The 67,078-nt window shown below is 42.5% G+C and overlaps 2 protein-coding genes and 1 long non-coding RNA gene across 10 annotated transcripts in view; 1 reads left to right on the forward strand and 2 right to left on the reverse strand.

Moving 5' to 3' along the window:
• The first annotated feature begins 7,126 nt into the window (after positions 1-7,126).
• On the forward strand, positions 7,127-58,437 carry ELAPOR2 (endosome-lysosome associated apoptosis and autophagy regulator family member 2). The gene is made up of 21 exons (XM_035315185.1): positions 7,127-7,247; positions 21,993-22,188; positions 23,196-23,343; positions 26,325-26,411; positions 28,834-28,939; positions 29,576-29,728; positions 30,784-30,872; positions 34,016-34,196; positions 34,909-35,037; positions 35,988-36,078; positions 38,740-38,842; positions 39,924-40,061; positions 40,298-40,561; positions 41,457-41,630; positions 43,090-43,279; positions 48,488-48,584; positions 49,670-49,771; positions 51,171-51,297; positions 52,044-52,222; positions 53,188-53,353; positions 56,366-58,437. Exons 2-21 carry the CDS (start codon positions 22,025-22,027, stop codon positions 56,423-56,425), a joined length of 2,748 nt encoding a protein of 915 aa, XP_035171076.1. The 5' UTR covers positions 7,127-7,247; positions 21,993-22,024; the 3' UTR covers positions 56,426-58,437.
• Positions 58,438-58,559: 122 nt separating this feature from the next.
• Positions 58,560-58,756, reverse strand: LOC118160497. Its single transcript, XR_004747531.1, has 2 exons — positions 58,635-58,756; positions 58,560-58,596 (listed from the first exon to the last, which is right to left on the reverse strand). It is a non-coding gene; the product is annotated as an uncharacterized LOC118160497 (long non-coding RNA).
• Positions 58,757-63,849: 5,093 nt separating this feature from the next.
• GRM3 (glutamate metabotropic receptor 3) overlaps positions 63,850-67,078 on the reverse strand; it is a 106,759-nt gene continuing 103,530 nt past the window's right edge. For all 8 annotated transcript variants that reach the window (XM_035315211.1, XM_035315202.1, XM_035315222.1 and 5 more), the window contains one exon: positions 63,850-64,399. In XM_035315211.1, coding sequence (XP_035171102.1) covers positions 64,326-64,399 — 74 coding nt within the window. In that variant the 3' untranslated portion in view covers positions 63,850-64,325. The remainder of the gene's footprint in view (positions 64,400-67,078) is intronic.

Consider the following 67,078-nt stretch of genomic DNA (forward strand, 5'->3'; position numbering starts at 1 on the left):
AGAGTGAAGAGCACACCGTCTCTGCTGAAAGATGATGGTGTCTGACCCTGCCTGATGCACACTGAGGCTGGTGAAACCTCCCCTGGTTTCTCTGAGAGTGAGGGTGGCTGAAGGCCACGAGGAGATGCTGCTCCAAGTACAGCTGTGAAGTTCTGTCCTGGTGATGCTGTGTTATATGGGAATGTGCTGTCCTTAAACCATCTGCATGGGCTAGTAAATGAAGCTTCCTGGAGGGACATGGCCAGCCTTTGGTGCCAGCCACACTCTGAGTGTGTTTAAGTGTTGAAATGGTACTGCCTGCTTTTGGGGCTGTAAAAAGTAATAAATATATATATTTTCAGTAAATAAGCCCTTCACCCCTATATCTTGCTCCTAGCTCTTGTGCTTAATGCCCTTGATGATGATAACTGTTTCATTAGCTGCCTGATGAATGGCCCAGATGCATTAGCATTGTTTTATCTGTGTGGTATCTGTGAGCTTTACTCTGGGAAGTTAATTAACATCCATCACTGGAGGTTCTCTGTGAGATTAGGCAAACTTATGTCAGAAATGGCTTGTGTATGGGGGACAAGGAGATGGACTAAATGACTTTGGAAATACCCTTCTAGCCCTGCTATCTCTTGCTTTGAAGCTCTGCAAAAGTAATATCACATTACTTCTGTGTTTAGTATTTCTAGGAGGCTCAATTATGGGGTGCGATAAGGGGCTGGTCAGAGGCTGCACCATTACATTCAGAACTGAAGTGACAGCCCAGCATGTCACAGCTGGGCATAGAGGTACAGAGGAAAGGACTTGTCTGACCTAACCTCAGATGCTTGGATGGAAATATTAGTGTCTAAGCTAGGCTAGCTAGCTCCTCCAGCTCTGGAGGGAGAAACAAGTACAGTGTGTGCCTTGCTAGATGCCGGACATCTGAGATGCACTGGAAGCACCTCCTCTCTCTGGTGGCATCATCCTATGGCACAGCTGGCCAAGGGCAAGGCAAGTCCTTTGACCTGGTTCGTGTGAGAGCTCAGTACCTTTCTCATGGACACAATATTCATCCAAACACCTTTATATCAGCTGTTTGTTTCTAAACACTGACAAGGGTTGTCTCTGTCCTCCTTCTGCTGATGGAGCTGCTTGTGGCTCCCTGAACCCTACTGTTCTGCAGAGGTCTGCCTGCTGCAGCTCACTCTGATCACTGGCCATTTGTTTTAATGATATTGCATGAGAATCTGGAAATTATGTTTAAACAAGTTACATAAAAACTCACCTAAAATGTCATTTATTCTGATTCCTCACAAATATTGATGATATAGTTTTGCTAATTTTGGCTTTTATTCAGTAAACCTCTTCAGTTAATCGTTACTTTGCAGATGGCTTTGGCAGCGTTTCAACCTGTGCTTCTGGTGGTTGAAACCTGGTGTTTGAATTACTCTCAAGATGCAAATAAGCTGATTTCCAGAAAGTCTGAATATCTGCAGCTGCCTTGTGGGGTTCTAAGTAATGCAATTAGGGCTGGGTTTCTCACTGCCAAGAAAGCCACAAATAAATTGGGAGTCCAGAAAGAGAAGTGTGACAAGAATACACAGACGGACTTCAGGAATTTGGGGATTTAGGAATAAAGTTGGAAATAATTAAAAGACCAGCTCAAGTTTTCAGCTAAAAAGCACTAATATAAGTAATGTCAGAGGAGATTAAGGAGGAATGTTTATACATTCAGGAGCAGCTTAGAGCTGGGCATTAGCTCTGAATGGGAGGTGAGGCAAAGCCCTGCTGATGGATGGTGTGCTGCTCACTGATGGCCTTGGGATGATAGGAGCACAGAAGTGGGGCAGGAATACTCTTTCATGCCAGAGGATATAATTAGAAATAAGGAGTGCAGTAAAAGAGGAGGATGGGTTAGATGCCCCAAACTAATAAGAAATGGAGAATTTGTATCTCGTCTTCCAAAGCCTGTATTAGGAGAAGTGACTGATGCGCAGCCCTTGAAACACTGGAGTAGTCTCAAAGTGTTGAGTGCTTGGTCCCTGAATGTGTTAACATTATGGAGGCCAAATGTGGGGAAGCACAGCCGCGGTATCTGCTCCAACCCAGCAGGCAGAGAGAGCGAGCTTCTGTGTACATGCTTCTGTATCCCTTGGGATATCATGTCCCGGAGTACAAGGAAAGTAAAAGTGTTGTCTCCTCTTCACTGTGATTAGTCTGGGGGGATCACAAGAGCACTCAATGGGGTTGGACTCCCTTTTTATCTCCTCCTGAATTCATTCTTTCCTTAAAGAGGCTTTTATTTTTGTGATGTTGCTGTTTTCTTGCCTTTTTTTTTTTTTTTAAAGACACGGCTAATCCCTATTTTACATATAAATATAGGTAGCACATGGGTCTGTAAAGATTACAGGTGCTCGTTTTGGTAAACAATATCTTTTAATAGCATTGTGTGCAGTTAATCGGGTTAAGCAAAAGTATCAGTGGAACAAGCAGTGCAAGTTCAGAGAAGGCGTAAGTGACAGATCTGTCAACTATTTAGTAATATTGTCGCAGGTATGGTAGAAGCTGCCTTTTTTTTTTTTTGTTTTGTTTTGTTGACGTCTGTGGTTGGAAAACAACATGAGCGGAGCAAGATATTAAATTGCAAAGTCACACTGGCTATTATATTTCATATCAGACAAGGTAAATGTTTATTGCTCCTGGTCCTCATCCACAGTTTCTACCCGTATCAAATGTTCAGTGCATCAGGAGCCGGTTGTAAGGGTTTGTGCCCTCTCTGCCCTTCAGTTCTGATTAAGTGGTAAAGGCTATAGGGCATCTCCCGTCTAGTTGAAAGGAGGGAATTAGAAAATTGTTGCAGAAGAACAGGAATGTATTGAGATGGCTGTTTTTCCTTGTCATGGAGAAAGCTCAGTTCTACAGGGGTTTCTTTGGGAGAAAGCTCTCAGTTAAAGTAGAGGAAAGCTATATTTCTAGAGTTTCAGAGAGACCCTGAAATAGGCCTTTACTTTTTGACAAGAGGAGGTAGCAATGCCTATGTCTGTCAGCTGTTGTAAAGGACCATGAGGTGATTAGCTCACACATAGAGGCCGGTGCTGGAGACATTGAGCACCATGTGCATCAGGTCAGTGGAGGTTTAACCCAGCTGGGCAGCTGAAATCCACAACCACTCTCTTACTCCCCCTCCTTAGAGGGAAAGGGGGAGAATATACAATGGAAAGGGCTCAAGGGTTGAGATAAGGACAGGGAGATCACTCAACAGTTACCGTCACAGGCAAAACAAACTCAGCGTAGGGAGATTAAAGTAATTTATTGCCTATTACTAACAGGCTAGAGCAGTGAGAAACTAAAAGCAAACAGAAACCCTCTTCCCCTATCCACCCTCTTCTACGTCCTACCCCCGAGTGGTGCAGGTGAATGGGGGGAATGGGGGCTGTGGTGAGTCTATAGCACTTTGTCTCTGTTGCTCCTTCACGGTCCCTCTGCCCCTGCTCCCCTTGGGGTCCCTCCCACGGGATGCCGTCCTTCCTGAATTGAGCCTGCGGGGGCTGCCCACAGGCAGCAGCTCTTCAAGAACTGCTCCCACACGGCTCCGTACCATGGGGTCCATCCGTCAGGAGCAAACTGCTCCAGCACGAGTCCCCCATGGGTGGCAGCTCCCCCCATGCCCCCTGCTCCTGCGTGGGCTCCTCTCCATGGGCTGCAGCTCTGGCCTGGGGCCTGCTCCTGTGGGGGCTCTCCATGGGCCGCAGCCTCCTCCAGGCCACATCCACCTGCTCCACCGGGGGCTCCTCCACGGGCTGCAGCGTAGAGATCTGCTCCGCTGTGGTACACCAGCAGCTACCAAAACCCTGCCATGTAAACCCAATATTCCAGTGGGGCTGGTGGCCAGAGCAGGGCCATGGAGCTGTGCCTGCAGGGCAGGAGGTGTGGCTGTAGGAATTTTGTGTGGGAAGCACATGAGGGTGGTGAGCCCAACCATCGATCTTGTATTGATGCTTTATGAACATAGCACGCTGGACCAGTTCTGCTATTTTTCTTCCTCTGGCAGAGCTGTGACCAGTTCACCATCCCTTTGATGTCATGTGCATGTACAAGGGCATTTTTTTGGATGGAGTGTCCTTCAAAGGGAGCATATGTACATCGGAGAGTTTTTTCTAACAGCTTTTCATACAAGTCCACATGTGATTTCACTAATTTTCCAAGAACGATGAAGCAAAATACAGCACAGAGTAAAACAAATGTTCTTGTCTATTTTTGGAGGCCTTTTTCAGGTTACTATTAACTTTTCATTTGAAATTTAATGCTGAGGACTACACATTGATTCTGAGCAGCTTCTTGGAAGAGCGTCAATTTTCCATTTAGAAAATTATCTTTTTTTTTTTTTTTTTTTTTAACTTTAACCCCATATGGGACGTTGTTTGTCAGTTCTGAGAGACATTTTCCTATGAAAATGTACTCTTTGGGCCTGGAATTCAAACTGGTTTTGCCAAATCCCAGGAATTTTGAGCAATAAAATAGGAAATGTACTAGGAAATAACAGCTGAACTGGGGGAGGGACATGTTTAGATCATCAAGGTTAAGTAATAAAGCAGTCAGACTTGTTAAAATTAAACAGGCCCATGGCCAAATTTAAAGATACTATATATCTGTATGATAGTGGAAAAAAAAAATAAAAAGCAAAACCAGAGGAATAGCTGGCAGCAGATAACATCTGGCAGGAGATTTGCTGTGAAATTCATTTCAGAGAACTGGTGGGTAAAGAAATTTCTCAATCAGGAAGAAGAAGAAATCCCAGCAGAGTGAAACTGTACTTTTCAGTATGATGTAAAGGAGCTGTAGTGTCCCATGACGCTGAGAGGCCTCCTCTGTCAACCTGCTATATTTGGAAGCTCCGATTGCTGAGGCAGATTAGAAACCCTGAGCCCGGTAAGCCAGAGTTAGTGGGAGATTTCCAGTGCTCACCTACGTCAAATTGGCTTTGAGGATGTGTCTGCTGCAGCCAAGGCTTGTAGGGATGTATCTGAGCAACTTTGGGTGCTGAGGATGGTGTCACCAAGGCTGCTAAATCTGCTCAAAATGCTCTATCATTTAGCTGAACCTGAACTTCTTTTAGGTGTATTCACCTGCTCAAAGTAGCCAAGCTGGCTAGTTTGAAGCTGGGCAGTGGTGCAGCTGGGAGCTGCTGTCTGATTGCAGCTGAGGTCTGTGATACAATAGAACGATAGTACTGGGGAGAAGGTGGTGGTGATGGTGGCTGGCAGAAGTTTCAGAGGTGTGCACATGTGACCATGGGCAAAAATCCATTCACAGAGCCTTCATTACAGTCCAATACCAGAAAAATTGCAAAACCCATGGAGTGGTTTTCAGACATAAAGTTGAGTTGAAAGTCAGCTAGAAAACAAGTTAAAAAAAAAATCCATGTCTTCCACAGAGGAACTGAGCACAGTAGAGGCAAAGGCAATGGAAAGAGCCTGTTTAAGAGCAAGGCTGTGCTGCATAACTTCCCTTGTAAATCTTGAGACTCACACACAGGGGTGGTCACATGGAAGGACATGTTTTGGGTACATCTCCCCTGGAAACCTCATCTGGCTGGTTAAAGCTGGAGAGATGTCCATGGAAGTAGGGGAGAGATTGAGACTTGACTCTTCGGTCTGAATTTGGCAGGAGAGAAAAAAAAACAACATTTTTTTTCTATATAATTTTAGCTGCCATCCTGAGTTTTGACTCTTGGGTGATATACTTATATTCAGGTGCCATTAGAGGGGATGTTTTTGCACTGTGCCATGCATCCTTGCTACCTGAATCACTCCTGAGAGCCCCTTCTTGTCTGCAAAAGGATAGCATGCTGAGGAGACATCCCCAAAGTGCATTTTCAGAGGGTGGCTTTGAGAGCAACCTGGATTGTTGACACCAAGCTGCTCTCCGTAATTTAGTTGACCTGATATGAAACAGAAAAAAAAGAAGAGGTCTGAACATGAATCAGGTTCAGAGGTTTTCGTTCTCCTTTGCATTACTTTACTCCAGGCTTGCATATTTAATTTAATAGATTTTATTTTATTTTATTTTTTTATGTGATAGGAGATGGATCTATTACAGATATGTTACCTATATATTCTGGTTGCCTTATAGGCAGATTTCAGTACCAAGATGATTAAGGACTATTTTTTTCCATTCCTTTAAGATTGTATAATGAGATGAAAAAGGAAAAATATGAATTTTAATTGAGTATATTCAGGGTGTTCAGAGTCCAGTATATCATATTTCACGTATGGCTGCAGGTTTTATCCTATCTTCTTATGCTTTGCTTTATTTCTGAGCCAACTATTTTTTGTTTCCAGTGTGCTGTTAGTTAGGTTTCTAACCCATAAGTTGAGCCACAAAGACATTTATTGAACCATAAAGATATTAATTCCAGAGCAATCAGAATATTATTTGCAGTTGGATGTTAAATATCAATGGCTTTATTGATGTTTAGGTAGGACTTTATTAACACCCAAATATATCTGGAGAACTATGGGAACAATAGGAGAAATATTAATCTCAGTATGGTTTGGTTTTCTGTAAGTAAATGAGAATTTAAAGTCTTCTTGTGAGTCAGCTGAATATTTGCAGGGATTCACTAATCTATACCAGAGTCAGCATGGACGTACCCTTATCCATTTATTTCCCTTTCTTCTGCTCCATGCTCCACCATGTGGCATGCCACTGCTGCAAGGCGTCATAGGAGGAACAGGAAAAGATTGTCCCCCAGGTAATCCCTGTGTGCACAGAGGACATGATTCTAGGGCAGCACAGGTTAGGATAGGTGTCTGTAGGTCGGATACCCTGACGGCCAGAGGTTCGGGATCAATCCTGCTCTAAGAGACTAGGAAACAAAATTCTGTTGGAATTTGTGTCCCCTTTCTCAAGTGCTTTTGCAAATCCCACCCCCTCTGCCTTACATTTGTGCAGCACAGCTCCGGGCACGCTTTGTGCTTGCTCTGTGATGATCCACGGTGATCATCAAAGCAACGACAGTGCTGCACAGTATGTTCCACGGCAGCTACTTCCTTTCTGGGTTAATTATAACTGAGTTTGCTAATCCCAGTCTTGATTAATGTGCTTAATATGCAAATGTTATGATGAAACTGAAGCTCTTTGTAATTACTTGCAGACAGATTACCACTTCGAGTACACAGAGTGCGACAGCAGTGGCTCCAGATGGAGGGTGGCAGTCCCGAATCCGTCGGTGGAGTGCTCTGGACTACCCGACCCCGTGAAAGGGAAGGAATGCAGTATGTCACTTTTCATTTTACAGACCGTTTCTGTCTGTCTGTGCTATTTACCCTATGTGGCACTGACGACAACAAAATCCCATGGAAGGGCTTTGAGATGCAGGTGATATGGTTCTTCCTAGCTCTGTCACCGACATCCCGAGTGTCCCTGAGTTGTCCTTCTCTTCTGGGTTTCTTGTGTATTCCCCTCCAGCCCTTCCCCTTCTCTTGGAGCTGTGGAGCAGGGACTGTCTTTGCAGCACAGCTGTAAAACTCGTCAATACCTGCTGCGGGTACCCCTGTGTGCTAATTCACAGACAAGCCACATCTATCACAACACCTCTTGAACAGTTGTGGTTGCTTGTCTTGAGCTGCCGTAATGTTCTGCAGCTCTCCAGTTCATTTCTAGGACTGGCCAAAATGGTGATGAGCAGTGGCCAAATTACTTTTGCATGGTGTCCATGATTTCATCACATGCATTATTTAACTGATAATAAGCCAAAGGCATAACTAATGGTAAATGTCTTATCTTCCTGTGTTATTTTCATGACAAAGCTTTTGCATTTTATTTATTTTAACAACTCAGAGTATTCTCATTGAACTTGATCCTTTTTTAGGTTTGTTTTGTTTTTGTTTTTCATCACCTAGGGAAATAAGCAAACCGCTGCTCTACAAGCACGTTTGAGCCGTTCCCTTGCTGTTTTACAGCTTTCCCAAGCTGAATACTCCTTCCCATCACACTTCCTTGCTCTAGCAATTATTTTCACCACAGATCCTAGCAGTGCTTTATTTTCTCAGTAATTTGTACCAGGGGCTACGAATCATTGTATCTGACAAACGGGAAGAATGATGGCCGTGTCCTTTCAGTACTACTGTAGAAGAGGTGACTTTTTATTCACTTCTGTCTCTCCTCCTGTAAAGGTTTATTGTTCATTTCATTACAGCACATGCTCCAGCATACGGCACATAAATGTTTCCTAGAGCAACGTTGACCACGGGAAGATTTCTGACTGCCTGCAAGCATCAGCTGAAAAGCTGCCTGTGTCATTCCTGGTGCTTGGGGTGCTTGTTTCTGGGGTTTTAAATGTGTGATCTATGTAAACCTGTAGGATATTTGATTACAGAACTATGGGACTGGCAAGCACCTCAGGTGATCCCCTAATTCATGCCCTAGCCCAAATGGCTGTAATAATACCTGTGACTTTGTCATTTGCGGCTGATGTTTGCTGGGCTGTTTCCAGGAACCTCTGATGATAAAGAGCCCACAAGCTCTCCAGATACTTGCTTATATATTTTGTCCTATTAATTTTCCCTCCCGTTACAGTTTTTTTTTTTCCCCATGCTGTTGAATCTCCTTTGTACTTCAAGCCTCTTTCTTTTTGCTGTCTGCACCATAAAGGAGCAGATCGTGTTATCCCTTCTGATGCACAACCACTTTTGGTGTACTCTGAAGTATGTGGGCATAACTCGTTTTTTTCTGATGCACACTATTTCTTTGTAAACCTTGTGATAAATGGTTTAAGGTCCAGCAGCATTACATTCTCCTCAGCTTTCTGGTACAGATTTCAACAAACAGTGCACTTACCCCATTTCTTCTCCTTTTATTTGCATGTCTTCCTGGTCTTAAATCACTTCCAGAGGAAATTCAACTGTTTTATAACAACAGCTTCTCCATTTCTGGCACCCTGTTAGACATGAGGAAAGCTTTGCCCAGTAGATTGGCTGTGATATTACATACAAAACACAGGATTCTGTTAAATTCACTGGAAAACTCATCTCAGTAGATGCCTCTCCTCCTTGTAGTGTTGCTTTTAAGTCCCATGGCAATTCAGCTGCTTTGAGAAGCAATTGGATAGTTGACTTTTTTTTTTTTTTTTTTTTTTTTTTACTGAACCCTTCAGATGTCAGCTGTCTGGGCTCTTGGGAGTACAGCAGATTTAATGTAGGTCTGTCTCTCATTTATTTATTTATTTATCTATTTTCTCCTGTAGTATATTATCTGGCTTCAGGAGATGTCTGGCTATATTCGGATTGGAAAAGTCATTTTAGATTTCACATCTCTTAGTCTTTCACCTTTTGCTTTAAGAGCAGCTAATCCTTCAGGCTGAACACATGATTCTGTCAGCAGCAGTCAGACACCGTCAGGCTGTCCAGGGAATAACCCTTACATTGGGTTTGGCTAATGTGGTGGGTTTTCCTGCAAAACATCTGAATGTTTTCTCATAGGCCTCATGTTTTCATCCCAAGGAGTACTGAGAAATACCATCAGTTTGGCACATCCTTTGAGATGAGTCTTTCTGGCCATTCTACACTTCAGATTCTGCCGCATCTTATAGATCCTACCCTATGCCAGAGCATCCTGACATTGGGATTCCTCCTGACATTTGGTAAGAGTCCCAGACTCCCTTAAGGTTTCTCTTTCCGTCCTTCCCCCTGCAGAGCTGATGACCACAGTACAATCACCACAGATGGGGTGACCTCCAGCTTTGGAGACCTGTTATCTTTAGTAGGTATGACTGGGTTCCAGTAGTTCTAAGATATAGCTGAGCCAACCATGTCTCTGCTCTTAAAAAAGCCTCGCAGCTGTACAGCAGCATGAGCTCTGAGAGCTTTTTTAGTCTCCTGGAGGTTGGCAAAGCCCTCAGTGGTCCCTGCTGGCAGCTAGGACACAGTGGATATGGAAGAATCTGGATGAGAATGTGTTATTTTGGAACACATCTGCCACTGCTGCTGACTTCATGATGTTTTGTTTGCGGTTGTTTTCATCTATTTGGAAATGTCTGCCGCTTGAGAGTATCTGCTATTGATCTTTACTCTTCCCTGAAAACAGAAGTGACTTGCAGGCTGTCATTAATTTTGGATCCTGAGAATACTGTGTGAACCTCTTCAGCTTCCAAACGCTCAGCACTCATTCTGTTTAAATTGTGCCTGAACTAGGAATTGGAAAGATGATTTCACAATATGTTAAACGTCTCCAATCATCTCTGTAAATATGTCTAGACTGCGGTCTCCAGTGGAGTGCAAAGGCACTTGAGATTGCTAAAAATGTATTAGCTCAGGTGCTTCATGTATCTGGGGCAATCTAACTGTGGCACGGAGCTCGGTTGGTGTCTCAAGATGTGCTCATTTTCAGGATGTTTTGTTTTCCTGCTTTTCATTCAAATGAACCCATTTAAAATTAGGTTGGGTATCTCCATGATCTGCTGAGTTTTGAAGCGTATGCTGCAAAGCACAGCAGACAGTGACCCACTGTGAGCAACTGCCAGCATTTCCTGGCATGGCTGTAGTCTCCAAAACATGTCAGGTTTGAGACCTTTTTTGGGTTTTCAAAAATATCATCAGCCAAGCCACCCTGCAGAGAAGACTGGTCCCTCTGAGGATTAGTCAGAGGGTTCAGAGTAGGAAGCACTGTCATATTCTGACTGCTTTATAATCTGGGTATAGTAAGAAGGATTTTTTGCCTTTTCCTTGCCACGAGCACAGAGCAGCATAAAGACCCACCTTCCCCTCCTGCCCCGCTCCCTTCCTCATCTTTCCTATGCAGATTGGAGGTAGGAGGAAAGAAGGAACCTCACAGGGCAGGTATTTGTGATGCTGCAGGAGGTGCTGCTGCCCCATCACCTAGATGTGGGCGTGGTGGTGCAGAAGCAGCTCTGCGGGACAGAAGCTCACTCTCAACGCACTGGGACAACACGAACTTTCTACAATTCCCTCCATCCCATCAGGAAATCCTCCCCTCTTCTTCTGATCTCCTTGCCCTGTGGGGCTGCAGCAAGCACCACTTTCAGACCCCACATTGGTGTCAACCTGCCTGTTGGTGCTCAGCATGTTGTACTACCTCCTGCTTGGCCAATGCTCCTCAGTGGCCTCGTTTTGCTCTTTCTTTCCTTCATGCTCATGTTTGCTCAGAGATGAGTCATGCTCCTGACACCAGAACATCACAGTTGCAAGAAATCCTGGAAAGAGACTCATGAAATGTGCAGCGAGGATCTTGGCTAGGAAAAAGGCTATGTTTATTACTCCTAAAGCTACTCTTCACGGCTCTCTTCTGCTTTAGGTTTAAGATGTCCTCTCCAGGTGCTTACTGAGGGCTTTTCGGAGGCCAGGTACACACATGGAGGATGGAGCTGGGGGAGGTGGCAGGCAGAGAGCCTCCATCAGTGGGATCCGGACTGCCTGAATCACTCCATTACTTCTTGACAATCAGCAGCATGCTTAACTAATTTGGTCTCATTCATTTTTGATTACCACAGGTCTCACTCTAATCTCCTCACAAGCCTGATAGCAGGAAAGGAATTTAGCTGATAAGGATCACTGCCACCAGGGCACTATACTTGGCTTTTTCAATGGAAAATATTTATAGCAGTTGATGGGAGCAGTTTGCTCTCGGGGCTAAGCCTGAACCCACCTATGGCTGGTGTCTTTGAAAGCCCTTTATTTTGGTGTGTGTTCTGTATGTGGTGTTTAACGGGAACCTTTTGGGGCCTGATGGTAGGAGCAGGATTTGGCATCGTGCTCCTGCTGACACTACACTACAGTGTCTTTCGGTGGCCACAGTTGGGCTCTTCTGCCAGCCTGACCATATGCTGCGTGTTTTACACTCAAATTAAAGGTCTGAGCACAGAGCCTTCCTTCTTTCCTTGTCTCCTTCCCTTCCTCTCTTTGTCTCCCTTCACTCCAGCACAACCCGAATACCTGGTTCAAAGCATGCCCTGACTGTGCACAGATGCACTGATTTACTCTTCAGAGCTGTTTTCATCAACAAAAAAGGGCTTAAAGGGTTCACATTTTGACCTCAAATTCCTCTTAATATTAACTCTCTTATTGCATAGAATGATGAGGGATTGTTTGTTTGTTGGTGCTATGTGCATAATAAAAAAATACTGAAAATAATGAACAGAACGATTTCAAAAGGAGATGAATTAACTGTGTTCAAGGGAAAAAAGGACTGGTAAGGTCCCTGTTAGAGTCAGCATCCAAATGCCACTTATAATTGAAAGTTTTTTTTTAACAAAAGAGGCACGAAAACATTGATAATATGGAGCTATTCATGGTTCTGCTTAGCAAATTCCATCTCTACCTGGTACTACTAATGCAGGAGAAACTTTCTGGAAATCAGAACGTGCTTCAGTTTTAAGGCAAGGTGTGAGCATGCACCAAATGGTAACCGTGGGAAGCTCCACTGACTCTGGAAAATACAGCATCCTTACTTACAAGGGACAATACTAGGTCCCGAGAGCAAAGTTGGTCCTGATTTATTGCTACTGAGCTGTGTTTGTTGAGTTTATTCAAACTTGTATAATCTGCTCCTAGGAAACCACAGGAGGAGATATAGATCTTTCTGCTAATTACAGTGCACTTTAGACACAATTAAGGCAAGTGACCTTTTTAAGACTTGCAGCCTTATAACGCTTTAAGGCAATTGAAGTGATCTGCAGGAGTTTTGATTTTACTGTTCTGCTTCTGCAATAGAAAACAAACAGAAGTTTAAAATTAAGTAGAAACCTTTTGAGTTTCATATTCTCTCCATCTCTGATAAAATAGGGTAACGTGAGCTAGAAAGGAGAGGGTCTGATCTGAGTTCCCCTGAAGTCATTGGGCATCCACAAATTTTATAAGATAGTGCGTATGAATGTATGCACGTATCTGTGTAGAAGGGGAATATAAAATGAATGTTAAACATCTGACAATACCTGAATGTTTGTGTTACAGCCTTCTGATGGTAAGTGTCGGTTTATATCTGTTCATTGTCAACTAGTGTTAGTATTCAGGCAAATTCTTTTTAGTCTTCATGTTAAATAATTTGTTCTTCCAGATTTTTTACCCAGAATTTAGAGATTTGGCTGAAGAATCCTTCAAAATAGCAATGAGAAGGTTTAGTAGTTTCTTTCATGTCTACATTATTGCACACGTACATCATAAGATCAGAGAATGGTTTGGGTTGGAAGGGACCTCAAAGCCCCCCCAGTGCCACCCCCTGCCATGGGCAGGGACACCTCCCCCCAGCCCAGGCTGCCCAAAGCCCCATCCAGCCTGGCCTTGGGCACTGCCAGGGATGGGGCAGCCACAGCTCCTCTGGGCAGCCTGGGCCAGGGCCTCACCACCTGTGGATATGAATGTACATACAAATATCTGCCTGTGAGTACTGCTATTTATTAAACGGTGACATTTATTTAAGGCTTAGAGAAGTCCAGAGTTATGGCTCTTGAAGCAAACGTGTAAATCCTAACACATAATCAGAGAGGTCTTTTTCCCCCTTTTTATTTGTCATTCATTGAGGATTATTTTCTTGTCTTGTTAAAGGGCTTTGGTATAACTGGGATTTCTTTGTTTCAATTGAAAAGAGCAAATATGGTCATATCAGCATACCTCTGAGGACTTGGCATGTATCTATTCTCTTTTTTTTTCTCATGGCTTGAAAGGACTAGATCTTGTCTAGCAACCTTCATGTACTAATATTTTTTTTTTCAGACATTGCTGCTTTAGGTATTCAGCTTGGAAGAAACAATGAGATCAAGTTATTATTGATGGCTGCTGGTGTTTAACCACGTCATTTAGATCTGGCATATGCACGTAGATGCTTACACGAGGTGACAGATGTCGTTGGGTATCCTGGGCTGTAGGAAAGTACTGTTTTGAGGCACTGTTCAGGAAGTGTATTCAGAAGTTCTCTCCTTTCATTCCTCCATCTTTGAGATCGCATCATCTAATGGTATATTCTGATCTCCCTCCTTTTGACTAACACCTTCCCTTTTCCCCTCTCAGCTGAACAGTCACATGAGTCCCATGAAGCTGCTTGTCAGCATGTAAGAATCCATCCTCACATAGGCAAAGTTGCTCTCAAACTTGAATACCAAATAAAAGGATTCTTAGTGGGCATAAAATTGAGGGAATCTGAGCATTTTTCAATATGCTGTAGATTTGGCCTTTCTCCTATTATGTTTTACCTAGTAATTAAAGATGTCAGAGAGAGAAAAAATTGTATGCAATCATAGTTCTTCAGTGAGCTCTGGCATGAACGGTGAGGTGTGCAAGAAATAGATTTTGTTGTCATGGTCATATAGAGGGGCACTTTTGTGCATATGGACTGCAGGACTGGGCAACTCAATTTTATCTGAGCTTTTTTTCATATTTCCAGGAAAGTTTTTCTGTTTCTTTCTTTCTTTCTTTTCTTTTTTTTTTTTTTTTCCTTTCTTGTTCCTTTCAGGAAAAAAAAAAAAAAAGATGCTTTCACACTAGAGTGCAGTGGGGAGGAGGCCATCACACAGCAGCAGGCACTGCTCTGAGGACTGCTGTGAAACCAAGGAATTAATACAAGGCTGCCAAGAAGCAAAGATGTTGAGCTGGCAGTGGTGTGCCTGGCAGTTTGAGAGCCACAGCTGAAAGGCTGTGATTTAGCAAAGCACTCCTACAGATGTGTATTTCCATTCCTCTTGCAGTATCACTATTAATGAGCTAATGTTTCTAACTTGAGTCAGCTAGGTACATCCTACTGATGGCATTAGGGCTCTCACCTGGGCTGAGGCACGAGGCTACATTTATATTGACATTTCCTGCTTGGATGTTTTCCTAATGCGTATTGTTGTCCAGGGAGATAATGCAATTTTATAAGAAATTGCTCCAGAATTTTTCCTCTGTGCATGAGGAATACAGTGTCTTTTGAGAAAAAGTCGCAGTTGACTTTTTGGAGCATAGATCTTTTTAGGTAAATATTTAAAAAATTAGAAGAGTTTGCTCTGAACCCACAGAGTTTAATTCCCAGGGAAGTGTTACTGAGAATTGTGCGTTGGTGTGTGTATTGAGACTTCCAAGAGGAAGATTGGCCTTAGTGTCTTTTGATGATTTCTTTGCCCTACTTGTGTACACGATGCAATTAAATAAGTTAAACACAGCTTCCTCTGAGTCCTCTTCCAACTGAAAAGAAGCTGGCAAGACCTTGAGATCTGCTATGGCTTTGTAGAAGGATGAGAGGCAAGCAGAGAGACGTGATCATGATGACGATTTTTATCACATCAGCTGAATAGGGTGGAGGTTTTCATCTGAAGTTGATATTTGAGGTTCAGTTGTAATCCAGTCAGGGGGTACTTCAAGCTCAATGAAATTGCTCAGACACAGCTGTTTTGGGTCACTTGAGATTCCTTAGGATTTCCTGTCCTTTCTCCAGTTGCTGCATCAGGACCAGAGTCTCCTGTAAGACTGAGTCATGTTTGCCAGCCCACTAGCAGAGGACAACTCAAAAGTCACTAGAAGACACTTTGGTTGGTGAGCAATGGAAACGAGCCCAGTAGGGACTGAAGAGCTACTCACCCACCTTACGGCACATTTCCTACTGACACATTTCCCTGACACGTCCAGCTCTGAGCTATTACGATGGCTGTTGTATCCTGGCACCAACTGTGCGTGGTAACCTTTTGGTTATGTCTGTCCTCCTTCATGCTGTGTCCCACTTCCTTCATGAATTTGCTGAATATTCCAGTACTAAAACCACAGCTTTCAGGGCCCATCTGATAAAATAAAAATGATAATAAAAATGTCTCGTATGCCAGGCCAGCTGGGGAAAATTATACTGTCCCTGTCAAAGAGGCAAACCAGAAAAAAAGTGTTGGTTTATTTTGTCATTTCTTGGATAGAAGGAGAAAATATTTACTCTCAAGAAAAGAAGGGTCTCTTCCATGGAAGTTACTTTTTTTCAGGTTAGTTCACCTCTCAGTGTGATTGCATTTCAAGTCCAAACAGGCTTGTCAGAGTTTTTCCTTAAATTAAGATTCAGTCTGGTTCCTGATAACACATTGGGATATAATGACTGAAGAAAACGAACATAAATTATTCACAGTCTATTGGAGAAGCCTCGTATAAATTATTCACGGAAGACATTCTGAAGCTGGCTGAGATTATAGGAAACATAATAATAAAGCACTGAGTTCCTCTCTTCCTTTGACTTTTTTTTTTCTCCTCACCCCATGTTTTGGTTGGTCCTTGGTTCCATGTCATGTGGACCCTGATGTCCCAGGGTATCACTGAACAGATGGCCTGATGTACTTGTCCTTGGCCACGTCTTCCCATCTAGGTTTGTGGCATGCACCTGTTGAACCCAGCAGCTGTTCAGAGGGACAGCTGCGTGATGCTGCCAACCTCATATCGCCTTTCTGAGGTACGGTTTTTGCCTCTGCCCATGGGAGGGTGAGATATAAATCAGCTCAGAGCCTGCCTGCAGGAGATGACAATGTTGCAGGGACTCTGAATGCACAACAAAGGAACGGAGACAGAGTTGGAAAGCCAATGTTTGAGGCTATCTTTCCTGTATACTTTCACTGGTTTAAGTAGAATCCCTTCATTTGTACCCCTTCTAATTTTATAATCTGGAAAAATCCAGTCCTGTGTCTTTTTTATTTATTTTTTATTTTTTTATTTTTTTTTGTGAGAGAGCCAGGGGCCAAGGAAAGATGAACACAAACATTCCCACGCTCAGAATGGACAGAAGAGCTGAAATAATTTTAGGTATCACTAATGAGAAATGTCTGGAGGTAAATGCCTACTGAGAAGAACAATAGAGGGAGAATTAGTGGGCCCAAGTGGTGTGGGATGTGAAACTAGCTGAGGGAAGGTGTAAGACAGGCCAGGGCAGCATAAGGGCGGAAAGCAATTGAATAGGCTGTGGGTTTGGTGTTGGAGGATGCCAGGCATCGAGGCAGCTTTAATTTATCTTCTGGTGAAATCCCAAATATTCTACTTATAGGACAGCAATATCTGAAAGATATTTGATGTGAGCAAACACTACAGAAGCTGGTTTCAGACCTCAGAAGGAGATGAGCAGTAGTATATGTGTGAAGATCTACCCTTCTTAGTCCAGTCCTGCTCAATGATGAGCCTCTCCTGACCAGCATCAGGGGGTTAAGCAAGGTGAGAGTGTTAGAATCAGTCACTAGAACAGAAGTGTGCCAAGCAGCTTTGGCACTAGCCCATTGAAATCACTGGGAGGGCCAGAGCTGTGCTAAAAGGCAGCATGTGACCCTTGCAGTCAAAGATCAAGTGAGGCAAGCCCACTTATGGTTTGTTTTGCCCTCCGGGGAGCTGTTTCCACGTCTGCAAAGTGATTGTTATGTGCTATCGGATCTGAAAGGTAATGTATTACAGGCACTCTTGGAAATGGCTACGTAGTGGGCAGGGCTCCTGTTTCAGGATGCCCCGTGTTGATGGTGTACTCCAGGAGGGAGGTAAGATACCATCACTCTCAACTCACGGAGTTTAAGAGGAGGGAGATTAATTATTTTTGCTAGTTGGACCTCCCAGGTCATTAAAATGCATTCAGTTAGGCCGGTGGTGAGGCTGATAATTTGTATTTGGCGCGAGCTTTTCTTCCATATGGTGTCCAGTTATGGTATAAAGCACTTCAGAGACAGAGGGTCCATCACATGCCACGACAGATTGTTCAGTGATCAGTCATCCTTGCTATTAAAAATGTGCATGTTATTTCCAATTTGGTTGTGTCTGGCTTCAGCTTCCAGAAGGTAGCTCTGCTTATGCAGTCCCCTGCTCGATTAAAGACTCAGTGGGATCCCATGTTTTCTCCCCGTGGAGTTACTTATATATTTATTGTTGACTCTCAGTCTTCCCTTATAAACTAAACAGGCTAAGAGTTCAAATCTCTCACTGAAAGACACATTATCCCTAATCTCAAAAGTATTCAAAGTCCTACTTTTATTTTTATTTTTATATTTTTGCAATGACCTCTTAAAAATGCAGAAGCAGAACCATATTTAATGTCAGAGCAGCCCTACTGACCACAATACACTCGCTTCATCCTACACGTCTCTGTCTCCACCTCTGAATATATCCACAGATTTCATTAGCTCCCTTTTACACATCACGACAGTGAAAGCTCTTGATGAACAGCAGATCCACTCTAACCCTCAGGTTTCTGCTCTTTGGGACATGTTTCTGCCTTCTGCAGGCAGGACTGGAGCTCTTGCCTTCAGTGGCTTACCTTCACCATTGCCTTCATTAAAACACGCTGACTTTGACTTCGTTCAGGACTGCCAACAGATCTGAATCCCTTGCGCTGCCTTCAGGTTTACCACTCAGTCTCTCACCCCATTTTAATACTGTTCTTTTCCTGTTTGCCTGCAGATTATTGATAAAAATGTGACTTAGTGTGCCACAGGAGGCAGAACTGCCACCATCCTCCTTGCTTGGTGGTGATCTCCCACCCACCGACAGCTCTGTTTGAGATCTGTTTCTCAGGGAGTTTTTAATCCAATTAAGATGTGCTTTACTGGTGTTGTGTGGTGCTGCCTTCTTTTGTCAAAATGACAGCCAAACTCAGTTAATTGTCTTGGAAAGCTGAAGTCTATTACATCCGCTCAGTCACCTTTATCAGGTGGCTTGTAATCCTTTTAATGAATGAAATGAGGTCTGTTTGACAGGACTCATACAATGCTTTTGGTGGGTATTAGCCCTGTAGCTCTTGTTAATTTTTTATGAAGTGAATCTGTGTCAGCTTTACTGCACGCACGTGGCAGTGTCTGTACATTGCAGCATCTTTTGTCACCGAGACTGGTTCCCTGTACAAACCACAACAAAACCTTTTAAGGTGTTTCCTTTTTTTTTTTTTTTTTTTTTAAAGAAGATCAAATTTGGTCTTCACATACTTGAACAGTGTAATAGGACGGTTTGCAGTTGGAGAGGAAGAGCAAAAATGTGCTTTAGAACAGTGAAGTCTGAACCTGATCAATGGCACTGGTTCTGGAAAAGGGTTTCAGAACTGCCTACATGATTCAGCAACCTTAGTTGTGTTTTCAAAACAGCATACACACAAGGGAACCATTCAATAAGGATGTTTTCTGCAAAAATGAATTATTGAATGCTTAATCAAATGGTTTCTGGGGTCAGGGGCAGGTGGTGTTTGCAATGCCTACTTCTAAGCAGAGGGATTAATTTTACCTTGGGAGCATGAAGCGAGAGGGGTACAAGTGAGAGCAGGCACCCAAAACATACAGTGTAGACTCCTGTAACTTCATCTCACAACTTAATTTCCTACTTGGTGGTGCTGTCCTTTGACAGCACCTTGCCCGTGTCACCCCCACAAACACAGCAGTGCTGTGATATTGCCAACCATTTCTGTGGACAAGGGGTTGCTGGGTCTGTAATGAGACAGAGCAGCCACGAGCAAGGCGCAGCGCCAGTGCCCTGGGATGAATCATCTGTCTGTGCCCTGTCCCCTGGCAAGTGTCTCCTGGCCCATCGTGAGGGACATCTGCTCTATGGGGTCCCCCGGGCATGGCCACAGCCTGCCCGTCTCCAGCTGGGACGAACACCTGAATCAATGTTGCTTGCATTGGTGAAATTTTGGCCTGGCTTTTGGGCTTCCCTGTCACTGGAAGAGCAAGCTGTGTGACGCCAGGAGAGGAAACCATCCCAGCACTCGTGGTCTTTCCTCCCTGTCCCCCTCCAGCCACTCCCCACCGCCTGGAAGGAGACCAAAGGAGGCATCTGTTCCAATGTCGAAAGCGGCTCGTGTTGCCATTAGCCATGTTCAGCCCCAGATTGAACCTGGCAAGCAGCTGGCATGCTCAGAGCTAGTTTGCGTACAGACCTACATGTTTTGATGGGAAGTGCTGCTCCCTTTGAAATGGGATTCTTAGAAAAGAGAAGAAAGGTAATTTCCCACCTAAAATGTCTCATCCTTCAGACAGACGGTGAGTGATGGATGGTAGTGCCCTCTGTGGCAGCTTGTCTGATCTCTTGCACCCTTTTTTCTCTCTCTAAAATGATCAGGCTACAAGGAGTTAAAAGATATTAGTCCAGTTAAAGCAATAATCTCTGCTCAACCTCGCTCAGTTTGAAGAGGAGGCTCTGCTGCCTGCTGCACCTTTGTTATGGCAGCAAAATTCTCTCGGTTACTGACTCCTTATTCGAAATTCACAAATCTGGAACGTGTGGTTAAGCAGCACTCTCCGTTTCTTGCTATTTAACTTTCTTAAAAACAAAAACAACAACAAAAAAAACATCGGAGCTGTTAAAGGATTTGAATGTCATGATGGAGCTCGCTTTTTTATTTCCATTCCTGATGGTTTCTCTCCGCAACCTTCAAGGAAAAAAATAAGGCAGAATATATTAGCGTTGCCAAAACAGTAAGTTTACACATTTAAGGTGAAAAGCTGTACTGTCTGTGGTCTCGATTCAGGCAGGCACATGGAGAAGTGCTCACGGCTTGTCTCTGGGAGGCTGAAGAAAGCTGTGCTCCCACTGCAGCAGGATTTCCTTGCGTACATCCCCCCAGCACCCATCCCTGCTGGCTCCTGCCCGTTTTCAGTCTCGGTGCGTCACCAGTGAGAGATGGGGTTAGAAGAACAGGTTTGTTGACTTGACTTCCACTGGTTCAGGTTGAGAGTATGTCGATATGACCAAGGGGGGATAATGGCCCTTTGGCAGAGCTTTCCATCAAAAGGGACCTTTTATCTGCATTCCGGTGCCGCCTGTCAAGGGCAATTACACAAAGAAATGTCGTGGGAGCGGGCTCACAAAGGAGAGCCTGAGCTGTAGATTGGGTTTGGGTGGAAATTGCTGTTATGCAGCCACGTCTTTCTCAAAATTCTTACTGTCAAACAAGTTTTTCTGCAGTTAGATAAACATCAGCACATCGATAAAACCACATATGCCGGGACTTCAGCTGGCGTCAGCTGTTTTGGGCCAGTTTCACTGCTTTGGCTAGCAGTCTGATCTCGTCCCACGGCTTCTCAGACTGTGAGCTTCTGTCTCTCAAAGTGAGTTTATGGAATATCTGTCACTGCACAGTGTGGCACGTGTGAAACTTTCAGTAAAAATTCCCAGCATTTCTTGGGATGTGAGTTGTGTGCTTCGCTCTGTGTTCTACTTGGGTTGAGCGGCATAGTTAAGTTTACAAACCCTCCAACTACCCAAGAGATATTTACGTGCTTTGGAAAGTGCTCATTTGGTTTCCATCCAGGGCATTGAGTCTTGGAGGGGATGAGATGCAGCACAGGGCTGTGGGAAAGCAGGATTATCACTTCATGTACATGTCTTCTAGATTATACTTCCCCTAGTTACATACATTTAACTCCTCTTTGCTATGCTGGAAACCAGTGTTTATTTTTTCAGCATGCTAACAGCACCCCAGTCAACCACATTTGCTAGACACAGGCTCATTGGTGGTCTTTCCCAAGACCACCTGGTCTATCAGGCAAGATGTACAATGGTTTTTAGGCAGTCCACAAGAACAGAAATGTGGAGAGAGCTTTGGATTAGGTCTGCAGCTTTCATCCAAGGTTTGTATGGTTACATTAGAGTCAGTGTGCCACTGCGTACTCTTCATAATACAGGTGGGTAATATGAGTCTGCTCTCTCAGGTGCTGGTAATTTTAATTGAGTTCAAGGTATAACAGGTGAGTGAGAGTGAGGGGAACTACATTACAAGCCCTCATTTTTACAAATTGCTTCTGAGTATAGTTTGTTGGTAGAGATTTCATTTCTAAATCTTGTTTTGACAATGGAGACAAGCTGCAAATCAGGAGCCCTCATCTGAGATTTGGTTTCAGTGCCACCACACCAGTGAGAAAACAGGCACTGGGGAACATCTGAATTTCACAAGCCATGCTGGGTGTTCAGCTGTTGTGTTCGTGGGGTTTGGACATTCCCGTTTGGTTCCTTTTAGTGTCAGTTCACTCTTAATTAAGTGGCAAAAAATTAATGGAAATTCATCAGGATTAATTTTTTCCATTAATACACTGGAAATTATTATCTCCCCAGCTTTCTCCTGTGCCTCTGGCGAGTACCTGGAGATGAAGAACCAGGTGTGCAGCAAATGTGCCGAGGGGACCTACTCGCTGGGCAGCGGGATCAAGTTTGATGAGTGGGACGAGCTGCCAGCAGGATTCTCCAATGTGGCGACTTTCATGGACACGGCAGTTGGCTCAGCTGAGAATAAAGCTGACAGCTGCAACAAGTAAGAAGGGCTGTGTGCATCTGGGTTACCTTGCTTTGGGCGAACCTTGAGGCAGCTTAAAAAGAACTCCTGCAACCGTGGTCTTTGCTCAGCAGTGTGTGTGTGGTTGCACGTAGGTTGTTGGCATAGACAGAGCTCCTGCAGCTGAGCCAGTGAAGGGATCTGTCTTGCATGATTTTGGGGAGTGCTTTAAATTATATTTATGCTATAGCAAGTGATTGATCCACAAGTGCAGTGGTGTGGACTCTTGGGAAGAGAGTCCTCAAAATTTGGAATTTGGCAAAGGCAGTGCCATTAGGCAAAGCTCTGCTCCATAAACACAGAAGGAAATATTTCTCTATCAGAAGTGAAAATCTGTGTAAAACTACACAATGCAGCAAGAAGGATAGGTACAGGGAGTGCTGCAGACACTGTAAAACCCCACTGTGGTTACCTTGTACCTCTCAGCTGCACAAAGCCAGCTTAATGATTTACTTAAGCTCTCCAGAGGGCAAACAGCCCCAGTAATGGCAAGCAAGAGTTTCTGGGAAGCAAAGTTTTTAGCCATTTCTTTGCTGTCATCATAGTCTCCATGGACTCATCAGCAGCTAGTGAGTCTAAGACCAGCTTGGAGCTGTGCTTATTTGTAGCTGGAAAGCTCTCGGGTCATGGTATAGTAAATGTGGCTAAAAGTTACTTTCACAGCCTATTTAGAAACTGATGGTGGTTGCAGGAGGCTGTTTCTGGGTATGACTGAAAATATGTTGGACCTATTGATAACAAGCCTTTACTGAGTAGGCTGGGACTCTCAATTTTTTAGTACCATATCTCTTCCCATGAACAGATTTAATGATAAATATTGTTTTAAAGTAAAAAATAAATGGGAACCCAGGAACAAATCTACTGCATTTAGCTACTGTGGGATTCTGGGGTCTTTATTAAGTAATATGTTTTTTTATCGTGCTGTAAGAAATGTTTCCTTGGTGCCTGTGATCTGAGCTGAGGTTTGTTTTGTTTACGTTCATCAGCTCTTCGTGGACGCCCCGAGGGAATTACATAGAGTCGAACAGGGATGATTGTACAGTTTCTCTCATCTACGCCGTGCACCTGAAGAAATCCGGTTCTGTCTTCTTTGAATACCAGTATATTGACAACAACATCTTCTTTGAATTTTTTGTAAGGCCTTTTGTATGATGAATCCAACCATACAGTGTAAGATTTCAATCCAGAAAAGCCCACCAAACCCAGCTTTTTCCTCCCTTTACATAGCTCTGGATGGGAGGAGCCTGGCTGGGCTTACACCACGCTGGATCCAAATTACTGAAATGATCTGATCAGATGGGACCCAAATGAGAAAGGCAGCCTGGCTCTGCCCTTCTGGATGGATTGGTTGGGGTCCAGAGAGCTGGGGGATTCCCAGCACTGGGCTCTGCAATGCAGTGTAGGTGCCCAAAGCTGCTGAGATGCTTTGGAAGTTCCCACCAAGAGCTGCATTGCTTTTCCTGGCAGCCTTGGACCTGCTGTTTGGGACAGAGAGTGACTTAATGGGAGGGCAGCTCAGGACAGGAGAGGACTGGAAATCTTCAGTCTTATCCTCTGTTACCACTTCTCTCCCTGCCTGGCAAGCTCTGTTTTGTGTCTGAAAAGCACTGCTCAGGCTATCACACAGGAGTGTGAGGTCTTAGCTGGTGTTGGTAAAAGCTTCTTGAAGCCCTTACAAAAGTGCAAAGTGTCCTTAACCTTAGTAAGGATGAGAAAAGAAAATAAAAACAATGCGCTGGAAGCACCCTCCTCGTGCTACATCAGTGCAATCTACTGCACTTAGATAACAGACAGTGTGGATAATATTATACAGCCATTTCAGCTTTGTATTAGACTATTCTGCCTTCTTCAGAGGGCAAAAGCAGCAAATATGCTTTCTGCTGTCAGATGAATGTAACAGGATTATAAATCCTAGCTCCAGTTGCTTTACTGGATGACTGATCTGCTCCTGCAAAGGAGTGAATATATTTTTGCTCTGAGTGCTAGATTTGAAAATGGCCCTTTGATTATTACTTTTATCTGTGTCGCAGTGATTCACATTCTTAAATTTGTCATTCCCTTCTCAAGAATCAGTGAGTGGTGCAGCCCTGTATAACATTTATAGAAAAGCCCAAATAAATAACTTACAGTAGTTCTCAGTATTGCATATTTAACACTCCTCTAAAAGCCCTATTTATTTATTTATTTGTTTGTTTGTTTTTCCTTAGCATGTCTTTGTACTTAAATATATCTAAGGATGATTTTGATCACCCTTGAAGGATGGAATGAATTGGAAGAAGGGATACCATCCAGAGGGACCTGGGCAGGCCTGAGAGGTTGGCCTGTGGGAGCCTCGTGAGGTTCAACAAGGCCGAGTGCAAGGCCCTGCACCTGGGCCGGGGCAATCCCAAGCATAAATCCAGGCTGGGTGGGGAATGGATGGAGAGCAGCCCTGAGGAGGAGGACCTGGGGGTCTTGGTTGACAAGAAGCTCAACACAAGTCATCAATGTGTGCCTGCAGCCCAGAAAGCCAACCATGTCCTGGGCTGCACCAACACAGCGTGGGCAGCAGGGCAGGGAGGGGATTGTCCCCCTCTGCTCTGCTCTCTCAGACCCCACCTGGAGCCTGCGTTCAGCTCTGGGGCCCAGCACAAGGACAGGGATGTATCAGAGCGAGTCCAGAGGAGGCCGCGAGGATGATCAGAGGCTGGAGCCTCTCTGCTCTGGAGCCAGGCTGAGGGTGTTCAGCCTGGAGAAGGGAAGGCTCTGGGGAGACCTCACAGCAGCCTGCCATGGCCTGAAGGGGCTGCAGGAAAGCTTGGGAAGGAACTCTGTGTCAGGGTTGCAGGGGTAGGACAAGGGAAAATGGCTTTAAACTAAAGCAGGAGAGATTTAGAGTAGATATTAGGAAGAAGTTCTTTACGCAGAGGGTGGTCAGGCCCTGGAACGGGCTGACAGAGATGCAGTTATTGGGGAAGGGAGGGTTGGAACAAAATGGTCTCAAAGGTCCCTTCCAACCCAAACTTTTCAATGAAACTTTGGTTTTGGACAAAAACTCTTTTTACGTATTGAATCATTTTGCATCTTGTGAGAATAGACTTTAATTTCTCGATTTTCCAGATAGGAAGTGAGACACAAAGATGTTGAGACTGAGATTGTGCAAGATAATCAGGGATCTGCCTCCTATTTAGGTGTTTCTTCTCCCCTCTTCACCTCCAGGCAGTAGGTCTGGGTAGGAATTAAGTGTGCAGGTGCTCTGGAAGATGTGGGGTTATATGACTTATTTCAGACAGGATGTTGAGCAAGTTTGAGGAAGAGACTTGACGCCAGGTGTTGTGAATTGCAGTGCAAAGCATTGAAATGGCCTTTCTCCCTGTTGGAATAAAGGCTGAGTAACTGAACTCATACATCAAAGGGACTTGGTATTATATCTTCAAAGACAGCTATGAGGAGAAAAGAGTGGAAAGCTCTGAGGCCAAGTGTCAAACCCTGCTGTAAGGAGAAGCAGTAGAGGTGTATTGGGCCTGGCCAAGGGACAACTGGCCTTGTACCTCTGCCAGGACAGACCCCATGGCATGTCCTCTCTCTGGAGAACATCACTCTCATCTCTGAGGTCAGGAGGCAGGGAGCCAAAGAGGTAGTACATATTGGCTGCACCAGAAAGCATGTTGGAGAAAGCAGTTTGTCATCTAGCCTTGGGCTGTCCACTCCTATCTCCCCCCTGATCTGGGGACTCAGGGCCTCTAGATTTAAGAGAACTGGGTCTTATGGGCTTGGGAGAAGGAGGTAGCAGCCACAAGATGCTCAGCATCCAAATCTAATTAGATAGTGAGAGGACAAGGCTGAGATCTGCTCCTCCTGCTCTCTCTCTCTTTTTTTTTTTTTTTCTTTTTTTTATCTGCATCAGGATTGCTGTCATCTGAGGCACTGTAAGCTGCTAGCAGGTTTTGAAAGTTTTTTTTTTTTCTTTTTCTCTTTTTCTTTTCCTCCCCCCCCCCCTCCCCAAATAAGGCAGCTGCCATCCTAAATATGTAGACAACAGAAACAAAGCTGAATCTTATCATTCCCTGCCAGCAGTCATTATGCTGACAGAGATGCATCTGGTTGTGATCACTATCTTGTGTTTTAACTCACAGATACAAAATGACCAGTGCAAAGAGATGGAGTCTACGGCAGACAAGTGGGTGAAGCTGACAGACAACGGGGAATGGGGCTCTCATTCTGTAAGTGTGCAAAGAATTACTTCAGCAAGTTTTTTTTTTATTTTTTTTTTCTTCTTTTTTTTTTTCTTTTTTTTTTTTTTAATTTCCTTCCATTTATAAATGCCTGTGACTTCCTCTGAACAAACAAGGATCAGATCCTGTGAATGCATGTGAATAAGCACATGTTGCTGATACTACAGGCAAAGTCACCAAGATCTCTAGGGGGCTGATCCCAAAGCAAATGGTAGAGATGCAAAACTTTCTGTTGATTTCCCTGAATTGAGTGCTTTACAAGGCTAAACAGATTGATGCAAATCTGCATGCCACAGTCACTCGGCGTGACTGTAATTGCAATCTTCTACAACAGTTGTTTGCTTGTGAGGCCATGAGATTATTCCCTGTCACTCAGCCAAGGCTGCGAGGGTGGGCACGTGTGTGATGTGCAGGCAGGCGGGACTGGCATTTTATTCCCAAGTGCATGCACCCAGCTTGTGCTTTTGAACTTACCCTGTTAAAAAGCAAGCTGGCAGCACCAGGGTGGCTCCTATGGCAATTATAAGTGTGTCCACGTTGGGAGCAGCAGCCTTTTCCCTGGCTGGTAGCCCAGCCAGCTGAGCTTGTTCGGTGCACAGACCACGTGTAGACTCATTAGCTCATGCTGATGCCTGTTTTCCACTAGGCCATCATACCCTATTTCCCAGAGCCATGCCAGCAAAGGCCTCACATAGATGACATTACGCCAGAATAAAAAGGTATTTATTGGCATAGAGAGCAGCCTGTTCTCTGCTTTCCATTGTCTGCTTATCTTCCTGGAGGACAAATTGTGTTCCCGAGCCAGCTCTGGTTGGCAGCACCTGCTAGCTCAGGTGCAAACCCTGCCCGAGTCACATTGAGAGGCAGGAGAACTGTGTCTGAAGGGGGGACTAACACGGACTGAGAGGTGGATCTGAGGTCAGGCCATTGACTTTGGTCAACCAAAAGAAGTAGACTGTGTCTGCACGGGAGGTGGTGCCATATGAGCTCATCATCCAGGATGTGCAAGTGCAAGTCCACTGATAGGAAGGCTGCTTGCATGCCTGGCCGAAATGCAAATGTGAGCCAGGTGAGATGGCTGTTCTGGCTCTCCTTGAGGCTTTTATCTGTTCTGCAAATGTAGAACAGCTTCTCATGCCAGCTTCTCTGGCCCCAGCATTCCAGTTGCTGCAGCCTCTGCTTTCAGCATGCTAGTCCTGCTGCACCACAGCTAATGTTAGGTATCTCTACATCACGAACAATGAAGTTTGAATCAATGTGGTCCCACTTCTGCTGTTGTCTGCAGTAACCCAGCTCCCAGTGCTTCCCTGGATTGTAGTTGTCTGGGAAGTGGGGGATAATATGTGCTGTGTCTCTGCTTTGCTGAATTTTTGGACTTTTATCCCAGATGAACAAAAACTGTAGACCTACCAGGGCTGCTCAGCACTGCTTTAAATCTTAATATCCTGGACCCAATATACTCTCAATAGAGTTTATCCCTCTTCTTGTATAAGGGTAGATATACAAAGGTATGGAACCTTCTGGCCAGCATTGCTGTGTTGGCAGAGAACATCTTGTACTAGTAGATACAGTACAGCTTTGCAGGCCAGGCAGGGTCTTGATAAACCTGCTGCAGTTAGTGGGTAGAACGATACTGTAGTAATATAGGCGAGTTGAAGTCAGCAGACACCATCACACTATTGAAAGTAGTCCTGCCTTCCTCCTCCTGCTTGTCCTGGCCACGATGCCACCAACCCACCGCCCTTCCTGCGCCAGCACCGAGGCTCGTGCAGCTGCTTGCTGAACCACGTTGTAAAGACAAGTAGGTCAAAGCAGCTGGAAGCTGGGTGGTTTCCTGTGCCTTCTTTCTTGTTCAGGGTCAGGAATGAGCAGGAGGGATGGGATTGTAGCTTGGGACATCCATGGTTTGTGCTGGCTTATTGTTCATGAAATTGTAGTGTTAGGCAAAGCTCGATTTTTTTTTTAAAGCTTTGCCTACATACAAAATTCACGTGAGCCTGGATTTTCAAACCTTTGTCCCCATTGGGTTTGTTTATAGAAGTGTATCTCAAGGCTTTAGAAACAAACTATATCTGAATATTCAGCTAGAGGTAAACACTCCTGAGTGCCAGGGGTAGCTGGATGAAGGCAGGAACAGATTTTCCTAGTTCTTTTTACAAGTTCAAAAGCAGCTTCTGTGTTTTTCCATTAAACTGGGGTGTCAAGTAGCTTTTTTATTACTTCTGCTTTGGCATTCTTCAGAGATGTCTTTACAGCACCTGCCTGGGTCTCTCCCCATTACTTCTTGACTCGCTAAGCAGCTCAAGAAAAGCCAGGATCGTTGCTTGGGTGTAAAAAATCTGAGTAATGGAAGTAAGAAATAATTCCTTGGTGAGGGGATGCCTGCTAACTGTCATGCATATTGTTGCAGGTAACTTTGAAATCAGGTAGTAACATATTATACTGGAGAACAACAGGGATTCTCATGGGGTCTAAGGTGGTAAAACCAGTTCTGGTGAAAAACATCACAATTGAAGGTAAGAGATATTTGCCTTTTAGGTACTATGTCACTCTTCTGTCACAGTGTTTGTAAAGTGCTCTTTCTACTGGTGTGCTATCAACACCGAATTTTTTTTTAGTTCCCTTGTCTCTCCTGCCTTTCTTCTGTTCTAAAACACAAAAACAGCATCAAAACTTCACTGTCAGGGAAAAGGCTGAAAAAATAATTCAGCTGGTAAATAATGCCATCTACTGGAGAAGACTGGGTTAGCACATAAAGAGAGGAAAGTAATCAACAAGTTATCTGTAATGTGTTATATAGAGAGACCATGTTTATTGGTAAGCCTCTCAACAGTGAAAAACAGACATATTTATCATAACAGTGGTAGTTAAATTACTACTTAATGAGTTTATTTAATCTGGGAATGCTCTTTTGGTTCCTTTCTAAGTGTAACCAACCTTGGATTGCTAAATAAGGTTCTTACAAAGGTCAGACTTGCATTGAGCAAAGATTAATCAAGAATCAGTAAAGTCAGAGTGTATGAAGTGGTGAAAGTCTGTGATTTTTAATCAGTGCTATTCAGCTGGATGGCTTTCTCAGATAAACAGATTGGCAGTAGTAATGGATCTTACCTCTCTGTATTTCACTGTTTTACCTGCAATTTGCCTTACAGGAGTTGCATATACATCTGAATGCTTCCCATGCAAGCCTGGAACCTTCAGCGACAAACCAGGTTCATCTGGCTGCCAAGAGTGTCCAAGAAATACTTATTCTGAGAAAGGAGCTAAAGAGTGCATCAAATGTAAAGAAGAAATCTATTATGCAGGTACGTAAATGAAATGGGATAAACAAACCCAGGAGAGCCATAATACATAAGGTCATAATAGACACATGGTTCTGTGTGCAGATGTGAGAATTTTTTTATCCATCAATGTAGTTTTGTCTCCAGTTAATATGAGAAGTGGAAATGAAGATGGGGTTTCCCAAACTGCAGATGGTTTATACATAATGGGCCACACACAATCTTGGCCAAGGCCACTTACACTGACACGAAGGAACAAAGATCTTTTTTCAACGTATCTTCTGGGTGAAAATAACAGTTATGTTGTGCCCTCTTGTGGTAATTGGTGTTATTGGTTGGCAGTTCCCAAATTGGCTTTATCACTGCCTGAGGACTTGTGTTTCTAGGACTCTAGTTTTCAAATCTTCTCCTGGCCCATCCCTTCCTCCCATCTGATTGGAAGATACGGTGCATCTCTAGTGCCTAAAGTGCCTAAAGTCCTCTGTATTCCCAGCTGTTGTTAGCTGATGATCATGGAATAACATGGGCAAAATCCATTCTTAATGGTCAAAATGTCGTCAGTTCTTTCTTGCAACTGTTTAATACGAAAGTTTTTGAAGAATTGGTTACCAACCATAGCACCTGCTCTCACAGTTTACAGCAAATGCTTGGGGAATCTGTGCCCGTGCTCATAATGGGAATAGGAATTTTTCAAAAATATCTGGTGAAAGGAAAAATTGGCCCAGTTTTGTACGGGATTTTCTAATGGGTCAGTGTTTTCATTCTCTATCAGTAAGGAAATATTTCCACACTTGGACAACCTACAAAAATTACTGCTTGAAGATGAAGGGTTAGGGTGACTCTGGTTATAATGGCTCACTGAATGTCACAGTGACAATATAAGCTTAGATGGCATTTTCCTTGTTTCCCCTGCAGTTGAGAAGAAGGTACATGTTGGCCCTATTTAAAAGTTTAATTTTTCATTCTGTTTTTGTGTTTTTCTGCTGACTCACTTTGCTCCTCAGATTTCAAGCTTATTACAGTTGTTTCCAGTGATCATCTGATAGTTTAACATCGTGTTCCTCACACTTTCTTTTTAGATGAGGGATCCAGTGTGTGTATAGAGCGTCCTCCGTGCACAAGCAAAGACTTTTTCCAGATCCATACCCCATGTGATAAGGAAGGAAAAGTAAGTAGAAAGTGTGATATTATTTATAAGCTCTTTGAGCTTTCTGTGGTATCTTGATTTGAAAACAAGACTTTCTAGGAATTTCTTTCCCAATTACTTTTCCAATTTTGCTTCCAGAACTGAATCTCTCTGAGCTGTGGGCATGTCCTTTAGTTGCTTTCTCTCCAGCATTTATCCATCTATAAGCATCTGCTTGTCTTGGGTCCGCTAAAAAAATGTTGTGGTAAAATGCAAAGCTCCTTGCACTTGTGATTGGTCTGACTGGGTCCCTGGTGCTGCCTCTGTGCTCATACAAAAAATCAGCGTTGGAGCACAGGACGAAGTGCTGTCCCAGAATAGACCTTACTGTTCTGTCTTGAGCAATCTTTCCTGGCAAAATTTTGGCTTGTGCCAATGTTCCCTGTCCCAGCAATGCCCAGGCATATGTCAGGTGCTGGCACGGCACAGGAGCTCTGGAAGTGACCACACCAATTTTGGGTGGAAGAGTGTTTGATATATGCCATGCCCCTTGGTTTTAGCGTAAAAGTAGAGTCTACGATCTTTTTAACTAACAGTATAGACATAACCTGGGAGTGCTCATGTACTGCAGCAGAGTCTAACTACAGATAATGTGCTTGTCTCATGCCCCAAAAAGCCTGACCTCTCAGTGGGTTGTTTCACCCAGGGCTCTTAGGTCTACTGAGTCTCTCACAGGAGGATCTCCAGGTGGAGCAGCCTGGATTTGGAGCTCTCCTGCTCTTTGTCCCACGGTGGAATTTGGCAAAGAAACTCCCACTTACTGGGATATGAAGCTCAGAGATGGATGGGCATGTGGTCAGGCCTGTTTTGCCTCTTTTCTTTCCTTTCCCATCTCTCTTAGAGCTGGATGGGACAGCAAGAAGACAAAAATCCATAGCACCCATGGGTTGATGGCCTAATACTTGCTGGCAGAGATTTTGAGATCTTCTGGTCATCTGGTTCAAAAATGCAACTGAGAGATTGTATGCTTTGATAAGGAGAGCATCAGTGAATTTAAAGTTAGACCTTTTCTTGTCTTGCTAATTCTTGCTCTGTGAACTTCTTGCAACAACTTCTAGCAGCAATATTTACTCCTACACCCCCAAGTACTGAATCTTCTGGTTGGAATAAGAACATGTTATTAATGCACAGATACTGGCTGAATATTCAGGTCTGCTTGGTGCTTGGCATCTCTGGAAATCAGTTAAGGTTTGCAGAGCTCCCTGGCCTTTTCTCCAACTGATGCAGTACTATCAGAGGACCTGGCTCTGCAGCCAATCTGCAGGTGAACAGTGGCTGAAAAGCACCAGCCTAAAGGTGTATCGATCCATGACTTACTAAAATCAGACAGGTTTTTCACCGGACATCAGATTGTTGTCTGCCTCCTGCTGTCCCCACTTCATGTGTAGAAGTGGCTTTGGGAGATTGAAGCACTTGACTCCTATTGATTTTCACTCATTTTCTGCTTTAAAAATCCCAGGCTGGTTGCTTCAGCCCCAGTCTTAGAAACCCTCACTTTTGTGGCTGTGGGCACTCTAACCCCTTTGTCTCTGCTCAGCCACAGTAGGATTACTTGATGAGTGTGTATGATGTGTCTGGGCTCTGGGCAGCCATGCAGGTACTTTGCTAGCTTCTGATCATTTTTGTTTTAAATGCTGTGTACCCTTGACACTGCTGAAGTAGACAGCAGTACTCCAGAAGATCCTGTAAGTGTTTGGGAGCAGCAAGGGCAGGCTGATCAACAAAGGGTCAAGGAGATGGGAGCTGAGGAGGACAGCAAAGTGTGCAGAGAGAGATGTAACTCTGATAGAAGGAGCAGTCCCATTGTACCTGAGCAAAGTGATCAATGCAGATCCAGCACCAGCAGCCAGATTCAGTCAATGCTGCTAGATAAATCCATAGTGATGAGGCAGGACAAACGTCAAGCTGGAACATCAAGTCCACGAGGCATGGTCAGGATCTGGATCAGCAGGGTACATGGCCTGGCACAGGCATGGTTGCAACACAGTTCAGACAGAGACCACGGGTAATATCCTCAGCTTAATTGCAGCTCCCAGGAGCCTGTGCTGAGGCTTCTTCCACCTTTTTTACTTTATTTCTTTGAACTGCTTCAAAGCTGACCAATACTTCTTGAACAGGTCAGTGTTATCAGAGTGCTAGCCTTGAGCACAAGCAGCTCAACACCCATGGTGGCAGCGGCATATGCTCAGGGCCCTGACAGCAAGGATCAAATTCAGAAGGTAAAATCTCCCTCACCAAGCTCTGTACTCATGCCTCTGATCTCAAGGACTTCCAGTTGCACTTCAAGGACCAAAGGGTGGAAGAATCCAGTGCAGGAGCTCTGGCCAGGTTAAAGTCTTACCAGTTGGATATCTCTGAAGCTCAGCTAATTTTCATTTTGAGCTATTAAACCCCTTTAGGGATAGGCCTAAAGTCAGATGAAAATTTGAAACCTGACTCTGTGGGTGATTCGTCTCAGCCTCTTCCTGAAAACTTGTGTTGTCTTCGAGAAAGGTGATGGTGGAGAGGCAATACCTCTGTATACGGTAACGTTAAGGACTGACTCATGTTTGTGTTCATAAATTACTCCTTATGTAATGTGGAGGGACTGGAGAAGAGTTGGGACTGTTCCTGCGTGTTCCTGGCATTTGCTCAGCAGGTGGAAATGACCAGTGAGAACTTGAGATCTTTGTAAAGAATAGGCCAGTGTGGAGAAAATGCAAAGCTTGTGGCGTTCTCTGCTAACAGACACCTTTCAGATAAAGGGATTTTATAGTGGAGAAGTTATATGTAAGGTTAGTATGGTCAAAATGCAGAGGTTGTTTATGGAGTTGTTAGAATTCCTAATCTGATGTTCCTCAGAAACATTTTCATGGGAAAATCCATTTGATAAATAGTAATGAACTGTAGTAGTTTTTTTAAGCTTCATATTTTTGCTTTGCTCTTTAAGACCTGACATCTGTGAACCCAGTCACTTCTTTTTTCCCTGCTTTGCCTTTCCCTTTATTGTCCTGATGTGCAAGGTCCGTATTTGGCATAAAACGTTAGGATTAACCTCATTTAATATTCAAAGGAGACCTTGATTTGTGCATCTAGCCCTAAAACTGCCTAACACATCATGTGAGCGCAGTGTCTTCTTCTTCCAGACTCAGATCATGTACAAATGGATTGAACCCAAGATCTGCAGAGAGGATCTCCCTGGCGCATTGACCCTACCTCCTTCTGGAGAGAGGAAGGATTGTCCACCCTGCAATCCTGGCTTTTACAGCAATGCCTCGTCTTCCTGTACTCCTTGCCCACAGGGCACATTTTCAGATGGTACACAGGGTAAGAGTCCCCTAAAAATTGCTTGTGTCCCCAGAACCAGTTGTCTGTTTGCATGCAACTGAATTTAATGACACGTCATCATAAGCTGGAGTTCATTTGGCATAAAATTCTCAGTAAATACCATTGGAGAGAGGGTATTGAATATCTGTTTTTCCTCTGAAGTCTTTTCTCATCAAAGATTGCTCCTCTATGTTGCCCTGCTATGTCCTGGATGCATTTCTTGGCTTGTATAAACATTCTAGGGTGAATTTTAATGGTTTCTGAGAAGGGAATCAGAACTTTTACAGTTAGTATTTCTTTTTCACCTGTATTTCAGCCCATGCCAAGCTCTTCCCTGTGCAAATCTCATTTCAAGCACTGTCAGATGAGCACTCTGCCAACAATTTCCAGCCTAAATTATGTTTCTTTGGTTCTGAGGTGTGTTGACCCAGTGGTCACCTACAGAATTTTGTGGGGACTTGCATTTACCACCAGTATGGTCAACTTTAAACTGAAGCCACTTATAAGGAAATACAGCTTGGGGGAACAGTTGCAGTTCACTTAGTGTGAAGTTATGATCTGCAATTTATAAAATGCTGGTCTTACTTCTACTCTTCAGGTCCTGATATATCTTTAGCTATTTAATTATAAGGAAATGAATTATATTCTTTGCTTGTTATTGGATATGTAGCTTCACTGTGTGATTTCCTTTTCCTGCCCTCTCTCACTGTAGAGTGCAAAGCCTGCCCTGCTGGGACTGAACCAGCTCTTGGCTTTGAGTACAAGTGGTGGAACATCCTGCCAAGCAACATGAAGACTTCTTGCTTTAACGTTGGCAACTCAAAGTGTGATGGGATGAATGGTGAGCCAACTCCCTGTACTGTTACATGCCTGTCTTTCTCCTGTGCTGGTCGCTGTTGTGATGGAGCACTCATCAAAATGAACATACTCTTGGCTGTGAATCACAAAGAGTTTCCCCGTCTTTTCTTTTATAGCACCGGGCTTGATAATTCCTGCAGGAAGCAGTGTCATTAAATATCACAAAGAGGAATTAAGACATCTTTTATACCAGAAGAGGGCAGGAGATACAGCTTACATGAAGTCCCCTCAGCTAAAGACATCCCACCATATACTTTGATGCATCTGAATATCCCTACTGATAAAATCACTTTTGACTTCTAATTTCTCTCTGTTCATGTTTTGTGATAACTATGACTTTCAAAGACACACATAACTTTTGGAAAAAATTAAAGTTAATTAAAGTTTGCAGTCTTTGTTCATTCAGCTCTGAGAGTTTTCTCTCTGCACATGTACTAAAATAGCAGCAGAGAGCAGTCACAGCTCACTTGTGAAAATGGTCCCGTTCAGGACTTTTCTCACCTTTAGCCTTTGCTGAGAGATTTCCCTCCGTCTGATCTGCCCTGTCAGGCGATGTAACTCAAGCTTTGAATTCTACATTTAGAGAGGTGCACTGGAGTATATACTTCACGTTTAATGCACAGATTGATTGACTGATCAGTTTTAAAGCTGGAAGAGATCAGATAGATTATCCCATCTGATGGGAAGATCAGCACAGGTTAGGAAATGTGAGATGATTCCAAGCTGACATTTCCCTATGAAGTCAGCGATTAATGCAGTTACTAATTTTTTTCTTTCTAAAACATTATTATACTGTTCTACAGCTTATACCAGACGTCTGGTAGTAATGCACTGAACTGTTTAAAAACATATGGTAACACAGAATATTTTTTTGCTCTATGACCAAGGAACCATCAATTTCTTGAAAACCTGTTGTTGTTTTGTCCCATGAAGGTTGGGAGGTGGCTGGTGACCACATCCAGAGTGGGGCAGGAGGCTCTGATAATGACTACCTTATCTTGAACCTGCACATCCCAGGATTTAAGTAAGGAACAGGAATTTTTCCAGTTATTTCTCATTTACCTCTGTCTCTTACACCTAGTTCACATTGTGTCTAGAATGAACAGAGTTTTCCTTTACGAAGTGTAAAGGTCGTAGAATCACAGAACGGTTTGGGCTGGAAGGGACCTCAAAGCCCCCCCAGTGCCACCCCCTGCCATGGGCAGGGACACCTCCCCCCAGCCCAGGCTGCCCAAAGCCCCATCCAGCCTGGCCTTGGGCACTGCCAGGGATGGGGCAGCCACAGTTCCTCTGGGCAGCCTGGGACAGGGCCTCACTGCCCTCTGAGTAAAGAATTTCCCACTTGTAATTTGAAGCCATTCCCCATTGTCCTACCCCTACACCCCTTGACAGAGTCTCTCCCCAGCTTTCCTGCAGCCCCTTTGGGTATGGGAAGGCTGCTGTGAGGTCTCCCTGGAGCCTTCCCTTCTCCAGGCTGAACACCCCCAGCTCCCTCAGCCTGGCTCCAGAGCAGAGGGGCTCCAGCCTCTGATCATCCTCGTGGCCTCCTCTGGACTCGCTCTGATACATCCCTGTCCTTGTGCTGGGCCCCAGAGCTGAATGCAGGCTCCAGGTGGGGTCTGAGAGAGCAGAGCAGAGGGGGACAATCCCCTCCCTGCCCTGCTGCCCACGCTGTGTTGGTGCAGCCCAGGACATGGTTGGCTTTCTGGGCTGCTGGTGCACATTATTGAGCTTCTCATCCACCACCACCCCCAGGTCCTTCTCCTCAGGGCTGCTCTCCATCCATTCTCCACCCAGCCTGGATTTATGCTTGGGATTGCCCTGGCCCAGGTGCAGGGCCTTGCACTCGGTCTTGTTGAACCTCACGAGGTTCACACAGGCCCACCTCAAACCTGTCAAGGTTCTTCTGGATGTTATTTGTACCGTGAAAGATGTCATGAATGAGAGACAAGAGGGAACTTAGATTTACTCCTGTGTCTCCAGACATCGCATAGCAGCAGACAATTTTGGAAGACTTTCATTTTCAGCAGTGTTTGCTTGAGTCTGAGATGCCAGCTGGTCGGCTGTCTGGAAACTGAGAAAAGATATTCATATCTCTCTGTTTCTAAATCATTCCAAATTAACCAACTTAAACATGCCATGGGGTAGATATGGGTCCTATGTGACTTTGCACCACAGCTCTAGACAGCCTGTACAGTCTGTGATTCACCTAGAGCCAATGGAGAGATGCAGGAACCTTGGGAAAATAGGACATCCCACCTCTCCTGGACCCTCAGATAGGATGAATTACCTTGTGCTTGTGTCTCTTCTTTATCAAAAGAGTGAGCTTAGACTCCTAGTTCAGACCAGGTGCCAAATATTATTATTTTGTTACTAATTTATTAATAAATTATTGTTATATTGCTATATATTGCACCTCGAATTTTGTGTTCTGTTTTGGGAATCTCAATATAAGAGGGAAATTGAGTTGCTTGAGCATGAGCGAAGAGCAACAGAGCTTGTGAAAGGACTAGAAAATGAGTTATAATGAGTGGCAGAGGGAATTGGGGTTGTTTAATCTGGAGAAGAGGAGGCTGAAGGGAAGACCTCATTGCTGTCTCCAACTACCTGCAAGGAAGTTGCAGCAAGGAGGGTCTTGATCTCTTTTCTCAGGTGACAGTAAGGAGGGTGTTGATCTCTTTTCTCAGGTGACAAATGATAGGACATGATGCAATGGCTTCAAGTTGCTTGAGGGAAGGTTTGGGTTGGATTTTAGGAAGAATTTCTTCATAAAGAGGATGGTCAAGCATTGGAATGGTGGTCTCCATCCCTGGAAATGTTTAAGAGACATATGGACGTGGCACTGAGGGACATGGTTTAGTGATGGGACTCAGTAGGTCACATTGATTGTTCGACTTGATGATCTGGAAGGTCTTTTCCAACCTAGATGATTCTATGATTCTATGATTAAGACAAATAGGGTATGGCAAAACGCACCTCACCTTCCCTTTGCTGTATCTCAGCTGAGCGGGGTTGTGTCTTCTTATATCAGATGAGCAAACCCTGTTTTTTATTTCACAGTATGGCCAAAGAACAATGAAAATAAAAGAGAAGCAAAAAACATATCCATGGAAAGCTCAGTGTGTCCCAGCATTGCTCCACTGCAGTCATTTCTGAGCTGCAGTCATTTCCATTGCAGGTGTTTCCTAGTATTGCTCTGCTGTAGTCACGGGGGATTCTCCAAAGTGGTCCCTGCTGCTGAGTGCTTGGGGAGTCAAGGGTATTTTTAAGCATTTAATACTTAGCAAGGGAGCAGTCTGAATATTTCATTGTTTGCATGAAACTCCTGAATGCATCTTCTAGCGGTGAAATGGAGATGCAAATGAATCAGTGCAAATCGCTTAAAGCTACTCCTGTGTAACAGATTTAAGTGATAAGATTCCCTACTGATACTTCCAAATTTGGGTATTGATTGTAGGGAGGGAACTGTACCATAAAGTAGTCAAACCCTTAAAAATAATCCTGCTGTGCCCAATACTCAGTGCAGAGCTGCTTTGCAGATCTGCTTTCTGTGGTTCTGCAAGGGCAGGTTTTATGTGACAGGATTTCAGTGGTTTCTCTGCTGTATAAAAAGCAATTGGGAGGATTGACTGCTGCATGTCTGGAGAGCACCTTGTAAATGTTTCATTCTGTCTCTGTTAAATAGACCACCGACATCAGTGACAGGAGCAACTGGGTCAGAACTAGGACGGATTACTTTTATTTTTGAGACCATCTGTTCAGCAGATTGTGTGCTGTACTTTATGGCGGTAAGTGAGACCTCTCTCTCCATGACTGAGGACTGAGCCTGGTATTCCACATGTCACTGTAATACCTCTACATTGGCGTGATTAGTTGCACTTGGTTTATCATGACTAAGATTAAGCATGACATTATTTTAGTATCTGCGGTGCCCTTGCAGAAAGGATTTAATTAATGACCTAGCAGAATTCCTCCACCACTTGAATTGTGAGCCATTCTTGGTTGTCTCTTTATTTTAAAAAATATCATTTGACATCAGAGCCAAACTTCCCCTGTTAAAACTCAGTGGCTCTTTTGCGGTCAGGTTTTACTCCCGAAGTTCAAAAGCGTCGCAAGTCAAGGAATAGGGCAGAGGGATGGGAGAAGGCAACTTTGGAAATTTAGTCTTGATCCTGTCAGTGACCCAGAGAATCTGTGGTACAGCAGACATTTGTCTGTGAAAACAAAGTGCCATTGTTTTTACTTTTGTTGTCCATCAGCTGAGAAAGGTGACTGAATGTCTGACCACTCCCTTGCCCCTTCCATTGCAGTGTGAAGCTGGTGCTTTTTCGTATTTAGTGGTAATTTAATGAAATCTATTCTGTCTCCCACTGGACCGTTTACAGCTGACGGAGAATAAGAAACAAGAACATAGACTGAACAGTTTTTTTCTCACATAAATATTGATGCTCTTTCACTAAAGATACCAGCAGACTGGATATCCAAAGGTGGTAGAAGCTACAATATTTCTTTGAATTTTAACCTTCCCTTCTCTGTACAATGGTACCCACATGTTTTATACATAAACAGAATTTGAAATCTGAAAAAACTATTGTGCTGAATCTGTCCTCATAATGTTAATAATTTGCCATAGGACTTTAAAATTAACTGTTGTGGGAATAAGAGCATCTTTTTGAATAGACACCCATTCTCAACTGAAAAATTGCCAGTGATGAAAAGCAGGATGAATATGTTTGCTCCTTTATTAAATGTTAAATGCAATTGTAAAGTCCTTTATATATATATTAATTACTATATTATAAAATACTAATGTTTAGTATAGTATGGCCTCACTTTTTTCTTTTTAATTTTACTGTCTCTGTTTTATAGGATATTAATCGAAAAAATACTAACGTGGTGGAATCATGGGAAAGAAGTAAAGAGAAACAATCCTACACTCACATCATCTCCAAAAACGCTTCCTTCACATTTACCTGGGCATTTCAGAGAATAAATGAGGGCCAAGATGTAAGTATTTATTTACACACAGGGTTTTACAGCACAGCTTTTGTTGGACACTCACTGTCAGAGCTCTTGTCTTCCCTCAAAGCTCACAGGCTTCTTGTAAAGGGTCACCATATAGCTTCACTTGGGAGGCAGCTGTGGATAAACCACCCACACAGAAAGGCAGTTGCATGCATAAGTCAAAGCCCACATGCAATGGCATGATGGAACCACCGCGGTTTCTTTGGCTCTCATTCCAGAGCAGGCAGTTCATCAATGACATGGCAAAGATCTACTCCATCACGGTGACCAACGCGGTGGATGGAGTCTCCTCTTCTTGCCGGGCCTGTGCGCTAGGCTCTGAGCAGTCAGGCTCATCCTGCGTGCCCTGCCCACCGGGACACTACATCGAGAAGGAGACCAGCCAGTGCAAGGAGTGTCCGGCCAACACCTTCCTGTCCATCCACCAGGTCTATGGCAGGGAGGCCTGCATCCCATGTGGGCCTGGCAGCAAGAGCAACAAGGTACAGAAGCTGTGATTGTCTCAGAGTGATGGGTAGGTTGGAACATAAGCACTCAAAGGGGCAGTTTGACTGCTTTCCTACAGGTATGTGCTTTGTTAGCATGGGATTGTGATTGTAAGCACCAAGTCATTTCTTCCTAGTCTAATGTAGGTTTGTACACATAATAAGATAAAATTGACCACACTGGCTCAAAAAATGGCCCAAGAAGTTTTCAGGAAGCTGCACTGGGACAGTGTAAGAACAAGGCATATACATTACTTCCACCTAAAACTGTCCCAGACTCTTGCTGGTTTAAACTCAGGGACTTCCCCAGCTGGATGATGTTTCTGTGCCTTTAGGAACCTGTAACAAATTTGTCTTGTATGAACTTGCCCTTTAAACCTCGATAAGTGTTTATCATGTGTAGTGTCCTTTGGCAAGGAACTGCACAGGGGCTTGAAGAACAGCTCAATTTCATTCATGTTCTTCCTGTCTCCAGCTGAGTTCATATCCTGTCCCTGCTTCTTGAGCACTGATTTTTGGGTTTACTTTGCAAGATGCAAGTGTAAGTGAGGCCATGGTTCTGGTCTATCTACAGGGTTTTAAGCTGGGACATTGGGATCCTAAAAGCACCCACAACAAAACAAAGCAAGAAACTCTGCATTTTCTTGGACAGCAGAAAGTCAAGGCTTAGGAACTTCAAAGCCCTTCTGAGATGTGATTGCAAGGGACTGAGACAAGAATGGGAATTTTCCCAGGGGAAAGGTGAATCACAGAAACAGGAAAAATCCCCTTCCATCTTTAACAAGGAAAGCAGTCCTGTCTGCGTCTCCTTGCTTTAACTCCCAGTTGCTGACTGTACAGTTTGCTGCTGGTTCATAACTGCTCTTTAATGTATTCCTTTCCTTCTCTAAAGGACCACTCTGCCTGCTTCAGTGACTGCATGGTGTCGTACTTCAAGGATAACCAGAGCCTGAATTATGATTTTAGCAACCTCAGTCAGGTGGGCTCGTTAATGAGTGGGCCCAGCTTCACCTCCCGTGGGACCAAGTTCTTTCACTTCTTTAACATCAGCTTATGTGGCAATGAGGTGAGCTCTGCAGGCATTGAGGGCTGGGGGGATCACACTGAGACAGAATGTGGGCTCCCCTAACAGCTGAACTCTCACCATCACTGTACAAATGCTTTCCTCTGGATCTCGTCACTAGTCAGATGGCCATAAGCAGCGATGTGATGTGCCAGCAGAGATGACAGTGCTTAAGGCATACGTAACCCTCAGAATTGAAAGCACGGTCACATCCTTGCCTTTTCTCTGTTCTCATGTCTTCAGTTTTTCAGTTCAGCCTCAGAGCCTGAGTTTTTCAGTTGCTGCTTTCAAGACTACTTTCCCTATGTTTATTTCTTTGTGACTTGGCTGGAGATGTTGCTGTCAGCAGAGCCCTTGTCACCCTGCTCTCTGCACACTCCTAGTCAGGCTTGCCAGTGGCCAAGGTACTCATTGCTGACTTTGTCTGCAGCCTTTTGTAGTGGTGTAAAAATGTGTTTAGTCCATGAGTGTGAACAGTTTCTGCTTCTTCTGTGGCATATTAAAGGCTCTTTCTCTGAATCAGGGTTTTCCCTGGGATTTGGAGGGTACCAGAGCATATTGTCACATACATAAACTGACATTTTGGAGCAGTAGCAGTGATGGGTATTACCCCATGAAAGACAGTGCATGCAGTTTATGTTAATGTTTGTCCCTGTAAAGTTCTGAAATTTCTTTTCCATATACCAAAGAGTATGCATAAGCTCAGGCAAATCAGCAGTCATATTTCTTTAGAGTTTTCCATTCTTTGGGGCTTAAATACATACTTACCCAGCTGAATTAGAGCTGTTGACAAATAGATCCACAAAGATACTCCCCTGTGGATCTGGTCTTCATTTCCCAAGCATTTTTCCCTGGTACTACAGTACTGTCAACCATAGCACCAAGTCTGTGTGCTTGGCATTTTGGAGGGTCAGGCCTGCTGATTTTGCTGATTTGCCTTTCACTGCTGCTGTTCAGAGATTCTAACATTGGTCTTGATGTGTGACATTAATGCAGCGTTGAAGGCTATGTATCAGTTTATGTTTTTCATGTATTCATGCTTTGAGAATATTTTATCTGGTTTAATACCCAAATAAAGAGGTATTCTGTAGTATATTATTTACAGGCAATATGTTTTATTTTTATTTTTATTTTTTTTCCCAAGCCATTTTATGGCTCTGCAAGCACTGTGCTGTCAAGATAAACGGAGAAAAGTGCTTTGTACACAGGTTTCTGATAAGACATATAGCAGAGGTGACATCTTGTTTCTGAGTCTATACGAGGCCTTAATCGGAGCCTTCACAATGGCACAATTTAATGCTGCAATTTGTTTCTCTCGTGATAGAAACATCAAGTTGTTTCTAAGACACAGGAATGAAGCTCATACAGTTTGCAATCAGGAAGTTTGCAATTTCTCCCAAACTTCTCCACATCCTATCAGCAACCAACAGCTTCCCCATTTTTCCTGATTGTCTGTCTGCAGGGGAAAAAGATGGCTATTTGCACTGACAATATCACAGATGTTACTCTGAAGGACATGGTTGCAGAATCAGAAGATTTTTCCAACTTTGTGGGAGCTTTTGTCTGTCAGTCCACCATCATTCCTTCAGACAGCAAGGGTTTCCGAACAGCCCTGGCTCTGCAGTCCAACAGCCTTGCTGACAGATTCTTAGGTATGTGCTTTGTCTTTTGCATGTTGCCGCAAGTGAATGCTGTGGGTCACAGAACAGAACACACACAAGAAACAAACCACCATAAATGAGACTTTTTAGTCCCTGAAAACTGAATGTGCACCAGGCCAACATGCTCAGTGCCTTTCTGTGGGAAGCTTGCTGTTATGGTATCTTGGTTCCCAAAACCTGGGAAATAAAGTTACCACATATATCCTTCTCATCCTCTCCTGTGTTTAAGATGTACCTGATCTATGTTTGGATGTACCTGACATGGAGCAGATGTCTGTATTTTGAAGTCCTTTAGAAGATCATTATAGAATCATAGAATGGCTTGGATGAGAAAGGACCTTAAAGCCCATCCAGTTCCAACTTCCCTGTTGTGGGCAGAGACACCTCCCACCAGCTCAGGCTGCCCAAAGCCCCATCCAGCCTGGTCTTGGGCACTGCCGGGGATGGGGCAGCCACAGCTCCTCTGGGCAGCCTGGACCAGGGCCTCACCACCCTCAGAGTGAAGAATTTCCTACAAACATCCAATGTAAGTCACCCCTCTTTTAGTTTAAAACCATTCCCCCTTGTCTGTCACTATCTGCCTGTGTAAAAACTTGCTCTCCACCTTTTTTAAGTCCTCTTTAAATACTAAAAGGCTGCAACAAGGTCTCCCTAGAGCCTTCCCTTCTTCAGGTTGAACATCCCCAGCTCTCTCAGCCTGTCTTCAGAGGAGAGTTGCTCCAGCCCTCTGATCATCTTTGTGTCCTCCTCTGGACCCACTCTAACAGGTCCAGGTGCTGGGAGCTCCAGATGCCAGTGGATGCAGTACTCCAAGTGAGGCCTCACAACGCAGAGCAGAGGGGGACAATCCCTTCCCTCCACTTCTTGGCCTCACCTCTGCTGATGAAGCCCCAAAGTTGGCCTTCTGGGGTGCAAGCACGCACTGCCAGCTCATGTCGAGTTTTTCGTCCACCAGAACCCCCAAGTGTCTTTCCACAGGGCTGCTCTCAATGAGTTTTCTCCCAGTGTGTCCTCATGTCTGGGATTGCCCCAACCTAGGTGCAGCACCTTGCACTTTGACTTGTTGAACCTCAATAGGTTCACATGGGCCCACTTCTCAAGCTTGTCTTTTTTGTCATTTGGATGGCATCCCTTCTTTCTGTTGTATCAACTGCACTGCTCAGCTTGGTGTTATCAGCAAACTTCCTGAGGGTGCACTTGATCCCATTGTCTATGTCATTGATAAAGATAATAAACAGCACCAGCCCCAAGATAGGGTTACCAGAACCATTTGTGTCGTAGACTAATGCTTGAAGATACCACACAAAGGGACAGGTGGATGTATTTTAGAGAGGAAACTTGTCATGGATGTTCTCAGATATATTTAGGACTGCAAAATAAATCCTTCTTGGCTCAAGAGTGCTGCATTACCACGGGGGCAGAGTAGGGAGCAGCCCAAGATTCAGTCCCAGGGTCAAACTTTGTTTCTGAACTGTGAAGCAGATCTTGACAAATGCCATTGCTTTTACTGCTGGTTCAGTTCGGCTGATGGCACTAGCAGAAGAGTAAGGGCTCACCCCCATCCTTTGTTTTCCTTGCCTGTATTAATCACTCTTCCCAAGTTTCGTCTTGAAGGTCCCATGGTGCATAGAATTTCAGCACAAAAATCTGGAGAATGTAACTAAAAAGAATTCTTTTCTTTCATGTTTCCTGCCCATCTTGTGTAGGGTAAGACCAGTCACTGTAGTAGTCCCATTAGTCCAAGTGTTTCTGCCCATGCCAAGTCCCCACTAGGCAATTTAAGAAGAAGAAGCTGGTGCTGGGACATAATTAGATGAGGAAAGAGGAGACTTAGAGCAGCACGGGACAGTGCACACCATTATGTCTTGCATTGTTCTGGCTCACAAGTTCCCAGAGTCTAAGGCCAGATCAGACAATGAAGTCATTTAGTCTGTTCACCTATCCATTTCAGGCACAGAGTGTTTGTACTTGCTCCCTGGCACTGAGCCCAGAAACTTGTGTTTGACAAAAGCACATCTTTGGAAGAGCATTCAACCTGGACTTCTAAGACTGTCAGAAATAAAAGCTTTTCCATAGTTGTTGGTATTTCTTTTTATTTTTTTCTTTTTTCTTTTTTTTTTTTTTTCTTTTTCCCCACTGGCCAAACAACATCTCTGTATTTTATTTTAAAGCAGCTTTGTTTCCTGTTTGAGTTTGCTTGGCATCACTTTTCAGCACTTGTTTCTTGTTATTTTTCCTTCATTTCACAGCCACTTTTCCTTTCTTGGAGAAATATTTTGTACACTTGGTTCTTCACACCTGCTCATCACACCCTGTCTTGGCTACTTTTCTCATAAACGAAGCACACCAAGTTTGTCAAATCTCTTGCTATCATGTATTGCTCTCAAACATCTGAATACTTTTCTGAGTCTTTTTCTGCAACCTCTGTAACTTGTTATTATCTTTTCTTAAAGTGTGGCAGCAGACTGAAATATTATTCCAGCATTGAATTCACAATAAAGGGAATGAAAATGACTTTCATGCAGGCACTGAATATCAGAGCCCTTCCAAACTCATGGGATTTCATGTTGTCTTCTTGGTTTTGTTGTCCACTCTAGATCTTTTTCAGAATTATAGTGTCCAAGGGACATTCTTTCTTCTTCAGGACTGGCCTTCATCCCATGCAGTTCCTGGCTCCATTCATTATGTTTAGTTTCAGTGGGACCAGCTTACCAAGTGAAAGAAGTTGCTCTGTATTGTATTCCAATTCCTCTTTGTCTTTTCTAGACTTTACCAATAGTGATTATACAGTTACTTGTATATCACTGATGATCATCTTGCATTTTGGGACTCCAATGTCATTGCCTAGAGAAGTCTGGAGTCATACCACATTTGATGACAATTTGCCATGGCCAGATAATTTTATAATTGGTTAGTTAAATAATTTTTAATCCAGAGAGTGTTCTTAATTGATATTACACTACTAACTCTTTAATTAGAATCTTGTGGTAATTAGCAAAATACTTGATAAATTTACATAATTTTCTTTAGCAACCAAATTCATCAGCACTCAAGAATGATATCAGATTTGTTCAACAGGAGCTGTTCTTCATAAATTTATGCTGACTGGTACTTATTATGTATCAATCCATTAACTATAACTCATCTTCCACTTCCCATTTCTTTTAATTTGCCACGTCATATTTGTTGGCCACTTCATCATCTGGCTCAGTTTTGTCCTTTCTGGATTTCTACACCATATTCCCTCTCTATCAGTCTTCTGGCATTTCACTATCATTAAAAGCTCTGTTAAGGACAAATATCTTTATGTGGGAGATCCCATTGGCCTGGTTGCTGTTAGGTATGAGTTTGCTAGTTTATAAGTGTGCATCCCAAGTAGACAAGAAACCCCTTGCTGGGGGCTGGAAGGATGAGGTGTTCAGTCATTGTCTTGGAAAGCAAGCAGGCAGTCCTGATTTTTTCTTAATACAGAGAAAAGATATCAAGATCTTCTGTTTTTTCTTTACTACAACGGTTACATTTTAAAGTGCTTGAAGTTTGCCTTTCCTATCCATAAGGTATATTTTATTTCTAGTATTTCTAAAAAAGCCTCAGACTTACAATTTTTCTACTGCTGCCAAACATAAGCTTTTCCCTTAAGTCTTTAGCATCCATTATCATATTTCTGTAACTCATAACTTTTGATTTAAATAGAGTTTTATTTGATTCTCTATTCCCCCTCCATTAAACTTGTGCCAATGTTTTTATTTAAATCACTTCTTTACTGCTATTCAGATCCAAGGTGGACTCTTAGTCAAAACTATCGTCATTCTTGAGAGAGTCATTGTGGCTTTTTAGCTATCTAATTAATATCTTCCAAGGAATAACATTTTTTTTCCCACACTTGATTTTGCTTCTAGTGTTCTTATTTTTGGGAAATGGCACTTAGGGATGCCAACTGTGCAGTTCTGCATATTGAATAGGAATATTCTCTCATTGCCTCTGTTGAATATATTAAGGTCCCTAGGAGCTATCATCTTCCAGTATAGTGAGTAACGAATATCTGTCTATTGGGGTGAGATCCAAATTTAAGTTACTCTGTGTTAGATGCAATGTCTTTGATGAGAAGTGATCATCAAAGTGATTCCTGTGTGTGTTCTCAGAATGGAAGCCCCACCACAATAACCTGAAGTCTTTCTGTGCACGTTCCTGATGGCTGCTGCAGCACAGCTCATTTTTGTTCTGTGTTGCTATGATGTTCTGCAAGCATCCTTCACCTGCATGACCACCTCAGGAATGTTAATGGGCACATCAATCCCCGTGCTTCCCTGATCACAGGCTCTGACTTGTTCTGAGAATGCAGCCAGGTTGCCTGACATGTTGCAAGAAAAAGAAGAAAACTCTTTTCTTCAGCCTTGCCTATCTTCCCATCAGTTGCTGGCTGCTCCCACTTTGCTTCTATTACAGTTCTAGCAATTGTCCACCTTACCAGGAGGACGCAGTCTGTCCCATTTGTACATCTCCCTCTTTCGGAAATGTTGCAAAGCAGCACCAATATTTTATGTTCTCCAGTTCATGGGATTGAAAAGATATGCGAGAAATTGGACTACTTGAATTTTCCTCTTTCTCAACTCTCCTCCAAAATTCATGCAGACCTCTGTTATTCTACACATCAGCCTGTCATTTTCCAAAATTTGCCATCAAAGCTTCTCTATGAATCCATAATCCTTCTGACTTTTGTCATTGCATTTTTTTTTTTTTTTCAAAGCAATACTACAGATTGCTCGGGGTGTTATGATTATGATGTGTTAAGAGTTATATGTACGTGCATCATAGGCAAGGAATATGCTTTGAGCAGTTGGTTGGATCACACGATCTCCAGAGGTCCTTTCCCAACCTGAGTTATTTTATGATTCTGTAGTATCTTCTGGTAAACTTAAATTCAGACAAAAGAGTATAATCAATTTACATTGGTGTTGTTTTATTAATTTTTATTTTGTTTAGTCTGTATGAGGAAATCAGACAGTATGAGGAACTTACAAATATGCAAGTTAGAATAAAGAAAAACATACATAGAATAAAGAAAAACATATGATAAGGTCATGAAATGCTGTTATGTGAGAACCATAACTTACAGACTGGGAAAATATTACGTGTGAACCCCTCAGAAATCCATTCCTAGCTTATTCCTTTTATTTTTATATTTTTCTCAAATTTTAGGAGCTACTGTTGAAACAACACTGGAAAATATCAGCGTCAAGACAGATTTGTTTCCTCCTTCTCCAAGCAAAGTACCTGATGTGCATTTCTTTTACAAGTAGGTAAAAAATACTGTTTATTAATACCTCAACTTTCATTTGTTTGAAGGAAACTAAAGTTGTGAGGGAAGATCTTTAATCCACATTTAACATTTCTCACTTTAATCACTATCTGGCTGATATTGATTGGCACATTGAAGAACATCATTTGAAATCAGCCAACACTGTTTACTCATTTACTCAAATTATACTTGATGTGTGGACAGACAATGATACCAGAACTTTGATTCATCTAAGTGCCATTTCCAATGCCATGTTACTTTCCATATGTTCTCATATATGACTTTGATATATCCATTGTCAATTTTCTTTTACGTTAATTTGTATTTAGTTTATGTTACAAAATGAACTGATCAATGTTAAAAATAATTGTTCCAACCTGCACAGTTGTTAGTATGCTTTTGCTATTCTTCACTTTCCTCTAGATAAAGAATATCTCAGTTTGGGTAAGAATTAGCTCAAATATCACCTCAATTAAGATGTCTATGTGCTGGTGTCTACACGAGAACTGAGTTTCTAAGTTCAGTCTCTGGAGCTGTGGGACAATTCAGGTTATCCTAAGGCTCATAGAATCATAGAATATCCTGAGCTGGAAGGGACCCATAAGGATCATACCTACTTCTGTTGTATTGATTGGCTCTCTGTGTAGGCTTCATTGATAGTTTTTAATTGTTTATACCACTTTCGATATGAACACTTAATGCAAAAGCAAACATTTAAATTTAAGTGTCTGATTCTGAAGACTGAACCCCACAATAGTGACCCTACTTTGATCGCATTGTTAATTTGGCTTACAGTGTTTGTCTTGTTGGAATAAGGTCCAGTTTTTGAATGGTCCTTGCCTTCTGCTGTTTCAGGACAGGGTGATTCTAAAGTTTCTGGGCAAAGACTGAGACATCATAAGCCCTCCATCAAAGTTACTCACTGTACACAGTGCCAGCAATTCTGTTTTTTACTCATTCTATCCTGTTTCCTTGGCTTGGCAGAATTCGAACAGAGCAGCTCCCTGAGTGGCATCTCAGAGTACTCCTTCTGCAGTGGAAACATATTTCTGACTGCACATTCTTCCTCTTTTTTATATTAGGTCTTCAACAGTGACAACCTCCTGTGAAAATGGTCGTGCAACTGTTGTGACAATGAGATGCAACCCCAACAAACCGGACCAAGGAGAACTTTCTGTGCCCAGGTATTTAAGTATTTGTATCCCAGTACTGCCTCAGGCAAACTTGAAAAAATTCATTAGTGACTTTACTCAACAGCAATGAGAAGTGCTGTCTCCCTCATCAACCTGCCAGGAGGTCTTGCTCATTTCTCCCAGGTGAAGGCCTTGCTCTGGGGAGCTGTGTGCCTGTCACCTTCCTTCAGACCAGCTGCAATTTAAGCTGTGTGGAAAGAGATGTTGTAGGTAGCACATGATGTGAGCCATGATAGATAACTCACCTGTGGTGAGAGTAGTAGCCTACCTTGCTTTTAACATTATGAGGATAGGTAGAAACAGCACATAGATTATAGGACATACTGTATCTCATTTCTTGTTCACTTCTCCCTTCCTAGTCCCCCTTTGATTAGCTCAGAAGTCAGACAGATGTTTTCAAACACTGAAGTACCTGATGTCATATAATATTGCATGTAACTCAATGATCCTCGAGACACTGTTTAGTATCATGTGAAATTGCAGCATAAGACAAAAGAGATGAAAGAGGAGAAAGGTCTGTCAATGCTCTTGTCATATACAGCAAAGCAATATTCCATAGTCCAGAGAGCACAGTTATCAATTATTCTCTTCTAGCTTTTAGCTCTGTGGACTTTTCAATCCTTCAAATCAGGATAACAGCTTTCCAGATGATACAGAAAAAAGTCAATTTAAGAAAAAATTAAGTCAATTTTTCTGTATGGGTACATTTCACATTTACAGAACCCAATTTTGTGAAGGGACTTTTGGTCACTGCTGCTGTTAGAACTGATGCAGTTGTCAGGAGCAAAAGCTCCATGAAAGTCCTTGCATTGCCAGCACAACTTTGTTCTGCTGGCTGAATATGTAATAGGTCCATTTGTCTTTCTTAGACTAAGAGAAGCTGTTACCTCTTCATTAACTGGTGAACATCCTTCTAGTAATTAACCATGACAGGACAAGTACATTCCATATGGGTGACATCACCCAGACATCATTGTAACAGCAGCAGGAGCCGCTTGTAGCATTCATGTGGAACAATCACCCAGTGCAGGAGAATGGTGAGAGAGGCACATGCTGCTCTAACCCATGCTGATGAAACACTGGAGTAAAACTGCTGGTCTCCAAGGCTTACCTCTTTTTCTTCTCTTCATTGTAGGCGTGTAGGTAACACTCACTGCCAGGAACTCTGAACTGTTTCTTTAGAACTTTGGCAGTCCAACATCTGTTTTCACTTGTGACGGCACTTTTTAAATGGAAAAATTCTTCCCCATATTTTTCCATCTGCTGACATGGTGGATGTTTATCTATTTATTGTACTTACCACTACCAGTCTTTGGCAAAAGAATATAGAGTGAGGATGCAAACTCCAAAATGTTTCATAAGTTATAATTAAGCTTCTCTCTCCTCCTAGCTCATGCCCTGCTGGCACCTGTGATGGATGCACTTTCTACTTCATGTGGGAAAGTGCAGAAGCTTGCCCTCTGTGCACGGAGCAAGACTACCATGAGATTGAGGGAGCCTGTAAAAAAGGATTTCAGGTACAGCACCCCCAGCTCCAAGTCACTTGGTTTCATTTGGGTAAAACTTGGATGCTGTTGAAATTCTGTGTGCAAATGGACATATTAAGTGCAGGTAGAGTTGGGGAATCTCAGTCCACACTCTGACCTGGCTGGGTGCAAGCCCTATATCAGTCAGGAACTGTGTTGAGACTCAGGGATATTTGTGCCTGTAGCAGTATGTTTCCTGGAGGAGAGCTGAGTTGTGCCTGTATGGTTAGGGAACCAAACTCTGGATTCATTCATATATGCTGTTTGTATAGGATGGAGTGCTCAAAGGACTTCAATCCCTGAACAGCCGTAAACATCAGGACTAGGGGAGGGTTCAAGATTTCAGTTTAGAAATTCATTCTACTTTGTTTGCAACTTTTTTGCTACTGCCTTCTCTGGTCAAATATTTGGAAGTCCTTTCACTGTTTCAGAAGTGTTGATAAACATCTCCAAAGCAGGCACAACCTATTCACAATCCCTGTCCAAACCAAACTGTGTCAGGTGAAGATCAATAAAGAAGGGGAAACTGTTTTGCCATGTCTGAACCTGCAGTCACAGTCAAGGGGACGATAGAGCAGACAAATATGACTGCATGTAGAATCTGAAAACCTGAAGTACAGGCTTTGGTTTGTTTTTATTGAAAAGACATCTAAACTAAAACTTGCTTGTTTTCTTCAACTCTGAATAGTTCCTGTAAAAATCTCACGTTTGTTTATTCTATGCTTTCTGTTTGAAAGGAAACCTTGTATGTATGGAATGAGCCAAAGCATTGCATTAAAGGGGTTCCCTTGCCAGAGAAAAGAACCAGCACTTGTGAAACGGTGGATTTTTGGCTAAAGGTTGGAGCTGGTGTTGGTGCTTTCACAGCCGTTTTGCTCATAGCCTTGACCTGCTATTTTTGGAAGAAGAACCAGAAGTAAGTACTGCAAATTGTCTTGCATATAAAAGCAACTTTGGTGTAGTGTACAGGAAGGCATTTTATGGATCTGAACTTCTGACAATGTTGATGAAAAATGATGTGTTGGATCAGTTAATCCACCAAGATGAGATTTCTTCTGGCAACAATGGCTGTCAAAAATGCTAGCAAGGAATATACAATAATTAGTTATAGGATGATTTCCCAACAGGAACTGTCTTTTTAACCCCTGAGAGTTTGAGGTTGACTTTAGGTCCTGAAGCAACACAGCTATCTCAAGGTCTGAAGACCAAAAGGATCTCTCTTCATTCCAATTCATATCTTTCAGTGGGGTTGAAATAGGATTCCTGACTGTATATTGCTTAAGTCTATTTGGGCAGGATATGTCTGGTACACACCCAAAAGATCCCTGACTCTCAGACTGAACATACCATCTGTTCCCCGTTCTTGTGCTTTGCATCCTGAACGTGTCCCCATGCTATAAACCTTCAAACTGTGATTTCACCTCCACAGTATCTCATCTCCCCCTGCTGTATCCAACTTCAGCAAACCTGGGTGCCAGCATTGTGGTCCCCACCTCACACTGTTACACACCTTTCCTTACCCTCAAAGCCTTTTGGTCAGGGGTGTGAAGTAGATCCTGAAATGGTCTCAAGTAAGAGCTGCTGTTGCCTCAGGAAGTCCTCTTTCACATTCTACAATTTGGGAACTCTGACATACCTACTCTTGTTTTTTTTGGGAAAACATGGATTTTTTTCTAGAGACTTCTGAAGTTAGAGAGCTAATCTGGAGAGCAGGTACTGAATCTTCTGGTTATGCATTTTTAATGATTGAAAAGTACCCAGTTCCAAGCAATTACCTCAGATGTGATTATCTGGAAGGACTGCAGATAATCTAAATTACAAAAACTTTAAATATGGGACATTCATAAAAAAAACAGTACCTGTCTGGCTTTATATCTTCAGGCTGGAGTATAAATATTCCAAATTAGTGATGACAGCGAACTCAAAAGAGTGTGAGCTGCCAGCTGCTGACAGTTGTGCTATAATGGAAGGAGAAGATAATGAAGAAGAAATAGTATATTCAAATAAGCAGTCACTGCTGGGGAAGCTCAAATCCTTGGCAACAAAGGTAAGTAGTAATTACTACTATTAATACTAAAAATAATTATTACCATTATTTATTACTGGATGTGATGAGGCTGCGATGCTAATTTGCACGGTGCTTTGTGCAGCCTCCCACGCACATGTCACCCAGTCCGTAGTTGACCTGCTTAAATCCACAGAGTGGGTAATGATAAATGCCGCGGGACATTGAGGAAACACTCCCTCTTCTGCAGAGAGCTTTCTGCAACGTTCTTTACTGTATGGGCCATGCCTAAAAAGAGCAGTCAGTGGTGGAGGGAACTCTGCTTCCTAGATTCTTACCAGATTCCTCCACCGAGGCAAACAAAGCCATTATAGATAAAGAAAATTAATATTGGGAACATAGCCACCAGCCAGCTGCCTGCCACTCACCTGGGTTGGCCTCATGGCTGCCTTGAGAACCATAATTTTCAGCATTATATGATTCAGATGAAGAGAGGCATCAGCCAAAGCCTGTCCCCCAGTGCAGCAACCTCCTCTGTTTCAGTGGACAGCAGCAGCGCTAAGCAGTTTTTCAGCAGCACATGATGCAGTTGTTATATGTCTGAATCCTTTGATGTCCTTTCAATGTTTGTCAGGGGAGGAACAGAGGACTGTCATGGTAGATCCCACAAGCACTCTGGTCTTCGTTTCAAATGCCTTGCAGTCAATGGGAAAGCTGTTACTGTCCTTAAGGTAGTCGAGCTGGGGCATCTGTTATGACCAGGATAAAGGTTATTGACATTTTCTCTTTCAAACAATTTTTCCAAAGAGGGTTGTTTCAAAATAAGAAAGTTCCTTCACTATCAATAATGAAATCTTTTGAAAAGTCACTTTTTTGTTTGAATTTTGAGAATTTTGAGTGTTCATTGTTTCCTTTCTGTGATTGAGTGCAATGTAACAAAACCTTTGTGTCTCTTCTTTTCCCTTACTTTTCCCTTTGTTATCTTACATTTTTTTTTGTTAGACTGCTTTCCTCTTTCCATGCTACCTGTTCCCCAGATCTCTCTCCTAGGAGATGGTGCAGTTACACAGCTAATTTGCAGAACTTCCTCTTGCTCCCAGCCTGAATATTTGTCTTGCAAAATCAATACCGTTTCTTGCGGAAAGGGGCAGAAATGTAATGTTAAGAATATTGAAAATGTAAATAAAATGAAATCACATCAAATTTTGTGAAGCTGTTACAAAAATGGAAGTTGATTCCGTTTCGAATCCTACAGGAAGGGAATGACTTTGAAACACTGATGATATTTTTTTGTGTGCATGAAATGGCTTGGCTGGCTGTGGCTGAGCGTAATGACCAGTGCTGCTGGTGAGGGCCGTGTTTTGCTGTATGCCTGATAACTAAAAGCTTTGCTGACTCCATTTGCAGCACCAACCACTGGCTTCTGCCTGATTAGAAGTATAGAGACGAGAGCATGGGAGAAGTGTTTTTTTTTTTTTTTTTTTTCTTTAAAGTAAGCTTTAGTACTTCAGCATTCAGACCACTTGAATGCCTATTTGGACTCAAAAAGAGTTTTTTAAAGTTCCTGTATCCATTGTAGCAGGCTCCCTGAGTATTCTCTCCTTTTTAAACCAGCCTGTCAGATATTTCTGAGCTGGTTCCTTTTTTCCTGCTAGATAATCATAGCTGGCAAACTCAACTTACAGTACCTCATTAGCTTACTGAAATCTGTGTCCTCTATCCCTGCAGATAACTGGAATTTAATATATATTTCTCCAAAACAAACGTTATAGGCATCATTTTTCATTTGTGCAAAAGATGAGGAAATTCATCTCCTGCTGCATTTGCGTGTAAAATATAGAAAAAATACATAGAGGAAAATGGGAGAAAAAGAGGAGAAATGTAAACTGAGAGATAAAGAAAAATTTGAAGCATCCTAACTATATGTTTGAGCTTCAGGCAATGGCATTTCTTTGAGGCAAAACATCTCAGGAAGCTATTAATGGCTTTGAGTACCCAAGGAATTCAGGGCTAGGCCTGTAATATAGAAAGAAACAACTATTATTTTTAAAGAGAATATAGAAATTAAAGAATTATAAAACTGCTTCAGGTTGGGAGCTGTTCTAGTTCCATCTGTTGTCTCCAGCATAACAATTCCAGGTCTTTCAGAAGAAGAAATATATTCATTCTCTGCTGTAGGTAAGCGTAGGACAATTTTCTCCCCTGCTCATTCTCACATCTGCAGCAGGCTGTCCTGATCTCTGATGGAGACTGCTATAAAGACCAGATCATGAGCTTAGTTTAACATGGTTTCCAGAATGTTTGCCTACATCAACAAGTATAAACAGTGGGTACACGAAGCAAGAGCCAGCATTTCCTAGTGAGTAGTTTTGTTAGGGCTCTTTGATAGCTCCTGTGTGGGCTGTTGGGTTGTTCACACACACAGTAATGCGTATGTCCACACTTCACGCCCTGATACCTGCTGGGCAGATGGGCTGGACTGTCACTCAGCAGGAGAAACAGAAGGCAAAATCAACCTTCCAGATTTTTAGATCCAGAGGATTTGTAGACTTTTTTCCCCTGTGGGTCTCCCAGAGGAGGAGTAGGGGTGGACATTCAGGAGTAGGGCAGCGCTGTTCACATTCACAGGCTTTACTCTAAGCATTTTCTTCAATGTAGTGAACAAATTACTAAGTAATTATAAGAATGCATATGGTTATCTTGCCACTCCCCAGCTCTGGCTATCTGTTGAGTATGTAATGTAAACCTTCCCTGCACCCTATAAAGTAAGTCCCATAAAAAAATTTTCTATTTCTCTTCTTGGGTTTTTTCTTGGCTTTCTTCTTCACAGAATTTTGACAATTTTGCATTTATTTATTTATTTTTTTTTTCAGAATGAGTAGTTTTATTAAATAATTATGAAAAGGTCAAACTGTACTCTTAGTTACTGTGGTAGAAGTGAAGTGAAGTCTTTGGCAAAAGCTACTCTGGAGATATTAAGAGAAGAGTCTGTAACAACTGGTGGAGTGGATTTCAGGAATCCCAATTGACTGGAACCTGTTTTTTCCATTGCAGGAAAAAGACGATCACTTTGAATCTGTTCAGCTGAAATCTTCAAGATCCCAGAATATATGAATAATTAATGCTGCCTTCAAAGAAACAAACCTGATTTCTATTTTTACAGGACCATATTTTAAACATATTCTGGCACACATTGTAGTGTTGATCTCGGTGAGAAACGCTCAGCCATTTAGGAAGAAAGAAGACAGAAAGCAAACCAGAAAATTGGATTGCCTTATCACACGATTGAGTACCTTGCCAAAAAAGAAAGCAGATGCTTGGATTCCATACTGGGAGTGAAATTCAACTCAGGAAGAGATATACATACTGCAAATAACATGATTTTTTGCATTCATCTGGGCATTGCTCAGGCATGCCATGTGATTTATAGGTACCTTTCATTTCCTATCACTCCTTCTCCATATATTCATAAGAATGATTTTCAGAGAGGCTTGAAACCTCCTGCAAATGTTGTGTATTGTCCTTTAGTAGCATAACTGAGTCTTTCTTGAAATGAAAATTGTGAATGGTACTGGGAATGAGCCTCAGGTGAGTGTTGAACTCTGGAGAATGCTTTTGATTTTAATGTTTTGAATGGCTTAATGGTTTGCATTGACCTCTGATAACAAGAGGCATGGTTTTGCACCTGCAAGTTGAACCTGTTCTGATGCCTAACTCATGGCAATCAAGACTGAGGTAAAACCTGATGCTATTGAATATAAACGTGTTAACTGCTGTTGTATGAATTGCAGGTCTTAGCCCATGAGTTTACAAGCAATAGCAGGCTCAAGCTCTATAAAGACAAGGAAAATGTTATCTACAGTGAAAGTGGCACTCATCGCTCTCTGTGGAAGCTTGTCCTTTCAAGAGAGGTTGGTGGCAGTTTCAGTCGCCTCCCTTGGGCTGCCAATATGCCACCTTTCCCTAGGCTGCAAGCCAGCAAGGGCTGAACTCTGGAAGTAAGGCAAGAATCTCTACTTTTAGAGATCAGAGACCAGCTTTATCTGCTGAGGGGCTTGTTAGAAATACTCAGCCATCTCTGTTTCTGGACCTAGGCAAAGCATGAGGATGGATGCCCAGGGGAGCTGAGCATGGCTTGTGTACTTGTGCAGTTCAGCATCTAAATGCTTTCTGCTGTCAATGCAAATAACCTGCTTGGAAAGGAGGGCACAAAATGTTGCCCTGAAAACTGGAGGCTAGGTGGACTTCATAAAGTCAGCCACATTGTAAGCATGAGATCTTCATAATGCCCACCCTAATCATTTCCTGAAATTCCCACTGAAGTCACACTCAAAGGAATCTGAAACTTAGGCAAAAATATTTAGGAAAAAATATAAAAGACATGTATAGAGCCAGGAGAAAATGAGGAACCCATCTTATGCTGACCTCTGGTCAGACTCACATTTCCATTCCTGTAAAATTATGTGAATTGTGGAATACATCAAAGCCAGAAGAGACACATGGTCAGAAATGGTCTTTTTACAATAAGGAGTAGAGATTTTTTGGTTTTATATGACTGAGCTACATCTATCAATAAAAGAAGGCCCTATTAAGTAAAATTTAAATTAAAGTGAATTTTCTGCATTCTGAATATTTTATTATACTACAGATGTGGACAAAAAATTTATGAAGTTTAGATTTTTTTGTTTCTTTAGGGAAAATTCAGCTCATCTTTTTAATATCTCCCATCACAGAACACAGGCTTTACTCTTTTGATGGAAGATACTTCAGGCATCTTGACAGAAGTGGTGTACATTTTTTGTTGTTCTTGAAAAGGCACTTAACTTTCCCAACAAAGATTTTTATGGGGTATTGTTGAATGTATATTAAATACACATTCCTTTTTGTATATTTTGTATCATTGCACACTTATTGTACATTGTGTTTGTCGTCATGATGTCATTTATATATGGTTGTCGGAGATGATATGCTCACGGAGTAAATGGTTATGGCTTTGGGACTTCACTTCTTGGATCTTTTATGAAGAGGGTTTTTATGTCGTTGATTTTTATTCAACCAGTGTGCTGTAGCATCAAAGATATATATCTGATGGGCATTCATAAAATAAAGTGAAAATATATTTGAAATTTTGGACTTGAGGTGTTTTGGTGGAACTACAACCTTTTCTGAACCTTGCCGGTCTGCAGTGGTGGCTAGAGCTCTTTGCTGCCACCAAACTGAATGTGTCTATCTCTCTTTTAATTTTTTTCCCCTTCTCTCTCCATATGTTTTCCCAGACACATACTCTAGAATAACATTTCATTCTCTAAATAACAGTTCTCACAGTTCATTCTCTGGAATAACATTTCTTCCTTCACATCTCTGTACTGTAAAAATGCCTTAATTACTCTGAATTATATTTCATTTTACTTAAAACCACAGAGGGTTTGCTTGGTTTCCTTCTCTTTCCCTTTTATTTTCTGATTGAAATAAAAAGTGGCAATTTTTGTAGGCTCCAATAGACTTTGCTGGATGACCCTTCTCAGCTCTGCTTCCAAATGGCTTGTCCTGATATTGTTCAATTTTTTCCTGGCAACCTAATAGCTTATCTGGTGCAGAACTAACATAGTGGGATACAAACAAATACTGTATTTACTTTAAAATAAGGAAATTGCATTTTCTAGCAATTAAGTGAGCTTAAACTGGCATACTTAGCTGGTATTTGTGGTCTTTTCTTTCTGTTAAAGACATAGGGAGGAGAAGTTTTTATTTTCCTATGAGAGTTAAATTTTGGAAACCTTTAACACTCCATTAAGAAATCAGCTGTCTGGGACCTCTCCTAGTACCCTGCCAAAATATACTTGCAGAAACCTCCCCCGTTTCTCCCACATGGAATCACATCAGAAATTGTTTGATGCCATAAAACAATGTGAATCAGTCTGTTAGGTGTTCAGCTGATTAAACGGAATGCATTTTATTGCTGCATTTGCATGCTTTTCTTTGAAATCTGGAGTCAAGAAACTGAATCTCGTCAAGGATTAAGCCCACTTTAGTGGTTTTGCTGTATAAAGTATTGGCAAATTAAACAGAATGTTATTGTCTTAGCTGTGACAGCACTTGCTGGGGGGGAAATGTGCAATGAATGTATTCTAACTTGGTTCTGATTAAGTTGGTTGATGTTTGTAATATATAACACGATTGATTTAGAGTCTAGGTTTTGGGAAAATTAAGTGTCTTAGAGCCACAATGAAAAGTTATCGAGTAGCTTCAAGGAGCTGTCATCTTTGTTCAAAGAGAGGATTTACTCTTTAAGAAGTTTGGGGATGCTTCATTAATAAAGGGGAAAGTTTTTAGTGTTTTTTATTTTTATTTTTTTATTTTTTTTATTTTTTTATATATATATTTTTTGGCCTGCCCTGCCAGAGCCAGGAATACCCAGATAATGGAGATACTTGATTGTAAGCAGACAAGATAGAAGAAGATGTTGCCATTTAGGAGTCAACATTTGTTGACTCTGCTCCAACAGTGGCCATAACATATACTTCAATGTCAGAGTAAAAGCAGCTGTGGTGGATGCTGATGTCCCAAGGACAAAGGCATTTCTTCCAAAGCAAGGAATGCTACTGGTTGGTCCGTGTCATTTAGCATGAAAAACTTAAATTGGTGTTCTAGGTAATGACAACCTTAAGAGAAAACTTGGGAAATCTTTCCCCTTGTATACCTCTTTCACAGAATCCCATGTTTCTATTTGTTTTTTGAAATGCGTGGGAACAGCGCTTCATTGGCAAATGTGCAAGGAGATGGGAACAGAAATAAAAATTACCAGGTCAGGATCATCCTAAAATGAAGTGTGTTTGTCACTAGAGATGGTGACATCCCCAGACACTGGTTGGCTCTGCCCACACTGGGTACATGTTGCAGGGAAGAGAGATGCATAAAAAGTGACCTGGTCATCAGCTGCCACCATGTTTGGGTGTATATAACATTGGAGCTCATCAGGAAGAAATCTGTAAAGCCCTGTGAACTGTCTGGGACTCTAAGAGCACCTAAAAAACAGTGAGGTTGTGGGTCTGGCTGGGATGGAGTTAATTTCCCAAAGCCCGTAGAGCCAGCAGGCTAGGGGTGTGCCAGAGGTGGAGAGGGGACATCACCAGGCAGCTGACTTAAACCAACCAAAGGGATATTCCATGTCACATTCAGCAATAAAAAGTAGAAAAAGGAAGGAGACGGGAGTCTCTTGATATGAAAATGTCATTTCATACCACTCAGACTGGCTTTGGCCACTTTTCTCCCTGCAGTGACAAAACTGAGTTGCTGAGAGGCTTTGTGGTGGCTCTGGATATACAACTTATGCCTTTCATCATGCAAACTGTAAATGCTAATGAGTAGGGGATGACGTCATGGAAATCAGCCTGATGAGCTTTGGGGTTGTCTTGGTCTCCCTTCTTCTAAGAGCACTAATTGTGTGAAGGGTTGCATCAGAAAAAATTTTAAGCAGAGCTCATATTTCTAGGAGGAACCAACATGTTCTGGATATTTTGCACTGATTTTTTTGGGTTGTTCAAGGAGAACATGATATTTTTAAAGTAGGATTTGATCCTTTTGAAACAAATATTAGAGTTTTTCAATTTGAAAAGACACTTCCTTTTGGAATTTCTTTGACTTTGGCTAAAAACAGTTGTATCAAATTAGTTTAGGAAATACAATCACCTGAAGACAAAATAAAATGTTTTGTTTTGCTACAGTGGATTTTGTTTTTGTTTTCAAACTTCAGTCAGGACTTAAAAGAAACACCTCTCCTACCAAATAATAATAATAAAAAAAGAACACCACCACCACCAAGAACAAATCTCTTTACTTCAGATCAGCCTGGCATGATTTTTTTGAGACTTTATTTTTCTGTTCAAGCAATAAATACAACATGATAAGCTATTCACAGACATTTCTGCACAGACCTTTATGATTTGTATCTGTAAGATTTTGTCTTTCGCATGAAAAATGAAACATCTGCAGCCTCCACAGGCACCACAGACACTTCGCTCTCGTCCCCAGCATTTCCCCCTGCTCAGAGGTGGGGTGCCTTGGGATCCCATGCGCCCTGTAAGGAACCAGGGCAGGTCTCTTTCGACCCAAACCATTCTGTGATTCTATGACGGGAGCACTAAAGAGACCAAAAGGGTTTTATACAAATGGAAACAAAAAATGTATGTCTAAAATAGACAAACTCAAATGGTGGCGTAAAACAACAGAAATAATAATAATAACAATAACAGCAATAATAAGAACAAAATTGCCCTTTCTCAGGAGATTTTGATGCCAGTGCAGTGTGCAAAGGTTTTGCCAGACTGACATTTTCCTTTTGTTTTGCTGTGTTATGAAACTGGATTACTTGAAGCATCAGGCAATATCACATAACCTGCAACCATGGACATCCAACAGAAAGCTGTAAAAAGCTTACAAAAACAAACCAAGCGAAGTACAGCAATGTCCGGAACATTAAATGGGGCTGGAACTCCAGAAGGCCATGTACTTTTTTTGTGTGTGTATGTGAAAAAACCCACAAGCAAGTGGGTTTCAAACCCCCTTAGTATTCATAACATGTGTTCTGACACAGACATTAGGTCATTTTCTCAATTGTGCTATCAAAATGAATGAAAACTCAGGGACAATAAGATCCTCACCTACTATAAATTAGCTTCAGTGATGCCAATTTAGATTTTAGGGGTGCGCTTCATCTGACACAATGCCATTCTTTTTGATGTAAACTTTGTGATCTGAACTAGCTGTGTTAGCCCTTGCTTAGAGAGATTTATCTCAGTCTAAAGTAGTAATCCAAAACAAGTCAGGGGACTTGTGCCCACTTCTGTTCACAAACAGAAAAGAGGTTGAATGTCTCATAGGTAGTTATCTATATTGTAGGCAGTGGGTGTTAGGTGATCTGACCCTGATTGTTGCTACCCATAAAAACTGAGAAGAAATTCTCTCTGTCTTGGGCATTTTTAAGATGCTCATAAAGATAATGTTGATACAAGCACATTACCATTATGATCAGACACTTTGACCTTTTGCTGTACTGTGAACTGCCTCTTAGTCTACAAAAGAGCATACAAAAGTCCCATGAATGCCACTGCCTGACTGGAGATGCTTTGATTGAGAAAACAATACTCCCAGCCAGTACTCTGCATCAAGGTGGGAACCAAGCCTGAGACATCAGGCACCCTAGAGCTCATGGAGATAAAGAAGCTGACAGCAGGGCTCGGCATGTAACATGGGTTGAGCAACATCTATTTCGGGAAAGTCACAAGGATTTCAGTGCTGAACAGCTTTGTGATGCAGAGGCTGAAATGGCTGCTCATGTAGCCAGCTGAAGAGGAGCAGACTTCAAGACATCACCGGTGAACAGGTGGGTATGCAAAAGTATTATTCATCTACCCATGAGTGGGACTTTTAAGAACATGTTTAATTTTTACATTCAAAATAATGAGCATTTCCTTTGCTGGTACAACCCTAGGAATTTGCATCTTTCCAGAAATGTGTAAAACCCTCTGAAAGTAAAGGAGAATTGGGCTCCAGAGAACTTCTACAACCAACACCATGTATCTCTGGTCTCTGCCTTTCAAGCCTGAGTGGTGTTGCCTTTGAAGTCAACACAACTTTTGCTATTGACCTTAGCTGGAATGAGATCAAGGGAACAAGCCCTTAGGTAAATATGCCCAGACACATTAATCAAAGGTGTGTTTGTTTCCTTAATGACTTATTGGACCCAGCAGAATGGAGGATTTCAGATTGTTTCAATAGAGCAAGCATGGCTTGCAGAGAGCATCTATAAAAGCCAGACTTTAAGCGTATTTTGCAGTCATCTCAGTAGCCACTGTGTGTGTGTCTTGAAATGTTTGGTTTGAATGCAAAGGTCACCCCAGAGACTTGAGCAAATGTCTCCTACATTTCTCTTTTGTAACTTTTTTTGGTCTCCGTAGCGTTCCAATTACCTTTCACGGCACCGGTGATGCAGGCAAACGGAACCAGCTTTGTTTTGGCTGGAGGTATAAAACAGTCTTAGCTAATTTTCTGACAGATTTTCTTCTCTCTCTTTGCCAACCTAATCTAAAATCTCTTTGCTTTTTGTAAGCTACCAGTCTACTCTGTGCATGACGGATTTAAGTCATGCCAAATGAGTGAACCAGTAATCAAATTTATTTATTTATTTATTTATATATATTTTTTGCTAATACCTCATTGAGATGCAATTAGACATTTTAACTTTTGGAAATTATCCTGCATTTTAAAAACAAGAGAAGCACTTGGGATGCTTTAATAATGTGCTTTTTTATTATTATATTTTTTTTAAGGAGAGGAAATTTGTACTTGGCCCTGACAAAGCATCCATCATAAGCACATACTATGTGATGTGGATTTAGTAACGCAGGCACACACTCATACACACCTAAGTGTACACATACATGCTTAAATTTTTTATCCTTCCTACCTCCCCTGGTGTTTAGGGAAGACCCCTCAGGAGCGTGATGACCTTGAGGGAGGAAGAAACAAAAATGAAACCATGCTGAAAAACTTTTATCTCTTTATTATTGGTGCCTTTACATTAATACTGCTGCTTTGTGCTGAGAAAACCAACCTGTTACACGTAAGGTAACTGTAATATACAACATAGAAATGCAGTCTAAGTTAATTACAACAAGGAGCTACAAAAAAATTTCGTAGGAAAGAAGTCACCTAACATTGCAACTGTGCTTGCAACAAATCACTCCCTTACTGCAGGACTATGCACGTTGTGAACCATGGCTATTTACACGTCCCTTACAACCATTAACAACAGAAGGGCTAAAATCAGTCTAAAAAGTTCCAGAACATCACTATATACTGTACAATCCTCAAAAATAATTTATTACACTGTTTCTAAAAAAAGGTACTAGTCTTGTTTTGTTTTCTTTTGTCTTCTGGTGTTTCTGGAGTGCACAACATGTGCAAAATTTTGCCTAACAGTCTAAAAACTCAAGAACTGAACCGCAAGTCACAATCACAGGGATGAAGTGGTGGAGTCCAGGACTTCCCTTCCGTTGCAGACGGTCGGTACGTACATACTAGCAGATGCTGAAAGAGAAGGAGAGGAGAAAATCAACTAACTTTGGGAGCAACAGAGAATCACAACACTTAGGATTAGGATCTGGACCATCTGGACCATCTCACCCAAGTTAACCAAAATGACCATGGCAAGTTGCTGGCAGAGGTGACTATGTCAAAAGTGGGGCTGCTGGAGGTGTTTTTGCAGTTCTAGGAGGTAATTCAGATCTGAGGCTGAGGGACCCCCTGGAGGAACTTGATTTATCTTTTCTGAGTGTTGAGAGAGTTTAGGGTGACTTAAACTTTTTTAAGAAGTGTCTGAATAAAGTGATAAAATGCAAGAAGATTTTTTTTTTTTTTTTAATGATTTCTGGGCCACTGGGTCTCACACTGCAGAATTTTGCATGGCAGTGTGAGTTAATGTAGCTAGAGTGGTGCAAAGGTGTCTTTGTAGAGTAAAACATGAGCCTGTGGATTTTTCATTTCTTCTTGGCATGAAATGATAAGGTCTGATCCTACATTCCTGAAATAAAACATAGGCATTTTTAAATCCAGGAGAGAATCCACCTCTGTGTAAGGACTGTATGTTAATCTATTATTAATCATACAAATAAATAAATACATAAATAAAACAAAAAATCTAAGTGCATATTGGATGGAATTAATAATTTTATTTTATTTTATATTTTATTTTAAAATATCTGAATTTGAAAGCAAAATTATTTCTCGCTTAGTCCCAGAATATTTTGTGGCCATAATCCCCTTGATTTCTAGGATCTCTGGATCAGGATCCAATGTGCACCCAGAGGTAAGGGCCAGATTCTGTTTCTCTTATCTGTATTGCCTAATACTTTTTCAACAAGTTTTCATTGCTTCAGTGATATGACAATTGAATCTGAGTACCAGAATCTGTTTCTATGTAGTTGTATTTTGACTGTAGGATATATTTCCATTCTGCCAAAGACAGGTGGTTTTTAATTTAAAAGCAAGCTGCTTTGTCCATCTTTGTAAAAATTATCCACTGGGCATCAGGAATGTGTTTTCTGATGCTCTGTGACATCTCTGCTTACAGCGCCATAAAACTGTTTTTTGAAAGATACATTAGGTTAATGATAACAGTGACCCCGAGAAATGTGATGCCTTCATCAAAGAAAACACACAGCAAGCAATGACTTAGTAAACTCAATCATCCAGTGTAAAAAGCAATTTATGTAGCTGACAAGGGCATGCTCACTCTTCCAAAACTGGTGCTGGCTGCAGTCTTGGCTGCAGACTGGTTCTCTAAATACTCTCAGCATCATTTTCAGAATAGAACATTATTTCTTCAAATAAGCTCCTATTTCTAATTCTTTCATCGATGGAGTAAATATTTCATGGAAAATAGAACTGCTTTAACATGACAAATTTAGAGGAAGCCATGGACTGTTACTCAGAGGTTGGGACATACCCTAATAAGCTGAAGAACCAAGAATGAGCCCTTGCTCTGAATTAGGTAGAATTTCATCTCTCACAACTTGTATCTATGCTGAAATCTGTAGGCAGAAAGTGACAGGACATTAATTCCAGGATTTTATTGATAATTAGCTATCAGGTTCTATGTTCAGTTTTTAACTGGAGGTATTCTGGCAGTACACTGACATGAAGTTTTTCTAATTGTTATTTTTATTACCACTTACTGTAGGCAAACAGAAAAATCAGTACTACTTAGGAGACTTGTTCAAACCCTAGTTCTTCTCCAGTATGACTACAGGCAAAAGCATTTAGCTTCTGTCAACATCAGTCGCCCACCCAGAACTTTTTTATCTTTAGGGTTTCTTTGAAGTCCAGCCCACTAAAGAGTATGAATAGCATGGTAAGTGGGTCAGGAGGATGCCAAGGCTGGATGAAGGAATATGGTGGTAGGTGAGGAACAAGTGGCCTTGCTTTTTCAGTCCCCAGGCTTTCTTCACAGCATGTGAAAGCACTGCTCTTGTAGTGCTGGGAGGCAGGTATTAACTCTGCCGGGTGGAGTAAAGGGTTCACACTGAGTGTCCAGCTCTCTCAGTTGTCTGAACAAAAGATCTTATTTCTCTTTACAAACCTTGGCAATCTTAAGCACAGGCACTGTAGAGTTCTGAGCTTCATGCCATGTCTTATAGCAGCAGCCAAGGGGTCTTCTGAAAGGTTGTTGGACCTGCTGGGACACCTCACCTCCATTTTTCCTTGTGTTGAGTCCAACCAAAAATGTAAGACAAGACCTTGATGTGCCTGCTGTTCATGCTTTTCATAGAATCCCAGAATGGTTTGGGTTGGAAGGGACCTCAAAGCCCCCCCAGTGCCACCCCCTGCCATGGGCAGGGACACCTCCCCCCAGCCCAGGCTGTTTGTGACTCTCTCAGATCATGGCATTAATGACTGATAGAGTGAGGAGGTGGTGGCAGCCCCTAGCCAACAGAGATGGGAAGCCATGGGGGTACGAAACATACTTTTCAAGCAACTGAGCTGCAAAAGGTTGTAGGGGAACCTCCTGTTCTCTGAAGCTCTGATAATGAACAAGAACTGGCTGTTTGGACGTTGCTGACACCAGAATGCCCTGGAGTTAATTTTGATCAGCTTCATATTAAGCAGTTTCTGACTGATGAAAACACCATCAAGACTAAAGGAGAAACAAGCTGACAGCTCTGGGAATACTTCAGATTCTTCTTTTTTTTTTTTTTTTTTTTTTTTTTT

This window comes from Oxyura jamaicensis, chromosome 1 (assembly GCF_011077185.1).
Source record: "Oxyura jamaicensis isolate SHBP4307 breed ruddy duck chromosome 1, BPBGC_Ojam_1.0, whole genome shotgun sequence".
Lineage (NCBI taxonomy): Eukaryota > Metazoa > Chordata > Aves > Anseriformes > Anatidae > Oxyura > Oxyura jamaicensis.

What these genes read in the sequence shown, in the direction of transcription:
- ELAPOR2 (XM_035315185.1), top strand. Translation starts at nt 22,025, where the DNA reads ATGAAGAACCAGGTGTGCAGCAAATGTGCCGAGGGGACCTACTCGCTG. An exon ending in TCAGCTTATGTGGCAATGAG is followed by an intron (nt 41,631 to 43,089) that starts GTGAGCTCTGCA and finishes GTCTGTCTGCAG; the next exon opens with GGGAAAAAGATGGCTATTTG. An exon ending in CCTGTAAAAAAGGATTTCAG is followed by an intron (nt 51,298 to 52,043) that starts GTACAGCACCCC and finishes TCTGTTTGAAAG; the next exon opens with GAAACCTTGTATGTATGGAA.